We start from the raw sequence: 72,089 nt of genomic DNA, 5'->3' as shown, positions 1-72,089 counted from the left end.
TTGGATGTACTATTATAGATTGTGAATTAGATGCATATCCCTCAAAGAATATCATAGTTGATCATATTCCAGCTTGACCAAAGAGCCTAAAGGTGAGATAAACAATGACCAAGGAGTAGTAAGAGTGGTTTTAATGAGTTGAAGTGGTAGAGCCATGTCAAAGCCATTAGTTATAAATGCCACTATGCAAGTAAGGGACTTTAATATCCCCTCCTCAAGACTACCCCAAAAACTGATTTGCCTAAAGAAAAGACAAAGAAGAAGACTAGAGGAAAACCAAAATTACAAGCAAAATCAATAAAAAGCACATCATGTGATGAGGTGCCCTATAATAATGTGCTAACCCATTTCACAAGGTTCAATGGTTTTTGGGATCCATTGTAATGTAACACTTGGTTTATATATCGAGGGTTATGGCATCAGTGAGGTTGCCTTTGTAGATGGTTCCATGGTGTACAATAGTGTGTAGTAGTGAGGGATATGGCTTTAGGATTTCATTGCTTGTGTGATTGTGTTGACAGTGGGTCTCTTGTGAGCTTGATCTATCAAAATGGTCAATAATGGTGAGGTTTTTGGTGGCACCTCCAATTGAGAAGTAGGATGAATCTGAGTGAAATTTGCGTGTGCTCCCTTGGGGAAAAAGGTAATAATCATTTGTTTATTTACCAACAATAAGTGAATGTGGTTGTCAAGCAATTGGTCTCGAACTTGAAAATATGCTCCAAGAGAATTTAATTATCGACTCCTTTAGTGTTTGAAAGAACATAGAATAGGTGAGGGATGCTTTCAAACTCAATGGTGACTATTAATTTATGGTCGCCCAAAAGGCATAAGGCCATCCTCCATAGGAGCTTAACTTTACTTTCCTGGGCTGCAATTGTGGTTGTCCTAGATTGTTTTAGTAGCAATAAGAAAGGGTATTATAGTCAGATCCTTAGTCAATAAGAGTGTCTGCTACTAGCACCAATTGAGCATCACCAAGATGAACGTGGAGGTACATGGCTCAATTTCAGGGGCTTATCCTCTAGTTCTATGTTGATAGTGGTAATAGCTCTAATATCTACGATTGCTTGATGAGGTCTGGAGGGTGGTAGCACACGGTCTTGATGGTGTTGTTCAAATTGTTAGAAGGTTCATTCCACATGTACCAAGGGGCTATCTATATTCATCATGGGAGGATCACGTGAGGGATGTACAAGTGGGTAGTACTTCTTAATCCTACTACCATTGAAGTGGTCAATGGGCTAGCCATCTAAAGTTTCCAGTTCCACATTCCTTGTCCTATTGATTACATAGACATGGAAGGGTCTGAGGCCTTATAGTTTCAATTTCTATTTATAGCCTTTTACAAAACAAAGCAAAACAAGATCCTCCTTATGGAAGGATCTTTGTTTGACATGCTCATCAAAAAGCAAGCTTTTTGTCAAGCCCTTTCAATAAGTAGGGTGTGGATAGCTAGTAATTCAGTTTCTATTATGCGTTTTTGGATAGGCAAAGTTGCCACAACTTAGTGCCTTCCCATCATTCATGGATAGTTGTGTGCAGGCTTGGAATCAACAATTCTACCACATAACAACATCAATGCCGTATGCAAGCTTGAAAAGGGCTTGGCCCATGGTAGTTTTGTAGGCTATACAATAGGCCCAAAGTGCTACCATGAGTTTATGATCCCAATTTGAGCATGAAGTTGATACAATCTTTGTTAAGACATTAATGAGAACCTTATTAGTGGCTTCAACTTGGCCATTCACTTGGGGGTGGTAAAGATAGCGGAAGCATGAGATGACTTGCTCCCAGAGGAATTGAGCAATGGTCCTTGCATCATTTTTATCCTTTGCCCTATGAGTTCCCTCCTTCCACTAGGATAGGAGTCATGGAGCTTGTGAAGGAAAGGCTTCATTGCAAGAGGTTTCATGGTACCTACGTGCACTATGTTTACGTGCATTATGTTTATGTGCCCTAAGGTGTAGTGTGAGCATTTGTGAGTGCAATATTGGTTGCAATGCTTTATTATGAAAAATGAATGAATGCATGTGTGTGTGGGTGGATGCACAATGCATGATGGAAGGATTATGTGTCCAAGTGGATGCACGATGTGTATATATGGGTGTGGTGCACATGTGCGTGTTTAACTAAGTGGTCAATGTGTGTATTTTAGATGCACGATTTGTGTGTGGATGAGGGCAAAATGTGTGTACAATTGTGAAGACACCACTTTCCTCTCACTCTATACTTGAATCTTCCCTTCCTAGAGTAGGGAAAAATTAAGGGACTGAGGTAAGAAAGGGGGTGTAAAATTTTTTAAATATGTTTAGTGCACATGTGAATGCTCTATGTGGATGTATGTGTGAGTAGATAGATGCACTATGGGGTGTGGCTACACTTTATGTGGTTCATGGACACACAATGTGTGTGGGTGTGCAAATGGTTATTGTGTATGGATGCTTATGTATGTGACTATTTGGGTTAATGTGTGCACTATGGATGCACCATGTATGTGTAGGCAAATGCATGATGCCCATAAGTGGATACACAGATGTGCAACACCAAGGCATCTTTTGCTTCTCTCACTTCCCTATGATCCTCCCTTCCAAATAGGGAGGATGTTGGTTGTGGAGAGGGAGAAGAGATCTTTGTGTGCACATGTGTAGTTGTACTTATGTATGTGTGTCTACACACATGTAGTGTATCTACATGTGTGTGGTTTGTGCTTCTATGTATGCAAGAGGATGGTGTGATGTAATCATGTGTGTGTGTGTGTGTGTGGTGTGCAATGTGCTTACTAGATGAGCATGCACATGGATGTGGTGTGCATGTCACCATGTAAGTCAGTGTGTATTGATGTGGTACATGTGTGTTGTTGTGCATCCACGTGTGGTAGTGGTACATTAGACCCTCCTCCCTATCTTGCCACTCCTACCAATCCTTTCTTCCTTGTAGGTTGGATGGTTGAGTATGCAAGAGTGTGAAGCTAATGCTCATGGAGCCACACTAGCCACACATGATACATAGAAGAAATTAAATAGAAATTCCTTTTTGTTAACACAAAGACCTTCAAAGACATGTCATTTAATGCAGCACACCAGGGGAGATAAAGGCATATGATTTATGTTTTACATGTAGTGAACACAGAGAACAAAAGGCTTTAAAAGAAAATTATTTTATATGTTGACACTAAAAAGCCACCATGTGGAGATAGCCTATCCTCTGCCTCTCACTCTTCAGTGTACTCTCTCCTTTCTAGGTAGGGTGACAGTCATTGTTGTAACTAAAAGGGTCCCAAGTCAGTCTCACAAGCCCAAGATTTAAGTGCTACTCAATTGTTTGAGATAAAAGCATACCTAGTGTTGTTATGTAGCCATGATGCTCTAGATAGGGCATCTCCTCTAACTTTTGATGGTGCTTCTTCCTTTCTCATATGTAGCTCCTTCTCCTTGTCAATGATGCTCAATTATGATGGACACATAAGTGGAAACAAAGATGACGTAGATGGAGATGGTAATGTTGTAGGTGATGGGTGAAGGTGATGATGTAGGTGACGTTGATGAAGAAGAAGATGAAGAAGGTAAAAAAGACAAAGAGGAAGAAGAGGACAAGGGAGATGATGGAGATGGTGATAATGTGGACAATGCAAATGGTGACGACGATGGCGAGGAAGTTGAAGATGACAAAGAAGGTGATCATGATGATGGGGATGTGATGGCGATGATGATGCTATAGGTGGCAGTTGTAAAGATGAGGAAGATGGTGATGAAGACAATGTTGGTAGTGGTGGCTCACGAAAGTGGTGGCGGCGGTTTGATAGTCTTTGAGATATGTCTTTTGCTTTTAAATGACAAGTGACACAAGGCGTGGCACTTCAAGATGATGATGAAAACGAGGATGAATGTGACGATGACACAACATTGTGGAACTATTGAGGTGTGGCATGGTGCTATAGGGGGGTAATGGCCATTGTGGTGCTATAAAGCTAGCTTAATGGAACAAAAATGTTGGGCACCACGTACTCAACTTTGGGAATTTAGATACCCTCTTATTGATTCAAGAGGTTCAACCACTACATCGACAACTACCTCTCACATAGTCTCTTGCACATGAATCAACATTCAATTGTAGTGAATGCATGGCATACCTACATGCATGAAGAATGCTCTTATACACCCCACAATCTGAGGTGCACTCCTTAGTCTCTCAAACTCTCTATGGCTTTATCATGCAAGAAGAAAACATGGATAAGGCATGAGAGAGCATGAGAAGAGAAAGGGGCTTCACTCTTAGTCCATCACCAAACACTCACTCTCTTTCCCTCAATCTCAACCTCTCTCTCTCTCTCTCTCTCTATGTCCTCCACAAGACAAAAGTACAAATGCAAGAGCCAAAACTTAGCACACACAAGAATAGCTTGTTCCATTGTTTCTCATCCTCTTTATACAAGTTTTCAGGATTAGGGTTTTCCCATCCCCCTTGGGGATTCCATCCCTATTTTTGGCCAGGTGACTAGGCACTTCTCCTTGTATGTACCTAAAGTTATTGATTTACATGTCTTTAACTCAAGTGCTACTCATTTATCAGTACAATTTTCATGGAAGGGAGATTGTGTTAATCTTTCAATACAATGACAAAACATAGTAATTTGCAAAAAATTGTGGCCCTTTCATGCTCTTTTCTTTCTTCATGTCTTCTTTTTATTAACATATAGAGGTCTAGAAACATGCCTATACAAGAGCATATCATGCATAGGAAATATCAAATTAACTATGATGGATGGGTCAAATGATGGGTTTTTATAATTGTAGCTATATCAAAAGGTACCTTAGCCATCCTTTACATGAGCCACATGGAGGTTGTAGGAAAACTATGTAATACATGCAAAATACCAATTATTGCCCTTATACAAGCACTGCTTACCAACATTAATGGTGATAAAAATGAAGGCATAGGAGTATTACCAAGAATATACAAAAAAAAAAAAAAGTTGCCAAAGGATCCAAGTATGAAGTAAGGTTTGATTTCGTGATGGATAAAGGAACATTAGTGAAACTAATAGCTTATCAAGTGTGGCAAAAAATGGGATACTTTGAGCTTGTCTCCATGAGAATTCAAGTAGATTTCCAATATGCTATTAGTCTCAAGAAAACCTATATACTATATGCATTCAAAATATTATTAAAAACACAAACTTCTATGGATTTGAGCGTAATAAAATGATCCCTTTTTCTTGAGAAACTGATGATTTTCTTTAAAAAAAAAAGCCTTTAAAAATCCCTTTACATAGCTATATTCCTGTAATGTTTTCTCTAATTGGCAGGTTAAGAAACCCTTCCTTTTGAGCTCTCATAGTATACTTACATATTTCTTGGTGATCTCCATGAGCCCCTATAGTTCCAATATAAGTGCCTTTGGCAAGTCTCAAGGCACACTTAAGAGCAAGCATCCCTTGTACTCTCATTAGTGACAGTTAGTTCTAACACAGATTGAGGCAAAGGAGATATTTTTGCTAGGATGTCATATATGCAAACATAGGGTGGTCTACCAAATCAACACAAAAAAACAAGTGACACATTTTCCAAGAATTTTTTATCTAGCCTTGTTCTAGTTGAGCCTTCTCTTATTATGACTCCACTCAAGGAAGAGCTAGTCATGCACTTATAATAAATAACACAACTATATCCCTAGCTTCATGAGACACCACAAGCCCTTTGGGTGTTGCCATTGCAAGTCCAATGATATCATCAAGCGACTAGATAGATCCATTTGGGTAGTGGTAGTTAGTTCTACCAAAAAATTTGAGGCAAGGGAGATATTTTTGGTATACGATGCCATACATGCAAACATAAGGTGGCCTATCGAATAAACACTAAAGATCGAGTGACACATTTCCTGAGAAACTTTTATGTAGCCTTGTTCTAGCTAAATCCTCTCTTATTGTGACTCCACTCAAGGACTAGCTAGCCATGTGCTTGTAAATGTCACACTCCCTAGCTTCATGACACACCACAAGCCCTTGGGGTGTTGCCATTGCAAGTCCAATGATATCATTAGGGAGCTAGATAGATCCATTTGGGTGCCAAAGATTAATCAAAATGCCAAGACCCCAACTCAAGATCATCCTAAGTGGATATATTGCCCCTAGTTGAACCAAAGGACATTGAGAGCCTCAAGAGTAGTGCCAATGCAACAAAACCCACAATGAAGTAGGGCCAAATGGTTTCATTGAGCGTAACATATTCCTTCTAAGGATTTACTAGAATGCATCTTTTGAGAATGTACTAGTAGCTTTTGAGAATGTTCTAAATATCTTCAATGAGCTACTCTAGACAAAAAGTTTGGCAACTATCCTTAAGATTCCCTACTCCGCCATGATGAAGTCAAAATGCTACAAATGATTGAGCCTAGCATGTGTGACTTCATTGAGTAGCACAAATCCTAAGCCACAACTAAGATAATATTTAGCATAGGCATCATCAAGGCTTAGGACCAAAGGAATGTTGAAACCATATTTGTGATTGCTCATAGCTACCCATCTAACTTTAAAGTCCACCCTTATTGTTTAGTGGTGATGACTCAAACCCTAACGAGTATAATAGCCTCATGTGACTTGATTTGTAGATAGATATGATTCAAACCTTAAGGGGTATGAAAGCCCTTATCTCATATTGTTTCCCACTCATTTGAGTATCAATCAGGGTGGTGCGAGTGAATTGCAATTAGTAGGGACTACGATGGTGGCAAAGCATTCCGATTCTATGCCCCTCTAGCACAAGCTTGTGTGCTTGCAGACACGATTCCTTCCTACGTAGCATCCTTCCACATCTTCATAGAATCATAGGAACTTCCAAAGTCCTTTATCCAAAGCTCCCAAGTCTCACTTACTTCTATTGTTGGTTCCCCTTGAGAGAGATGCCATAGTTCCTTGTCTTATCCCGTTTATACTTCCAAAGTTCTTTATCCATCATGAAATTAGTCATCATGAACTAGCAGACACAATAGTTATTCTTCTCCTATCAATAAAAATTATGTTTATTTTTAAGATATTTTTGTAAACACAGCCTAAGACTACAATTTTGCTATATATGGTAAAAATCCCCATATGCACTATATCACATCCAAAGATGTAGCTAAATCATTCTAGTTGCATTACTGAGCATAAAAGCTACATAAAGATTATGCAATATCCTTTCTATGATGACTAATATGCATCCAAAAGTCTCAAATTTGTCTATCACATGCTAATTATTAGAAAAATTGATGGAATGGGCAAGATTAGTTTATCTAAAAATTGTGTATTGAAGTCTCACATGGCAAAAATAAGGATCCAAATGATCTCAATATTGTAAAAATATATATGCACATTTCAAGCTCATCTCACCCACTTTGCTCACCATGAATAAAGTCTCAATCTAGGTTAATGGTTTTCCTTGCAAAGGTGCCTATATCACAATGGCGAGAATAGAGAGAAACCTTATCCGTGTTGCTACTTCCCATGCTTCCCTTGTTCCTTCCTTTGTTTCTTGCTCCTCCATGAGATCTTCACATGCTTCTTGCTTGCAAATCAAACTCTAATACCATAATAATAGAGTGGAAGTAACACAAGAAAGAGGTGGACAAGAGATAAGCTTAATGACCAAGAGATAGAGGCTAGAAACTTTTGTTTGTTTTCTCTTTCCACTATCCTCTTCTCACACAATAATTAGATAAAACCATATTACATGAAAGCAAAATTTCTAAGCTTGAATGAAACTGAAGTAGATAGGCTGGTGTTACAACTATGCGGGCTATATACTAGGTGTAACCAAATAGTAACCATAATAGAGAAGCAATAGCATGTGTAAATCATGATGCCCACACTTGTACTAATGTCATATGTGAAGAAATATGATTTTAGTGGGTACTCCACATTACTAAGCTTGACTTATCAATGCACTTGCAACATGCATCCACATCATCCTTTTCAACTTTGTTGCAAAAGAAAGCCTTGTATCAACCACTCAATACTCTAGGGAGTTATCGCATGAGTGAGTAATAGTATAAAATGTTGCTCACTATAGCATGCTCGTTATAATGTATGCTTGTTAATCCAAGAATATACACATGCAAGCTAATCATTCTAAGTCTCATGGGCTAAACAAGGCATACCTATTTGTATGACGAAGTCAATGGTTGAATTTGGCATTTCTTTTCCAATGCTTTGTGGCTTGGATCATATACTCCTATGCATATCCAAAAGAGGCCTTTGTAGTTTTTTTTTGAAGATGAATTGACTAGTGCACTGAGGCCATATTAGACAAAGTATTTGATGTCTACAAGACAAAACCCCTTCATACTTATTCATGGAATAGATCTAGCCATATCAATAGAGTTCCTTGTCCATAGCTTGTGAATAGTGATTCGTGGGATGAGAATGAAACATTTAGATAAAATTACTCATCAAGTTGGAAATACTAAATAAGGCATGCTTGTTGGCCACTCATGCTGTGATTATATCAAAGGTATGGAACCAACAATGGTTCAAGAAGAATGTCAAAAGACAACAATATAAATTAAGAGGCAATACTGAATTATTCAATCAAAGTACACAAATAGAAGCTCCAATACAAATGCCTAGCAATGTTGTGAAGACAATATCCCAAAGTCTTATGTGGAGTTAATCAGAAAAGGAGCTTGCATTTCTTATTATGCTTGAAGTAATATTAACGTGTATTTTTCACCAAACCTAAGGTGATATGATGGGGACATGCAAATTTTTTTATCACTATTCTAGCCCAAGCTCCATAGATGAAGGTCACACAAGCGTGACGATTTTTTTAAATACACTAATAAGAAACTAGCATAAATTATCCTCACATTATGATCCATATACACAAGTTGGTTCCTCCTTACGGATTGATGTAACTATGCAAATCTGTATAGACCTCAAGGCTCACCATGGCAATGGATGACTAGATTGCATGCCATTAACAACTTTTTAAAGTACTGAGCATAAGCTTTCTTTTTGTATGTGTTATGAATCTTGTTTCCCTTTTGTTGATGATTGGTGATCTATGATCTTGTATGAGCTAATGATGCACGATTATTATGATTGTATACATTGCATAATATGTTTGAGTAGCACCTAGCATAGGCATTATATTTAGGGCATTAAATCTTCATTTTTAAATCATTGGGAGGTACATATTTACTTTTAACTAGGTAGACACCACAAACAAATCATAGATGCATCATATGTTAAAGCATACCATACACACTAGAAGAGACTTTAATTGAAAGGCATGGATTAATTTTTATTAGCTATAATACACCAAATAAAAGACAACAATTATAACATAGTTGTGTACATTTTGAAGATGTAATTTAATATAATCTACCAAATGGAAAAGAAAATTACAAGCTAGTTGTTTACAGTGGCAAGGAAAAGTGACTTCCATTATGCTATTTTCTACTTACATTAAAAATGCCAAAGCTTCGAATACTACTAGAGATTGCTTATTGAAACTTATGAGAGAGTGTGGTGATGGAACAACAGAAGAGCACAAGAGTTGAAGCAGGAAAGAATGAAATGCATTATCAAAAGAGAATGTGTTGCCGTTATATAGGCATTACAACTAGTGGTATTGCAAAATGGTTTCATTAGGTACAATCACACCTAAGTGGTTTATTAGTAGATCCCCTAAATAAGTGGATCTGATAGGTAAAAGATGGGTTTCTATTGTGTAGTGTGTGCATGGAGATTCTTTCTTTATTGATGGGAACAAAACATATGATAAAATAATTAATCCTAACTAGTGTACCTCTTGCGCATTCCCTTGGTGTATATCATGGATTTGATATTTTAACACCCCCTTCAAATTGATGATGTTAAAGCTTTAGGCATCACCATTTTTTGCATTTGCTTGGTCACCACATAACTTACTTAGGGATTTGTCCACCCTTAAATAGCTTAGATGTTCAATGGCTTGTCTACTCAAGATGATTTAGAGGTATTCTTGACTTGATCACTTATGGCTCAGAGGTTTGGATGGCTTACAACACTTAGGCTTTTAAGTGAGATTATTAAAACTAAGGCTTGTACATGTGGAGTTGCAAGGGTTTGCAATATAATGGGTTTGATATTTTAACACCCCCTTCAAACTGATGATGTTAAAGCTTTAGGCATCACCATCTTTTGCATTTGCTTGGTCACCACATAACTTACTTAGGAACTTGTCTCCCTTAAATAGCTTACATGTTCAATGGCTTGTCTGCTCAAGATGATTTAGAGGTATTCTTGACTTGATCACTTATGGCTCAGAGGTTTGGATGGCTTACAACACTTAGGCTTTTAAGTGAGATTATTAAAACTAAGGCTTGTACATGTGGAGTTGGAAGGGTTTGCAATATTTGAGGGAGATAACAAAATAGATACACAATTTAGAGAAGTCCTTCATCAGTTGGAATATTAGGAGCATTTTTTTGAAAGCATAGTAAAGCCTCCATGACGCTTTTATTCTTCTAACTCTACTTCCTTGTCTTTTTCTTCTCCTACATCATTCTCTTGAATTGTCTTCATGAGGAATACCTTTTGGGTTCTCTTCATATTAGCAATCTTTCTCTTTGTGGATACTTTTATGATAAAAATCACATGGAATTAGTTCATTGTGGATGGTCTTGTTTTGCACCTTGAATTTTGATTTGGTGTACAAGGCTTCATGCCTAGGTGGTTGTATTGAATTTTCTCTTGAACTTTAGTCCTTTCTCTTCTTTCAAAAGAGAGGCTTCAACTTTAACTAGCATAAGAAAGGTTATGTTGGTAAGGGTAGTGACCAGATGGTCATACTCCTTAAGTAGAGATTTGAGCAAGACACCAATAATGTCTTCTTTCACTTTTAGTTCAATTTCTACAAGTGGGTTTGGCAAGGTTTTCATATGATTTAATTGAGAGATGTGATGAGTGACATTTCGATTCTAATATGAAGAATTCAATAACTCAAACTTGGAGCTTTTGGATTGAGCTCCAAATAATTTACCGTGATGGTTGTAAGTATCCTTTACAATGGCACATTCACCTACATGATGGATACAAGTATCATCTAGCTCCACTTTGCTGATGGCTTAAGCTTTGTCATCCCTTAGCTTCCTTTGTAGCTACTTGAGTTGCTCTCTTACGGCTTCTTCTCTTTCTTGGTGGCAATATTCCATAATCCTTTGCTCATAAGGATTAGCGTGATCCTTATTTGCCACATGTGAAATGTATATCTTTGTAGTTCCTTCTTCAACATTATTAGATGCCACACTCGAGGATTTGAATAAACAATTTACTTTGAAGACGATATTAATCAATTTTCTTCAAGACACATCTAGCTAAATTTTACTTAAAGAGCTTAAAGCTTATTGCATAAAGATGAATGGATGAATCATGGTTCTAGGAGGGTCTCCTTTTTATAGCATGCAAAGATAGTAGGTAAACATTGGCCAATGTATCATATTATTAGTATTTATGTGGCAAGTAGATATGTTAACCCTAGTGCATGACAAAGAAAAATGAAGCAAAAGAAAATTTTAAAAATTTTAAAAATGCAAAAAAGGTGGCCTAACAGAAGGAATAAGAGGAGAAAGGGCCAAAAGTACAAGGGAAACCTTTAAAGTTCAAGGCAAATGCAAAAGGGAAAAGTCGCATTTTAAAATGCAAAAGTGCCCCTAATTTTTTGTAAAAGATCGCTAGGCTCCCTCTTGTCCAATTTGTAATGTGTAGATGGGCATAGGTGAAGGGATAGTGTAAATAGAAGGGAATAGGAAAAGAGGTCCTATGCAAGATAATTGGTCATGTAAAAAAGGGGATGGGTGCCCAAAAGGGATTAGGGCATGTATAAAAGCCAACAGTGAATAGAGAAGCTCATTCTTGGTGTGTGGCAAAAAGTGGCTCTTCTCTTCTTCTTCTTGTTCATGCTTGTGCTTGAGAGAGGGAGCAAGGGAGTGTGAGGGAGTGTTTGTGTGAGGGTGAGCGACTGTGATGGAGAAGCTCTTCATCTTCTTCTCTCTTCTTCTTCTTCTTCTCATCTCTTGCCTTGCACGGCTATGGATCATGGAGCTTGAAGGTGAAGGATTGAGATTTCTTGAGCTCACATCTTGGATCATGGAGCTACCGGAAGGTTTAAGAGTGAAGGGCACTCGATCGGGCATGGAGGTATGCTCACTACGCTCGTAGGGTAGAGGGTGAACATGGCTATGTGAGACATAGCCATTAGCATTCAACTCAAAATGCTTGAGCAATAAGCAGTCTGTGGGTCTTGGTGATCAAGCGAAAAGCTCTCACATTTTGGTTCCATTGTCGAGACCAATAGATTTGAGCCTTGAGTGCTTGCGCATCTGAATCGAGCATTGGAGTAGAGTTTTCCCTGAACTGGCGAATGAGGTAAATAGGTAGGAGAAAATGTGTTTGATCTTCATTGCAAGTAAGTGTTTTAGATTCTTGAAGTTTAGGTAGGTTGGTTTGATTAGCATCAGTATTTGCTTGTGATTTTAGGCATTTAGGTAGGAAAAAATAAAGAAAAACACAGTAGGGTTCTATTGGGACAACATGTCTAAATCAAAGTGCAAAGAGGAAAATGGGATTGGAATTTGGAAAAAAGGAGAAAGGGGCATTGAAGGAGTGTTGGCAAGGGGGTTTAAGACCGTGAGGAAGGGAGAGAGAGCTCATTTTTGTTGGCAAGATTTAAGAGAGAGAGAGAGAGAGAGAGAGAGAGAGAGAGAGAGAGAGAGAGAGAGAGAGAGAGAGAGAGTTGATAGGTTACTGTAGGAGACCAAGGGAGTGGAGATTGCATCAATTCGCATGATTCGAGTGCATATGACACCTACAAGTGAGCTACCTCAAATTTTTACATCCCATAGATTGTGTTTGGAGCTTGCAAGACCCTAGGGTTGGGAATTGAGTCCAAACAAATCAAATTTGAGCCTCACTATGTGTTCGCACAAATAGGGTTGGACGCTATGATTCCTAGAATCGCCGGTCTGATTAGGTCCACGAACATCCAATTCTTGAAAATCGAAATTGGACTAAGCCTCTCTATCTGATCAAACATCCACCCAAAAATCAGACATTGGAATCGGACACCAAAATTGGAAATCGGATGTCCGATTTTGGGAATTAGGAAAAAATTGCCAAAATTGGATAGATGAACAAAACCCAATTTTTGACCTACTCTGACCTGACCAAACCTAGAGATAGGGGCCAAATCCTAGTCGTAGGACACCTATGTGCTGCCAGGCAAGTAGATATGACAAACAACAAATTCTCCCAAAGATTTGGCACCCGATGGTGTAGGAGTGACTGCAACCGCTAATCGTGCCCAATAGAGACCCTGAGCAGACCAAGAGGGCAGCCACAATCAGTGCCTTGGAGCCTTAGTGGGCCAAAACCAAACGAAGGGGGGAACGAGACTTGCATTGAATTGGTTGTATTCGCACTTCAGGCTATTTAACCACTTGAAATGCACATAGAAAGTTGAAAGCTTGATTTCGCACGATGCACAATCAAGAGCACTATTCACAAGTCAATTGCTTTACTTAGAGGATTGTTTGGAATAACAAGGAACTTATACAAGATAATGTAAATTGAATCCACCATTAGGAGAAGACCCCAAGATTTTGGGCAGGAGACTCAAGGAGCCAAACCACTTGGAGAAAAAGAGGAATGGCACCATTAGGACTCCACGTTGTGCCTGACGACCTTATTAACCTGATCAATACCTTAGTGGCTCAAGAAATAGCCAATATGTTTGGCCCTACCACTAATCACAAAAATGATGAGCTTAATGTCGGAGATTTTGTAGTCAATATCCAATAGATGATCAATTGATATGACTTGCAAACCAAGATGGAGCAACACGGTAGGCCAGTTGAGGACATCATAGTTAACCTTGAGGAAGAGCAAAAATTGACAAGGAAATCATTGCAAGGCATAGCCGCTCACAATCATGAACAATGAACTCAAAGACTAAGGTAAGAAATAGAAATGTAGGTTCAGTGCGTCTTAGTGCTTGCTAATTGAAATAGGAAAGGACCCGATGCAAAGAGGGAGAGAGCACTAGAAGTTGACCTTACACTGAGTGAGCTTCTTACGAAACGACTCTTAGATAACACGACTGTAGAGCAGAGCAGTGCGGCCTTAGTAACTTTGTCGCTAGTGGGACTAGAAATCACTCCAAATTTGAAGAGCCAAATGAAGATACCCATAGTTGCTAAGCAACTCAATAAGTATCAATCTAATAATAACCCATATAGCTTCATAGAGCAGTTCAAGTAGGTATGCAAGGTGAACGGCCTGATAGACCTTGCTCAATGCGTGCAAGCTTTTAGTCTCTCCCTTGGGAATAAAGGATGAACATAGTACGCTAGTCTAGACAATGCTGAACACAACTACAATGATCTCAAGAGTCTCTTCATCAAGAGATTCCTTGAGGCAAGGTACTCGATAACCTTACTATCTGACTAATGAACATCAATCAAAAAGACAAGGAGGATATTCGAGATTATGTCACCCACGTGTGGAGTCTCTTTAAGAGAGAATCCCAATCGTAGATAGAGACCTAGCGAGCGAGCGGTCTCTATCGTATTCATAAGTAAAATTAGGAGTGAAAAGGTTTACAAGGCCTTGGTAAGCAACTCGAACTTGCAAAGGGACGTGCTAGCTAGGGTCTTCAAAGAAGCCTAGGTAACAAATTAGAGGCAGTAAGAGTCGAGATGGATATATGGAAGACCACACCGATTGACTTAGATGCCATCTCCTCTATCTTGAAGAGAGACTCATGAGCCAGGAACTCTTACGGACCACTAACAAAGTATATCCCTTGCCCCCAAGATGAGTAGGATTGGATGCATGTGCTAGCCACCATCGACCTATCGTTCTCAGACAACGAAGAGGATTATAAGCATGCTACAAGGATAGCTGGTGAGTCCCAAAGAGCTGTTGTATCTCAATTGCCACCAAAGGGAAAGGCCCTACCATTGGTGTCACTTTGTACCAAAAGCCCTAGTAGACAACCAACACCTACTCCTTTCTACATCCCATCTAATAGACTTGAGCTCTAGGGGATCCTTGAGTGTTTGACAAGGGAGCTAGCTGGTCACCCAACTGCCAATCTTAAACCACTCCAATACCTCATGGATGAACTGAAATGGCAATGGACTAAATTACACGATCTAAACCTAATGTACAACAACTAGGCATTAGTCACATGTGAGAATAGAAGCCTAGACAATGACAGGTAGTCAAATGTAGTGATTCAGGTGACGAGTATAAAGATTGCTACTCCACAAATGAGAAAAGTGAAGAAGAGGCCAAGACGATAGAGTACGATAGAGAAGACCGAGTGATCAAACAAATAAGAGTGGACTCCAAGCCATGGAAAGTCAACACCTTGACCCAACCAAGCATTGTACCTCTCCTTAGAACAAAATTAACCTTCGAGCTGTGACCACCAAGGGAAACTCTTTTCTCTAGCGAGGGTTGCGAGTTTAACTCAGATTCAAAAGTGAGCTCTGATAGCAACCTAGAGATACCTCGACCACCTAAGACCAGACACACCAAAGGGGACTTGCTGGTCCATCTACAATGCAAATGGTTGAAGGAGGAAAAGAGAGGAGAACCAAAGGGGTCAGAAATCGAACAACAAAAGAAACCCCAAGTCCTACCAAAGTGCTTCACTAAATTCAAAAAAGGAGATGTGGTAGTGATCTTGTTGGGCACAAAGAGACACGAACATGCAAGTGAACTAATTGAAGGGCCTGCCAAGGTCAAGGAGGCCAACTTAGTAGGGGAAGGGGAATAGCCTCGACCCGTATTTATAGCTAACGACTTGACTGAGAAAGAGGAGGCTAATCTCGATGCTCTCTTATGAGAGTACATAGATGTCTTCATTCCTATGATTTCTAATGCAATCCCAGTGAAACAATGACCTTACTTGATGAATTCGATGCATACTCATGCTGTGAAGGAAAAAATTGATAAATGATTAAAAGCCAAATTCATTTACGAGATTGAGCATGCGAACTATGTTGAGATATTTGCAATCACACCTATTGTAGCCTCTTTGTATGAGGTAGTTCTGGGCTTATGACATGCATGCAGATTGAATCCCATATGCATAGAGAGGAAAATTGTAGCCATCCAACAACTATAAAGCATTGTACTTGACTACCACTTTTCATATAGAATGAATACAATGTCATGATGCTTTGTACTTTCAGTTAAGTGTCTTGTATTTTTCAATCCACTACACAAGATTGTGTTTACGAGTCCAAGCTTCCATCTTGGAACCTAATTCACTTGTGTAATAGTTGTGGTCTTCAGTTAATGTCATCATGAGTTTAGTCTATGTTTACAAGCCACCATAGCCATGCTCTAGATCCACGTATTTTAACAGACTGTGTGTCACCCATTGTGATTGTCCTAAAAAAGAATGGTAAAATCCAAGTGTATGTGAACGACAAGAAAGTCAATGTAGTGATTAAGAGAGACAATTATCCATTGCCCTACATAGAGCACATGCTAGAGAGAGTAGCAGGAAAAGAAGCCTACAGTTTTTTGGACGACTTCTTGGATTATCACCAAGTTCAAGTGCACCCTGACAACAGGCATAATATGGCATTTGCCACTAAGTGGGACGTATCTACTTACATAGTCATGTTTTTTGCGCTGACGAATGCGCATGCTGTTACCTTTCAACATCTAATGTGTCCCATTTTCAAGGACATGCTTAGGTGTAATGAGCGAGGAACACGGGAACATGGCATGGGAGCCTACTAGTCACACTGACAGTATACTAGTCACACTGACAGTATATAAGGTGTAAGAGGGTATTCTGAGGCATCACAGAATTATCAAGAATCTCTCTTTTTCACCTTCACAAGCTTTCATGGCTTTTTCTTCTTCTTCTTCTTCTTCTTCTTCCTCCCTTTCCTCCCTTTCTCTGTCTTCTCCCTATCTTTCTCTCTCCTCTTCTTCTCCTGCAGTCCTTCTCTCTCTTCTCTTCCTTAGTTAGGCTAGTTAGGTCTCTTTCATTACAAGTGATATCAGAGCTTTGTCTTTGATCCTTTTCTTTTCCCATAGATTTAGGGTTCTCATAGTTTCTCACAGTTAGAAAACCTTAGTTACATCTCTCTCATAGGTACATAGGGAGTACTCAGGCAAGCTGTCAGCCCTCTTGAAGATTATGGCAGCCTTTCTTGGAGTATTCCCAAGAACCATGGACACATCTGGAGGCAGGAAGATAAATTTGGCAGGTCATCACTAATTTTCATATAAGTTTCTTGAGGGTTTTGGGCAAAAAGAGTGTAGCAAAGTTAGAGAAGTCCAAAAGCATAGTTACTTTTTCAAGAGAACCTTCTCTCTCCTTTTTCCTTCAAGCTACCATGCAACCTTTAGTCCCAAGAAGTGTAGAAATCTTGCTTCCCCCTCTTCCTCAGCCTGAATGGCTTGTCCCAGAGCCTTCCTCCCATCATGCTCAGTATCTAGAGCACCCATGAGCCCCATCTGACTTGCCTGGAGCCTCATGAGGACAGTCTGAAAATCATAGTGCATTTTGCGCTGAGTGGCCTACTCACTCCTCCTACTCCAGCTCAGCTCCAGCCTTTGGCACACTTTTGGGAAAGCTTGAGCATGGGTATTGAGGTCCCCCACCAGTTCTTCACAATATCTTAAACCCTACTGTGGGCATGGGTATTGAGGTCCCCCACCAGTTCTTCACAATATCTTAAACCCTACTATGGGCAATAGCCATGGCAGCCATGAAACCTTGAACCAAGCTCATGGCACACTGAAGCCCCTTTAATTTTCTTACCCAGGAGCCTTAGGAGCAGCCACAAGCTTCAACAAGTGAAGATATACGACATTGAAGGCCCCCATACAACCACGGGCTACAAGAAGAAGGACAACGACAAATTTCTTGGAGAAGGGCAGCCATTAACTCTTCCCCAAGCTTGAATAAGGTATGTCAATCAGTTCTTGCTCTCTCTTTTACATCCAATTGTTGAGCTCAGCCACTTGATGAGAGAGATGGAAGAATTGCATGCCTTCTTCGAGTTTGAGAGTGCCAATTGGATTCCCATCCCCATTCCACACATGCATGGCTGGATGCTCTTTAAATTTCTTTCCCCATTGATCAAGATTTTACTCTAATCCTTAACCATACTCTTATTTTGATTCCAACTGATAAGAAAGAATTTGTAAGAAGGGTAAGTCATGCAATCAGTGAGTCACTGATTTGCAAAGGTAACCCCTTTCCCCATCCCATTTTCCTTATTGATCATGCATATCATGAAAGGCCCAATCCTCAATTTGTAAATGCATATCATGCTGGTTGCTTAATAATAAATATCTGTCATGTATATTTCGGGTGAGGAAAAGCCCGATGCTAGGCGAGGTGGCAAGACAAAAGAGGGGTGACTCCCCCTTGCCATCAAGGAGCCTAAAGGGGTGCACAACCCAACTCGGGGGGAACTTTGCCCACCTCCCAGTGATCCGAAGCCCAAAGGTTCTTGAATAAATAGCCCGAGCCCTGATCATTTACATCCACAACCCTGTACATGTATTGGTAATGACATGTATCACTTGGGAATGTATGGTGGATCCATGCAGGAAAGGCAGGGTATGCAGTCATGAAAATGGTCTCAGCAAGAGAACTATGGATGCAAATGATATATGGCTCTATGTGGGATTGAGAACCACCATTGAGGCCCTGGATGTCTTGAAATAAGCACCTCAGCATTGGGATAATGTATGCTCATTGAAGGAGTCCTTGCAGGGTATTGTAGACAGCCAGTCCCACACAATCAGCCCGCAAAAGTCAATTACAGCAAAGCCTTCTTGTGTGACTGAGTGCGGGCCCCATAGCTTGATTCGAAGAGGGCACCCCCCCTTCGATCTGAACCAAAAATCTCCCCATTTTGCCCTACAATTTGGGAGATACGCCCAATTTTGTGCTCAAAGGTACTGTGGGACAGGCAACAGTCCTACACAGTCAGCCCATAAAAGTCAATTACAACAAAGCGGCCCTAATCATTTACTGTTAGAGATATTTTAATATAGCCTCATAGAGGGGATCGAGAGCTTTAATTTGAATAAAAAAGTTTGGCGATCGAAGTATCCTAGCTGAAGATATTGCCATTTCTGTAACAAGGGGTCTGGTGGACTATACTTGGGATGGCAGGCCACAAGGGTAAAGCAAAGGCCCAAGAGGACTTCCAACGTGAAATAAGGGACTCCCGTGCCTCAATGAATGATCCTAGCTCAGCCCAAGAGGATCGCAAAGACATGTTTGAAGAGGGTGCCCCCGAGATGGACCGTTTCTCTATGCTTAACCATACTCTATACCAACATGAGACCCATCATGCCGAACGACATCGAGAGTTGGAACAACGCCATAGGGAGATGGAAACTCGCCAAGATCATTGTCATTCCGAGATGATGGCCAAGATGGACTTACTCATCGAGCACATGGGCGCCCTCATCCCCGCCATTGCACCCCCCTCGGATCGATGCAACGAGCATGTCCCTCCCCGTGAGGCCAACCACCCTCCCCCCTTGGAGACCGGGGGTAGCCCACAAGGTTTTGGTGGCACCAATGGCGTTCCCCATAGCACTTATGAGATGAGTGAGCCCTCCACTCGACATGATGAACCCATCCTTCCCTTCCCCATTATGAACTCTTCAAGCCCATCCTTGGGACACAACTCCCCCGTAATGGAAGCTATATGCACCCTCATGGGAATGGCCAGCAAGGGCCTAATGCAAATTTTGGGCAGCAAGGAATGCAAGGTGTACATGGGTAGCATGCACATGGCAATTTTGGGTAGCAAGGCCCTAATGCCCAACCCGATTCTCATTTAATGCATGGGCAGCATGGTCATTTTGGACAGCAAGGTCCTAATGTGCAATTTGGTCCTCATGTAATGCATGGACAGCATGGCCCACATGGAAATTTTGGACAACCAGGGTTTGGATAGCAAGGCATGTATGGACAACACAATATACATGGGCAGCATGTAGCACATGGCATACATGGACAGCAAGGCCCAAACGAGTTGCGCAACAAGATTGTGTTTGTTAAGTTTAATGGGCAGTCATCATCCCCGGCTGAATTAGAGAAATGGACCTCTAAATTGGAATCGTATTTTCTCATTTATCCCCATACCGATGAGGCAAAGATTATTTTTGCCTCCCTTCATCTGGAAGGTTTTGCCCACACATGGTGGAGATTTATTCAAAGAGAAAATCAGCACTTTCATGATTGGGAAGATTTCAAGATGCATATGATCCAAGTTTTTGTCTCCCCGAGAGAGAAAGAACATTTGGCTAGGCAATGGTATCAGTTTGATTAGTGAAATCTCATCATGAGGAAGAATACCGACCAATTTATGAACCTATCCATGTATGTTGAGGCCGTCAGTGATGAGGCCAAATTGCATAAATACATTTATGGGCTAGATACACATCTTTCAACTAATGCAATGGCTCAAAAGCCAGCCACCTTGTTTGCAGCCATAGAATTGGTTGAACAATATAGTCAGAAATACCGTTGCAATGAGGGCATGCAGCCCATTGTAGGACAGCAAAGATACCCTACTAGGAAATCCCCATATGCCGGCAATTATCGCAGCAACAATGTAGGGAATGGCAGCCCCAAATCCCCACCTACTCCACTTTTAATGCTAAAAGGAAATATGACAGTTTTGGACAGCACCCCCTTCCAAAAGTGACCCAAAGTATGCTGAAAATAAGACACAGAATGGCTTCAGTCCTAACCGTCGAAAATTCATTCCTGCCGAGGTTGTCAAGGATCGCAAGGCTAAGGGCTTGTGCTTTAAATGTGGGGATAAGTACATGACTGATCATGCATCCAAATGCCCCCTTAAGAATGCCATTGTCAAGTTTAATAGCATGCATGTGCTAGAAGATAGTGACAAGTTGGAAGAGGACTCACATGACAACTCTCCCATGATGACACTTGCTGAAAATGATGAATACGAAGAGGATCTTGACACTGATCAGTTTTATGACTCACCGAACAAATTCCCTTTTGACCCCAGTGGCTGCCCCATAGATGGCATGCTTGGGAATAACCCTTTGCACCCCACACTTACCACTATATCAGCTTGCTCGATCTCCATGGATGCATGGACCGGCTCTAGGAGCCCGAACACCCTACGGGTACATGGTAACATTGGTGGCAAGAATGTATACATTCTTATAGATAGTGGCAACACACAGTTTTGTGAATAAATCGACTCTTGCCCATTTGACATGTGTTCCTACTGAATTATAGCAACCTCTTGGGGTTCAAGTGGCTAATGGAAGTGAGGAAATAAGCTCCCATGTATGCACACAAGTGTCTCTTACGCTGGCCGAAAATTATACAGCAAAGGTGGACTTAATTACCCTTAATATGGGCCCCGTGGATGTTGTTTTAGGTTGTGATTGGCTGCAGCAGTTGGGGAAAAATCTCTACGGACTTCTCTCAGTTGTATATGGAGTTTGTAATGCATGGGCAGCTTGTACATTTGGAGGGCATCAAAGAAATTGCATATTTTCAACTTATAACAGCAAGACAACTCAAAAAGGAATTCAAGAAATGCTCACAGATCTTTGTCTTGCATTTGCATAAGGATAATGATGACCAACACACCTTGGGGAAGAAAAATGCAGCATTAAAAGCACTTTTGGCTGAATATGAGGACCTATTTCAGCCCCCCCACCACTCTCCCACCTTAGAGATCGGTGGATCATGCGATTGACTTGGAGCCCCATGACAAGCCCATCAATAAACCCCCATATCGACTCTCTAAATGTGAGCAAGAGGAAGTAGCTAAGCAAGTCAAGAAGCTCACTGAAATGGGATTCATAGAGCCTAGCTCTTCCCCTTATGCCTCCCCGGTTCTATTGGTTAAGAAAAAGGACGGATCCTTCCGGTTATGCATTGACTACCGTGATCTCAATAAGATCACCATAAAAAATAGATACCCCATCCCTTGAATCAATGACTTGCTTGATGCTCAAGGGAGCACGCTACTTCATCAAGATTGATTTGCAATCCGGCTACCACCAAATCAGAATGAGAGTGGGTGATGAAGTTAAAACAGCCTTCTGGACACTGACTATGGCTTGTACCATTTCCTTGTCATGCCGTTCGGGCTCACTAATGTCCTTGCCACGTTTCAAAGCCTAACGAACAAAATATTGCAGCCATGGCTTTTCCAATTTGTGTTGGTATTCTTTGATGATATACTCATTTATAGCAAGTCACTACATGAGCATTTGAAGCATGTCAAACAAATTTTTAATATACTAAGAGAGCACTGGTTATTTGCCAAGGAAAGCAAGTGTGTCTTCATGCAAACAGAGGTTGAGTACTTGGGATACATTGTTAGTGTAAAAGGCATCCAAGCTGACCCTAAGAAAGCGCAGTGTGTTCAAGATTGGTCCACACCCACTACCACTACCTCCTTGCATGGTTTTCTTGGCCTCTCCTCTTTTTATCAGAGATTTATTCACCATTATGCCACAATTGCAGCACCAATAATTGACAGGCTGAAAAAAGAGGCCTTCTTATGGGATGATTTGGCTGGTTGCAGTTTTCAGCAGAGCTGAAAGAATTGCTCACTTCAGCCCCCATCCTCGTATGCCCTGACTTTTCAAAGGATTTTACCATCCAGTGTGATGCTAGTGGATGGGGTATTGGTGCAGTCTTGCTGCAAGAACATGGTGTAATAGCATTTGAGAGCCGAAAATTGGACGATAAAGAGAAAGAGTTGTATGTCTATGATCAGGAGATGTTGGCAGTCATTCACGCTATTAAAAAGTGGCACCACTACTTGTATGGCAGTAAATTTAAAGTGAAAAGTGACCACCGTGTGCTTAAATACTTCTTGACTCAGCCCAACCTCACTCCCAAACAATATAGATGGGTAGCTACCCTACAGAACTATGACTTTGAGATTACCCACACCCGTGGGGCAAGGACAATGTAGTGGCTGATGCACTCTCTCGCATGTGGGCATGCAAGGTTTCATCTATCACTGAACTCCACCATGATTGGATTGAAGAGCTCCAATAGGCCTACTTGCTTGATGCTGAATTCAACCCTCTTTTTCAAAAATTATAGCAAGGTATTATGGATGACAACTCTCAATATCAGCTTCACAATGGCCTCATTTGGATCCATGGCCATATTGTAATCCCCCATGTCTCTCCTTTTACCCAAAGGATACTTGAAGAGATGCATTCTTCACCGATTGCTAGCCACTTAGGGGTGTTCAAAACATATGACTCCATTTCAAAAAGCTTTCATTGGAAAGGCCTATGACGAGATGTTAAAGACTTCGTGTCTAGATGTGTGCCTTATCAACAAAATAAAGATAGCACTCTTAAACCAGGTGGATTGTTGCAGCCCTTGCCTATCCCCGAAGGAAAATGGACCCACATTACCATGGATTTCATCACCAGTTTACCTACAACCAAGAAGGGTTGGAATAGCATCTATGTGGTAGTTGACCAGCTCACTAAAGCAGCCCATTTCATCCCTACAAAATCTCAATTTACAGCATCTCAAGTTGCCACTCAGTTTATGGAGCATGTATTTAAGTTGCATGGCTTGTCCCACATCATAGTACATGATTGGGACACCAAATTTATGAGTCAGTTTTGGCAGAAAATTTTCAGCTCCATGGGGACCAAATTGGCTCCGTCTACAGCTTATCATCCCTAAACGGATGGGCACACCGAGCGAGTCAACAAGTGGCTTGAGACTTATTTGTGACATTTTTGTCATGATGTGTAGAATTCTTGGGATGTATGGCTGCATTTGGCTGAATTTTCTTACAACAACTCCACTCATTCGAGCATTGGAGTCTCCCCCTTCGAAGCATTGTATGGTTAGCGGGTGCCCCTCCCCACCGTGATCTTCAATGAAAAGCTCAACCCCCTTAGAAAAGAAGAGTTGGACCGCATGCAAGCTTTACTTCAACAATGCAAGGCAAATTTCAAAAGGGCTCGAGAGCACATGAAGCTCCATGCTGATGCAAAAAGGAGACCCCTTGACTTTCAAGAGGGTGAATTGGTACTCCTCAAGGTCCCCAAGTCCCGTTATGCTACACTAAAGGACGGTTCTTGCAACAAGTTGGCACACCGTTACTATGGGCCCTACACAATCATTAAGAAGGTTAGGGAATTGGCCTATCGTCTCCAACTCCCTCCCACTACTAAGATCCATAATGTCTTCCATGTGAGCCAATTGAAACCTTTCATTGGCACTCCCAAAGATCATGTAGAGGAGCTACCTCCCATAGATGAGGAGGGTCTTATTCAATATATTCCTGAAGCGGTCATTGGGCAGCGTGAAAAGCAACTATGTACCCATTCTATTCATGAATACTTGATCAAATGGCAAGGCCTACCAACAAAGGAAGCTTCTTGGCACCCAACATCTATCTTGGATGAGTTCCCACATCTCAAGGAGGCCGTATTGGCTGGAACTTAACCACACTTGACCCTTGTTTTGGGCTACAGTCTGTGTTTGGACAGCCAACTATTTTGCACCAATTTTGGTCCTGGCCCATTTTCAGCCCCATTTTCCATACATGGTCTGAAAGTACACCTCGAGGGCTCCACACCGACACCTCATTTGCCCCTATTGGGGTTTCCTAGAGGAAGTTATGGCTGTTTTTCTCCAGCCATACTATCTTGGACAACACACTAGTTACTTCTGGACAACCATCTATTTTGCAATAGTTTTGGTCCTGACGTATTTGCAACCCCCCTTCACCCACATGGGATGAAGTACACCTCGTGGGCTCCGTAAGATACCTTAGTTGTTCCGTTCGGAGTTTCTTACACAAAGTTATGGTCGATTTCCTACAACAGACCCCTACGGGACAGCATCCCTTGTTTTTTAGGACAAAAGCTCTATGAGACGAGATGGTTTGTAATGAGCGGGGAACACGAGAACATAGCATGGAAACATACCAGTCACACTGATGGTATATAAGGTGTAAGAGGGTGTTCTGAGGCATCACAGAATTATCAAGAATCTCTCTTTTTCACCTTCACAAGCTTTCATGGCTTCTTCTTCTTCTTCCTTCCTTTCCTCCCTTTCTCTCTTTTCTCCCTGTCTTTCTCTCTCCTCTTCTCCTACAGTCCCTCTCTCTCTTCTCTTCCTTAGTTAGGCTAGTTAGGTCTCTTTCATTACATCAGGCGAGAGCTAGAGGTATTCATTGATGATCTATGTGTGCATTCTAGTTAAAGGGAACACCCAAACAAGCTTTGCATGGTCTTTGAATGGTGTAGATTGTATAGTTTCTCTTTGAACCCCTTAAAATGCCAGTTTTGGTGAAACATGGATGTATCTTAGGGCAATGGTGTCCAAGAATGGCATCACCACTGACTTCTCCAAGATCAAGGTCATTTTTGACTTGCCACTCCCAATAAACTATAAGGGAGTTCAGTGCTTCTTGGGACACACAAGATACTATCGGCACTTCATCTAGAATCATGCATTGATTGCTAGATCACTTTACAAGTTGCTCATTGTATTCAAGTGGACCGAGGAGTGCCAACGCACTTGGAACATAACATTCCATGTGGACATTAATGCGTCAAAGTTTGCCGTGGGAGTTGTTATGTGCCAACGTAGTGAATATAACCTCGACTATCCAGTGAGCTTTTCTAGAAGACAACTCACGAGATGCTAAGATGAATTACTCCACCCTAGCCATGGTGTTTGCTATGAAGAAATTTCATTGATGCGTCAAAGTTTTCCGTGGGAGTTGTTTGTGCCAGCCTAGCAAACATAACCTTAACTATCCAATGAGCTTTGCTAGTAGACAACTCATGGATGCTTAGATGAATTACTCCACAACAGAGAGAGAAGACCAAGCCATGGTGTTCGTTGTAAAGAAATTTCAGCATTATCTTTTGGCTACGTCCTTTATCTTTTTGTTGATCATCAAGCCTTGCTTTATCTTGTGAACAAACCTTATGTTATAGGACACATAGCTCAATGGTTGCTTTTGCTTTTAGAGTTTGACTTCTCTATGGTTATACACAAGGGCAATCACATGGCAAACCAGATGTCCCACATACCCACAGGAGAAGCCAGTGGAGGGCATTGTAGATGACCTACCCAATGCATACCTTTGTAGCATATCCAGTGAAAATGACTTATTCAGAGTTGATTTAACGCCTTATTGAGCAAATGACATAGTCCATATCCTAGAGCACGGATTGCCCGAAAGACCTATTGAGAAGGCTAGGCTAAGCCGCCTCATCCTTAAGATTCAACCCAATCAATTTATTTCCGAATAGCTTTATAGGTTAGGCTAGGATGGCCTATTGCGGAGATGTGTATGTGAGCACGAAATGCATGATGTGTTGACAGAAGCGCATGGTGGAATTGCGAGAGGACACTTCAACGGAGATACTACAACCCACAAGGTGCTTCAATCTCAACTGTGATGGCCCACCCTATTCCATGATGCTGCTAAGTCTGTCAAGCATTGTGATGAGTACCAAAGGACCAAGGTTCCTATTAGTAAAGATAAGATGGAGTTGACCCTTGTCATAGCACAACAACCCTTCGAAAAATAAGACATTGATCTCATTGGGCCAATCAACCCCGCGGCATAGTACTCCTAGGCCAAGTACATCATTGTAGCAACAGATTATCTCACAAAATGGGCTGAAGCTTGAGCCACCAAGAAGAAAGATGCTAGGACTACGGCTAAGTTCCTTTAGGAGTAGGTGATCTCACGATTCGGCTACCTCATTGAACTGATTAGTAACCAAGGCACTCACTTAATTAACGAAGTGATTGCCCACTTGCTTTCCACCTTCTGGATCATCCATAGGAAATCATTGTTGAGATATCGAGCTCCACTCGTGATATGCCAGGGTGACCGTTGTACATTTATGTCACCGACTTGTTAGCTGTAGATGCGGTTAGTACACCGCCCATGAATAATAGCTAGATGGCAGCTATCCTTATCTACTCTAGTTCGTGGCTTCGTGGCTCAGTTAGTATGCCACCTTAGTTAGTTGAGTTTGGTTTGAGACCCATATATAGGGTTCTTCTATTTCTATGTACTAGAGTTCTTTTTGGCTTACACAACTAAGAAGAGGAAAAATGTTTTTCACCCTTCACCTTTGTGTGTATTCCCCCATTGTATAAGCAAAAAAGCTACAAGTGAGACTCCTTCCTTCTCTCTCACAATCTTGACATGGTATCAGAGCCTTGTTCGTGGTAAGGAGCTCAAGAAAGCAAACCAAGTTCGCGGTGTTCTGGTAAGAGGACCAGTGTTTCTTTCATTTTTCTGTTTTGGGAGCAAGTCTCTGTAGATAGCACAACCGGAAAGTGCAAGAGTGCATTGTCTCAGATTGAGACGCCCTTTGCGGTGTAGCAAGAGGGCAGTATATGTTGCGGGCGAGGGCTTTAGCCCTCGGTTGCTCTATTTTTTTTATTTGAGGCCATTTTGGGGCCTGTTTTGGAGGTGAAAGTTTTCTGCACGCACTCAGGAAAAGGCCCTGTTTTATGCTGTGCGACCACTGTTCTACAGGTCGGTGAAAAGTTACTCTAGAAATTGCATCGTATGCATGTGCACAGAGACATTGGGAGTTACAGAATCATCCTTGTTGCCTGTTGATGCAAAATCGTCACTAGGAAGTGACTGTGTGGTCAAATACCACTTTCGTCAGTTTTGCAGATTTGCCCTTGTAAGGCTGAAGCTGTGTTCTTTGCAGTGACAAAATTTTTTGCAGTGTTCTGTAATGGCGTCTGATTCTCTTTCACAAATTGTCACTGAAAAGCTTGACAAAAACAACTTCCAAGCATTGAAGTTCAGAATGACGAATTTCCTTATGGAAAAAGGATATTGGAAATTTGTTGCAGGAAACGAAGAAGAACCAGGTCTTCCTGATGTTCCCAATCAACAGCAAATGCAGGCATTTAAAGCATGGCATGAGAGAGCCAGGAAAGTTATGTACTGGCTGTCTATCAACATTTCAGACTCTATGATTGTGCATATTCAAGATGCAAGTACGCCAAAGGAGACATGGGATACTTTGTAAAAAATGTATAGTACAAATACGCAAGCCAGAAAAATGCAGCTCAAACAAAGGTTGCACAATGTGCAAAGAGAAAGTATGAGCATCAATGACTACCACATGAAGGTGAAGAAGATTGCAGATGCACTTGCTTCCATTGGGTCGCCAGTGGAAGATGATGATTTAGTTTCTGTAACCTTGTATGGTCTAGGAAAGGATTATGCACAGTTTCGAACATCCATTTCCGTTCGTGAAAGATTTCCTAATTTTGAGGAGTTGATTGCTCTTATAATTTCTCAGGAGTAGAGAAACGGTGGTGCATCTTCTTCAGGAGGAACTTCAAAAGAAGCTGTCTTCTACTCAAATGCTGGAAGAGGTAGAGGCAAAGGTAGAGGAGGCCGATCTGGAGGCCGTGGTAGAAATCAGAATATGCAGCAAACTTAAGAAAACCAGTGCTATGGAGGAGGACGTGGTAACTCTAGAGGCAGGGGGAGCCAAAGAGGTCATGGTGGATAGCGAAGAGGCCAAAATGCAAATAGCAATGTTGAATGCTACTACTGTGGTAAAATGGATCATATGGCTAAAGACTGCTATAAAAAGCAAAATGACATCATGAATGAAAAATCGCAAGGGAATTATGCATCTTCTAGTAGACAGGGTGATGACAAAAATGAGCATTTGTTTATGGTGCAGCACATGACCAATTCTGTGACAAGTGCAGAAGAAAGCAACGATGTGTGGTAGATTGACTCAGGTGCATCAAACCACATGACATGTCATGCAAAATGGATGCAGGATACAAGGAAAATAGAAAAACCAGGATTTGTGGAGACTTGTGATGATACTGCACATCCTATTGTGCAGATTGGAAAAATTCATTTGTCTATGTAGGATGGGAAAAAGAAATACATGTCGGATGTATTTCATGTCCCGAATATCACCAAGAACCTGGTTTCTGTTCGTCAAATGATTGAGCAAGGCTTGCATGTCAGATTTAATTCTCATGGATGCTTTGTTGAGGATATGAAAAATAAATCTCACTTGATAGCGAAAGGAAATAAGAAGGGCAGAATGTTTACGTTGGAAGCAGACATACCTGAATTGAGTGCAGGAATGTTTGCACATGGGACCGGTGTAGTTGTAGATATTGATGTCTGACATAAAAGCATTGGTCATGTTAATGTACAGCGACTTAAATCAATGCAAGCCCAAAATATTGTTGCAGGATTGCCTAAATTCAAGATTGCAGAAATGCATAAGGTGTGTGAAGCCTGTCAATTTGGAAAACAGGCAAGGAAACCATTTCCTAGATATGTTCAAGAGAGTAAGAAGCCATTGGAATTAATACACTCTGATGTGTAGACTACTAAAGCTGCATCTCTTGGAGGCTGTCATTATTTTGTCACTTTTATTGATGACTATAGCAGAAAAGTTTTGGTGTATTTTATGAAGAAAAAAAAGTGAAGTTTTTGGGCATTTCAAAACTCTTAAAGCTATGGTTGAAAAAGAAACACGCCTGCAAATAAAATGCCTAAGGTCAGATGGAGGGGGAGAGTACCTCTCAAATGAGTTTGCAAGGTTCCTGCAGGAGCATGGCATAAAGCAGCAATATTCATGTAGTCATACCCCACAGCAAAATGGAATTGAAGAAAGAAAAAACTGGCATATTGGAGAGGTATTTCGTGCCATGCTCAATGAAAAAGACCTACCAGATTTTTACTGGGCTGAGGCAGTTGCTACAGCAGTCTACATAATGAACAGGACTCCCACTGTAGCAATACATGGAATGACTCCAGAGGAGAGATATACTGGTAGGAAATCAGATATTTCTCATTTGAAAATCTTTGGTTGCATTGCCTATGTTCATGTGCCAGATGAGTTGAGATCCAAGTTGGATCCAAAAGCTGAGAAGTGCATCTTTATTGGTTATTCTCTGCAGCAAAAAGGTATAGATGCTATAACCCTTCTACTCGTAAGTTTACAGTGAGCAGAGATGTTTTTGATGAGATGAGTAGCTGATATAAACCAGTAAATGTGATTGATAATGTAGATGCACAAAATGGTAATGCTACACAGAATTCACCGCAGCAGTCACAAGATATTAGTGGACCTAGAGCGTCCTCTAGCAGTGGTTCACATTCTTTGCCATGGACAGGTAGATTGAGATAAGAAGAATCTTCTCAATGCAATGTAGATAGTGGTATGCAGGTATCACGAAAAGGAAAAGAGAAGGTAGATCAGCCCATGTTTGATGTGAATGCATGTCACTCTTATGTGGATGGTGAATCCAGTGGCTCAGAATAGAGCATTGATGATGAGTTGGGTATTCCTTCTATTGTTACACCTGGAGTAATGAAGACCAGGGATGTTTTGAGAGCACCTGGGAGCGAACCTACTTTGCGCAGGTCTACCAAAGCTAGGTATCATGTGGATAGGCTCAAATATGATGGATTTACAGCCATTCACTATGCATATATGGTCAAAGTGATACATGAATCAGAACCCACTTCTTTTGAGCAAGCCATGGGAAAAGAAAAATGGGAGAAAGCCATGGATGCTTTGGATGCAAATGCTACATGGAAATTGGCACCTTTGCCTAAAGATAAGAATGCAATTGGTTGTAAGTGGATTTATAAGGTAAAGCACAATGCAGATGGTTCTGTGAACAGATACAATGCAAGATTAGTAGTCAAGGGGTATGCACAAACATATGGCATTGATTATAAAGAAACATTCAGTCCGGTTGCAAGGATGGCAACCATAAGAGTAGTCGTTGCTATGGTTGCATCAAAGGAATGGTCTTTACATTAGATGGATGTAAAGAATGCCTTCTTGCATGGTGATTTGCAAGAAGATGTATATATGGAGCAACCACCAGGTTATGTACATGCTGTTCATCCTGAGTTTGTTTGTAGGTTGAAGAAAGCCTTGTATGGCTTGAAGCAAGCACCTAGAGCATGGTTTGACAAGATAGGACAGTATCTTGTCACTATTGGCTTTCAGATTTCCAAGGCAGATTTCTCACTTTATGTGAGAAAAACAGAGAAAGGTATTATGCTACTTGTCATTTACGTTGATGATTTAAATATGACAGGTGACAGTGATGAAGATATCCTTCATGTGAAAATGCTATTGAAGCAGAAGTTTGAGATGAAGGATTTGGGAGAGCTGTGTTATTTCTTGGGCATTGAGGTGATTAGATTACCAAGTGGGATACGGCTCTTGCAGAGGCAGTATGGATTGGACATACTGTCCAAATATGGGATGACAGGCTGTAAGCCTATTTCGGTTCCTTTGGAGCAGAATGCGAAGCTGAGCGCAGATGCATGTGAGCTTCTGAAAGACCCTACTATGTACAGATGCATAGTAGAAAGTTTGATTTATATGACTATTATCAGGCCAGATTTGAGCTATGTTGTTGGATTGGTAAGTGAGTTTATGCAGGCTCCAAGGAAACCGTATTTGGATGCGGCTAGACGCATACTCAGGTATGTGAAGTTCACATTGCATTATGGGCTACTTTATGAGACTGGGGTTTAGATACAGTTGTATGGATACACTGATGATGATTGGGCTGGTAGTATTTCTGATAGACGATCTACCAGTGGATATGTGTTCTCTTTTGGGAGTGTTACAGTCACTTGGAGCAGCAAGAAACAGCCTACAGTTGCCTTGTCGAGCACAAAGGCTGAGTACAAGGGCGCAGCAGTGGCTGCATGCGAGGTGGCTTGGTTGCATAAGCTACTTTATGATATGCATCAGTCTACAGATGGGCCAGTTGTCATTTATTGTGACAACATGAGTAGTATACACTTGGCAAATAACCCAGTCTATCATGCTAGAACAAAGCACATTGAGGTGCATTATCACTATGTACGGGAGAGGGTTTTACTAGGTCTTATTGATCTAGTTTATGTTAGCACAGAGGATCAGGTAGCTGACATATTCACGAAGGCATTGGGCGCAGAGAAGCTGCGCAAGTTCAGAGACCTGCTTGGTGTGCAGGAATTGGGATTGAGCTTGAGGGGGAGTGTTGAGATATCGAGCTCCACTCGTGATATGCCAGGGTGACCGTTGTGCATTTATATCACCGACTTGTTAGCTGTAGATGCGATTGGTACACCGCCCATGAATAATAGCTAGATGACAGCTATCCTTATCTACTCTAGTTCATGGCTTCGTGGCTCAATAAGTATGCCACCTTAATTAGTTGAGTTTGGTTTGAGACCCATATATAGGGTTCTTCTATTTCTATGTACTAGAGTTCTTTTTTGCTTACACAACTAAGAAGAGGAAAACTGTTTTTCAACCTTCACCTTTATGTGTATTCCCCCATTGCGCAAGCAAGAAAGCTACAAGTGAGACTCCTTCCTTCTCTCCCACAATCTTGACAATCATCACCATACTACCCTCAAGCTAACGATCAGGTAGAATTCACAAACAAGATCTTAGTGAATGTACTGACTAAAGTAGTATCTACCTCATACAACGATTGGGACAATAAGCTCATGGCAGCATTGTGGGCCTATAGGCAAAATCCACAAACAATATCCTAGTGAATGTACTGACGGAAGTAGTCTCTGCCTCACATAACGATTGGGACCATAAGCTCATGGCAGCATTGTGGGCCTATAGGACAACAACTTATAAGATGGCAATTGGGCAAACGCCCTTCAGGCTGACCTACGGGACCGAAGCAATCCTGCCAGTAGAGTTTCTCATTCCTAGCCTCAGAGTAGCAATGTAAGAGAGATTGAAGGGAAAGAAGGCATGGATGGAATGCTTAGTAGATCTAGAATGTCTCTCTGAGACATGACTTTTAGCCACTCATGCGCCAATTTGTGAAAAAGCAAGACATAAGAGTTGGTTTGACAAGCATGTCAAACAACGTGACTTCGAGCAAGGTGACCTAGTGTTGCTTTACTTAGTGAAGGGTCATAATAAGTAGAAGATGAAATTCAAGGGATTAGGACCTTTCAAAGTTTGAAATATTAGTCAAACCAGTAACATAGAGGTTGAGACCTTAGAGGGAGAGGGCATATGCTTTTTTAATGGCAGTCGCCTCAAGAAATACTACCCTCCAACCCATCCATTACATGAGCCGCCGATGTTGCAACCACCTATCAATATGAGAGTAGCCATCATCACAAAAATCGAGGATACAAATGAGAAAGCAATGAAACCTGCTTACTTGCGAATTACAACCACTACTCAAAAAATGCACACCTTTGATGCGCTTATCAATGAGGGAGCTGACTTCAACATCCTTACCCATGAGTATTGGACTCGCATTGGGCAGCCCAAATTGCAGCCCACCAATGCGAAGCTCAACCCATTTAGGGGACCATCCTACCTACCAGTGCCAAGAAAATGTAAAGTAGCGGTTTCTATCGAGACTAAAAGCTTACCTATGATTTTCAATGTATTGCCTAACTCTAATGCCATTGGTAAAGAATCGCTACTAGGATGTGCATTCAAAAAGCAAACACATTGCAATGTTGACTACGACTCGTAGCACATTCACCTTACCATCGACAATATGCGAATAGTGACAACTTTCAGCAAGGGCAGCATGGCCCCATCTAAGACCACCATCGTGCCACCAAAAGAAGTACCTAGCACAAAGGCTAAGGGGGGGATCGTAACTTGTTCTGCCTTGCCAAGACCGACCACTTACAACCCAAAGAAAACACAAGTAAGCCCACAGAGCCATAGCTCCAATGGGTGCCTAAATGACATCCACAGCCACCCAAATGCCAATCCTCACAAGTCCATCATTCTAGAACATCACACCCTAAGATTAGGAGACAAATTTGGTGCTATAGAACCAATCGAATGGCCAAGCTATGATGGGTGTCTAAAGCTTTATTGCATGCCCAAGGCTATTATGAAGACAACAACTGGATTTGGTTGCCTAAGCCCATGAGTGGCATACGTGCCCCTCATGGACAACCATCTACTACTCGCCCATCTCTAAGATTTTGTGAGCCACCTAGAATTGACAAGCCGCTTGAGCCAAAAGCCATCAAACCCATAAAACCTCAACACGTCTCTCAACTAATACCACAACCAACTCAACATAATGCTACTAGTGTCCCAATGGCTTCACAAGCAACAAGCAGCACAACATTTGTGACATAGACGACGCCTATCACACAAGTGGCTAGCACACGCCCTAATGATCAACAAAGCAACAACCACAAATTGCTAAGTTATCTAGCCCAGTCAAACCCCAATCTCCTACAGGCCTTAAACCCTCTTATGAATAGAGATCCATTCTTACATTTGCCTTTGACCTAGCTAAGAACATGGGGGGTGACTTGGTCACATGCATTAGACACTTGGATGCCACCTTCACCATGCTTGCTAAAAGCTATGACCAGTTGAACATAGGTCTCCTCGACGAGCCTTTGGCAATGGAAGTATGCATGTTGCTATGCACTTGCAAAGAATCAAAATTCATGTTTGTTAAAGTCCCTATGGTAGCTAAGGAGTTGATTGCCAATGAAATTTCTTGAGAGAAAGCTTGCAAACAATGACTGATGACATCCTATAGCAAGAGCAAGGTCTCTATAACTAGTCAAGAACTAGAAGAGCTGAAAACACAGCTTGACTTTGACTCTTCTTTTCTACAAAAATGGTATGCTCTCCATCTCCAATGGGAACAAGAGAGCTACCAAATCATAACCAATGCCGAAGCAAAGACGCGCCATCAAAACCACGGAGTATGATCCAACTTATGTGGCTCCTACCTCATTCAGAGTATTGGCCATCACCCATAATAGACCCTTAGAAGATCATGTTATGGCCCATCCTTACTTGGTTCACATCTCACGTGAGGAAGAACTCCATGTTGCTAGCCGAATAAACTCCAATGACTTCTTAACTGATGTCCTGACTTACATTACGTGCGTCAGCATTAGACCTCAGGACATGGACCATCATGCTAGTACAACCCATAGTTTTACGCTTAGCTCATGAAAATGTAAAAGCACCACACCCGTGCGCTTAATGCTCTTAACCCTTCATCCTCCAATCCTAGGAAGGATTAGCATCATTCCCAAGGGTAGGGGGTAAGGTGGAAAAGAAAACCTTAGAGGAATACAAATAGTAAAAGCATAAAAAGGAAAAGAAAACAGGAAGAAAACATTAAAATAAAAACCCAAAAGTAAAGAGATGGATAAATAAGAATATTCAAAAAATGCTTGCTTGGAATTTACAAACTGTTTAAAGCAAAAATTTCAATTCTATCTTTGAAGTCCCTTTGTTTCATTGTGTAAAGTTGCAGTCTTTTTGCCTTCATGTTGGAAAATGACCTTGCAAGTGAACTAATAGAAGTCGTATCTTGGCAAGAACCCAAAACGGCAGTACAAATTCCATTCTCAGAAGAAGAGCATAATAGGTGTCGGTTGGCTATTAGGACGCTTCAACCAACTCAAGTATCATAGCATTGACAACCTGAGGGAATTAATAAATGCTAAAGATGCAGTGAAGAGGACGATTGACTAGTACAACCTTCACAAATATGTGGAAAAGGCTAGCCAAGAAATTGACCACAATAGATGCAGAGAGTTCTTGAGAACCTTTTATGCAAGCAAGGGTAGCGACACAGTGACTGTCAAACGAGGAGGCTCTCTCAAGAAGGTCAAAGTTGGACTAAGGCTCACAATTGGTGGAGAAAGCATTAGGATTGGCAAATGTCCAAGGAAAAAGACAGAAGAAGAATGTCTACAACATGTTGAAGATGACAAAAGCAAGTGTGCACACTAACGATGGAATTAGCTTAGTGGACATTCTCAATGCTACCATCCAGCTGCAAGCAAAAACGGTGGATGCACTCTTCTCCAATTATGGCACAACACACTTATGACGAGAATCCAAGCACCACGACAAGAGCCCTAGAGGAAGTTAACTTGAATGCTTATGCTTGAAGAACCATCAAAACTTCAGCCAAGGTGCTAGCATCCAACCAACAACTAGTAGGGGGTGAGTCACCGGCTACCACCTCTGAATCCAATCACAGAGAATGTCTGCATCCAAAGCATTGACCATAGGGTTTGGCACAGTGTTAACCGCATTATCCAGGAGGCAATGGGAGAGATGGAAGGTAAAGAGAAACTGGGAGAGACCCTTGAGAGATTGCCATACTCCATGAGCACGATCAATCAAGTGAAAGAACAGTGAGTGAGGGCGGAGAACAAGAGGAACCACCTAGCCGAGAAGAGCCAAAGAAGCAGCAAATTAAGATTCCTCTAAAGAAGCAAGAGGAAACCAAGGAGACGATAATCAGAAAAGAAAAGGTTGAGCTACAAAAGGTGCAAGAAGAGTCAAAAAGGGCCAAAAAAGAGAGGGTGAGGAAATTACAAGAAGTAGAAAGACTATGCAAGGAGGAGAAAGAAGACAAGTTGAAAGTCATTTGCATGTCAATAGAACAACGCACTAGGGAGAAGGAGTTAGCTGCCATGAGCTCACTAATAGATGAAGGACCAAGCACCAGTGCCAAGGCTATAGAGATTGAGCAAGGAAAGGGCAAGGGCTTGCTATATCCGATCCCACCAATTCTCATGGCCCCAATTGCAACTATAACAACCACCCAAGGTACCACAAACACAATGAAAAAAAGTAATCTAATGGCTTGGGTGCACTAGCTGGTGACTAGAGTGCAAGAAATAGCCCCATACTTAATTGGAGAAGCTCCAATAGCGAGAGTGAAGAGATCGACAGCTGCGGATGCCAAAGATCCTAAAAAGCAAAAAGTAGAGGCATCAACAATGTAGATATCCACCACAACAGTGCCGCCATCAACGGGGTACGATGAGTATGTCAAGGAGCTCCTTGCGCAACTAGAAAAAGCAAAAGAAGAAAAGAAGATAGCTATGGCTGAGCTGGAGGCTATAAAGGAAGCCTCAACAATATTCTAGTTGGAGAGGATGCTCCAAGTAGTAAGGTATCAAAAGGAGATATATGAGCTGAAGGAAGAACTCAAGACCAAGGAAGAAAAAGACAATTGGCATGAAAGGTTCAAGGAGGAAAGACAAGAGCTAATAGGGCTACAAAGAGAGTATAAGCTCCTTTTTGTGCAATAGGAGAAATTAAGAGAGCAATTGAAAAGAATAGAGGAGGCAATAGATAGGCTTGCAATGGAAGACACCTCAAAAGCTCACGAAGAGGAAAAGCACAATTAAGAAATGGAAGAAATGGAGAATAAGCTATTGTTAATGCTAGAAGAGCAAGGATGGCTAAAAGGTGAGATGAAGCGCTTGGAAGGGAAGAAAGAAAAAGCTACCAAAATGTGGAAAGAGTAGGAGCCAAGAGCGGTGGCTTTAGCCAAAAGACAAAATGAAAGTCTAGAAGAAATGAAACAAAGAGGCAAAGAATGGATAGCTAAGAGCGAGGAAAGAGTGAAGGACTTGGCAAGCCGCCTAGCCCATGTAGAAAGCAAGAGAGTGCTAGCAGAGAGCAAGGCAGAGGCCGTGGAGACAAGAATGGTGGACCAACAATGCACTTTCCTCAACACCATTCTAGATATCACACAACCAAAAGAGGAGGAGGCTGTGGAAGTCTTGAAAAAGAAGTTAGAGATTGCACACAGAGCTATAAGGCATGGCTCGTGCACCCAAACATAAGAAGCATGAACCAGTCTAAGCCAACAAGAGCAAAGAGAATACTTGCTAAGGGCAAGGTTGATGGATCAAGAAGTAGAATTGCTAGCATATCAGGAGGAACAAAGACCACTAGAGCTTGCAAGAGGAGAAAAGCAACAAGTGCCACCTATTGAAGGAGGGCCGGATTTCGAGTTGGGCCGACAAGAAGAAGAACAAGTTCCACAACCAAACCCTCCATGATCAGAAGCACAATCGGAAGTACCAAAAGAAGATCCAACTCGAGAAAGGAAAGCCGAAGTTAGAAGGAAGAGAGAGAAGATGTTATAGCAAGCACGAAGAAGGCTAAGGGTGCAACCCCTAGCAGTTCCTAAAGTCCCTATTCCACAAAAAGAAGAGTGCTTTCCTGTCAATTGGAACATGGAGCTCAGAGTGTGGGAACAATGGGAAAATAAATACAAACCTTTTGAGTTTACCTTATAATTCCCACCTGCAATTAGCTAAGTGCTATCCCTAGAGTGGTGAAAGAGGTAATAAACATGGGTAGAAGACTTCGGGACCGATGAAATGAAGAAAGAAAAAAGAACCCAACACTGTGTAGAACAGAATCGCCATACTATTGGGAAGATAAGATCATGGAAGTGCCCAAGACTGTGAAGAGGTATGAAGCACAACCCAAGTAGAGGAGAAAATTTTGGGATGCAAATATGGATGCGTGGATATCTTTTTGTAGCACCCTACCCTACAAGAGAAACGACCTGACCTACATGCCATATCTAAGAAGGGTATGAGTGGATTTCAATTTCAACATTTATGGCCACTATGACTTTCCCAAAATATATAATGTAAATGCCACTAAACCAAAAGAAGTCCTCACATTTTTTGTAGATGACCTTAGACCCTCCATCTTCCACTTTCTTAGTGAGTTCTCCTCTTGCTTTGATCCAGCCTTCATTACAACCTGCAATTACCTTAGGTTACTTAGGGCGTTGCTCACACAGGATCTTGCCTCGCAATAATATTGCCTACCACTCCTCTTTTTTGACTTAAACATCGACATAGACAACTGCGCAATGGCTAGACTCATGATGCTAGCCACACTCGTTCGATCTTTTTGCATGGCTCTATTAGAAGATATGAATGATAGCCAATTCACTAGATGTAACCATCCATTCTTGTCCACAATCTCTCTAAACATATGTATGAATCCAAAGGACTATATGTAAAGTAAGAACTTTCTTAGTAAGTCCCTTAAGCCCCAACTTCTTCCTCCCACGACCGTGAACACAAAGACTAGTTCTTTGTGTACTTTCAAAGGAGAAAGAGAAAAAGAAAAGACGAAAAGACAAAAAGAGTAGGGAAAATGAAAAATCAAAAGAGAAAACAAGCAACACATCTCACTTTTGACGAGCACCACAATCACTGTACTAGGGATTCTCAAGTTAGGCATGTCCAGTGGCCTCAGCCAACTTAACCCCCTAGCCCCTTTTGTTTCCCCACTTTACACATTTAGGACTCATCAAGGGCATAACACATCTAGGGAAGTCACACTCACCTATGGTTAGACCTGTCTCCCTAAGCTACACCCGCTACACCTCCCCTATGCAAGAACTAGGTCCTCAAGTGTGGGACAACACCCCAGGTTCCTTTTTCTTTTCAAGTGAATCCGACACCCCGTAACTAACCACCGACTTCGAAGGCCCATCACTCGCTGAATCCACTCTCGGCCTCCACAACCTCCACAATTTTAAAATGCTTCCTCTCCATGTCCAATCCCCACATGGCCCCATCATTGACCCACATGGCAACGTTTCAACTACTTAAGCCCTCGTCAATAACAACTATCGACAAGTGCCATGAGACTAGCACTCGACTAGGAGGAGATAACGTTAGTCCCAATATAAAATAGAGAAAAAGGAAGCAAAAGAAAATTCAAAAATGTGAAAAAAGACTACTCGTTGAAAGGAATAAGAGGAGAAAATGCCAAAAACACAAGGAAAACCTTGAAAGTTCAGGACAAATGCAAAAAAAGAGACGCATTTTAAAATGCAAAAGCATCCCTAAACTTTTGTAAAAGAGACTCAAGCTTCCTCTTGTGCAATTTGTAACGTGTAGATGAGTATAAGTGAAGAAACAATATAAATAGAAAGGAATTTAAAAAAAAAACCTAAGCAAGATAACCGATCATGTAAAAAAGGAGATGGGTATCCGAAAGGAATTAGAGCATATATATAAGCCAAAAAGTAAATAAAGAAGCCCATTCTTGGTGTGTGACAAAAAATGGTACTTTGTCTCTTCTTGTTCTTGCTTGTGCTTGAGAGAGGGAGGGAGGGAGTGTGTGTATGTATGTGTGTGTGTGTGTGTGTGTGTGTGTGTGTGTGTGTGTGTGTGTGTGTGTGTGATTGTGGAGCTACTGGAAGGTTTGAGAGAGAAGGGCACTCGATCGAATATGGAGATAAGCTCACTATACTCCTAGGGTAGACGGTGCACATGGCTATGTGAGAGGTAGCCATTAGTATTTGACTCAAAATACTTGAGCAATAAGCAAACTGTGGGTCTTGGCAACCAAGCGAAAAGCTCCCATAAGATCCATGATAGCTTTTATATCTCAATGTAGTGTGCTTAAAATTGCCACCAACTTAATTGTTTAATTAACCCCATAGGCTAGATCCACATAAGCTATCATTTAAACTAGTCACATAGATCCTATTTGACATAAAAGTCAAAATTTAACCAATATCTAATTACATGTGTCTACTCCTCATTATGGGGACCTTACAACTTTGAGCACCATTGATCATTGATGATATCTCCCAAGGATGAGACATTGAGCATATCTAACATCCCCTCAACATCTGCTCGTTGGTGAACTACTTCGTCGATTCAACATCGAGTCTTTGAAGATGAATTGAAAGTAGATCCTTCACAATTGACTTAATGAAGATATCAATCTTAGCCTTCTTTTTTGAAAAACCATCTCTACTCTTCTTAGCCTCAAAAATCAAAATCCAAAGAGCTAGTTCTCAATTTAAAAAAGTTCAGACCTATATTGATGTAATTGTCAAATTTCAAAGACATAAGCATCTACAACCTAGCTCTCCTATGATTTGTGCAAAACTTGCTTAATAACTCTTAAGGAGTCTTTGCTTTATTCTTACTTTCTTATGGAAATGCCTCTCTTTGTTGCTTGCCCATCATACAAGCTTCACATACTCCATTTTTGCCAATGCAACCAAGCAACCTTACCTTGCATATACATCTCCTTTTATATTGCAAATCCAATGTGATCAAATCCTTCATGCTTAATGTTGCAATACACCCACTTCAATGGTGGTTGAAATAGAAAAAACCTTTGTTCCTTTTCCAACAAGCTTACCAACATTGTCGAGAGTTTTTACACCTTAACATATCTCACTTAATGGTGGTTAGAATTAGTTACCAAAGCAACTAATAACCAATTTCTCTCAATCTCAAGAATATACAATACACTTGAAAGTTTTTTTATATCACCATGGGTTCTTACATACACATTGTAGAATCATATAATCTTTCTTGTTGGTTGTATGATGGAGTACACTACTATCAAATTCTAAGAGTCAATGGTTAGTGCTTCTCAAGTTGAGCTACATAATCCTTTAACAATTACCATGAATAACTCAAGCTCTACTTCAACCTTATAGCTCTCTTTTTCCCTTTACATTTTAGGACACCATTCATTTACCTTCTATACATTGAGAATTTACAATTGCATACCTCTTCTTGGTATATGAGAAACACTACCTGAAAGTTCCTCTTACTACTACTATTTGTCACCATTGCTTTTTATGGAAAAACCACCTTCACCTTTTACATGGATAGAGAATACTACTCTAATGTTGCTTCCTTATTGGCTTTAAGCCATAGCTTCTCCATTATTAAGACGGAAAAGTTCTTAAATGTTAAGGATTGAGGTCTCACTTCAGTATTAAGGGTTATTAGCACTCCCTCAAACTTTGATGGATAATTTTAAAGACAACTTCAAGCTAACTTCTTGCTAGTCCTTTGTATTTTAGTGCCAATCATCTAATCATGTAGATTCTTGATCAAAGTGATAAATGCTTCTACCCTCTTCTTTAGAAGAACTTCTCTACTACTAGCTGGTTCTTCAAGTTTTGGATTCTTCTTTGGTTCTTGTTTCATATTAACTCCACTTAACATTCCCAACCTTCGATGCTTTGGTCACATGCCAAATTAATGTCAAAACATTGTAAGAAGTGCTTGTAACTAAGACACAAGCCATTTGTGTTCTTTTGTTGCCAAGCTTGTAATCAATTAACATTTGGAGGGTCCATTATATGCATTTGGTGGGTTGGATATGCTATGGTTTTGGGCAAAAACCAATATTATCTCCAAAATCTCATACGAATCATGGTAGTAGTGATTTTGAACTCCAATAAGAGTGTTATTCATACCATCTAACTTACCTTCAATGTAGATAGATGGGCAAACCCCCAACATTTGGATCACTAATATAGCACCACTTCCTATGACAAAACCACTCCTTGACATAGACATTCTCTCTTTGTGCTATTGAATCCCTTAGCTTTCTTATACTATTCAATTGCCGACAAGCCAAAAAACTAGCATACACTCCAACGTGCCTAGCAATATTTATAAATATAACCAATGGAGAAGGGAATAAAGCAGGACGATACTACAAATGAATACCATAATCATGCTCTACCAGAAATAACCAAGTGCCTAGGTGGCAAGAGAGGCCTGTGATGCATAGGAGATGATTTTAGCTGTTCAGCTTAACATCAGAGTCGACTTCAACACTGGTGCTTATGATGGTAAAACTCCAACTCTTGTATCTAAAGTAAGAAACTTCACTCTTTCAAAAATTTTAAGAAAATAAAAAAGAATCTTCACCATTGGTGTCACATGCAAGGTAAACTAAAACTTGAGGTCCAAGCATCTCCAGTCGCATAAATGAGTGTTAGAATCTGCAACAAAACCTGTCCTGAAGGCCTTTATGTCTTCATTAGCTACTTTCTCTCAGTGGGTTTCACGTCTCTGGTGTCTCATGTTGTAAACTGTTTTTAAACGTATAGCTCTTATTCTGCACACATGGTCCAATAACAAGGGAAGACTTCATCCATTCTGGACATAAGATGTCCCAAAGGACCTTACAACTGCAACTGATAATTGATAAAACTAGGGCTTCTAATAAAGTTAATAATGATTAAATTGGAATAAACTCCTTAGATCATTGGTGTGCAACAGAGTGGATCATCACAATGTTGTTTGCAGTGGATTGTCTTGGATCTAATAGAATAGAGCTCTGCACACATCTAATGCAGAGATGCTAAATGGAAGGTTTAAATTCAATTTAAAAAGGATTACATTGGACAGCAGGAGCAGACCGCTAACCTGAGTACTCAAAGTACTTAGGATTTGCTGGAAAATATGTATCAAAATGTAGCTGCAGAACACAAGACCCCAGGTCAATCAGCAGACTCGTATACACAAAAAAATGGGCCACCGACACACACACAAACAGGTGTACCTAGGCACATGCAATATACAAACATCAGTGCAAAACATTCAGATATGCAAAAGAGCTGGATAACTCTGTAAAGACTCACCTTCCCTTCATATGGATCTGTACATCTCTGAGAGAAGACAACACGAAGATCACTGTACAAGTAAAATCGTCTCCTGTCTTCTTTGCCACAACCCTCACCAACACAAAAGAACTGTGACACACTTGTATCTGTCTTCTTGGACTTCTGATACTGCTTCAGGGGTGGGCAAACAAATCGAAGATGGAGGGCATAACGCAAAGTATTTCCCTGACTATCTCTACTGGCATCCAAACGATTGCTATGGTAAGTAGCTCCTCTGCTAGTACCAGTGCCACTGCTGAATCCATGGCAAACTGAACAGTCTTCCTTGAGATTGGTTCCATTCAAGGCAGCCATGTCACTCTCTCTTTCTACAGCACATCCTGGTGCCATCTCAGTGTCAGAAAAGACTGGCATATTGGAAACCTGAGAAGTACAAGTCTCTGACCTATTACCTACTTTCAACCAGTTTTTACTAGAAGGAGCATCCCCACTTTTACTGCTGTACATGGTGAGGTTGTTCACCAAGCTTTTGTCAGATGAAGTAGCATCTTTCCTGACCTTCCCAGTTGAAATAGCAGGTGCTAGAAAAATTTTGTGCCGCATTAAAGTCTGTCCATAACTACAAAAATCAGAAATGGATAAACAATCAGCTTTTGTAGTCCTAAAAAACTATTAAATTAGATTTGTCCATACCTTAGTTCCAGGTGGCATGTCAGAGAGGTCATAATTACACAAGAAAGTGTGGATTGGGGTCATTTCTGGATTACTGAGAACCTGCAGAAACCATTGGAACCCAGGATTTGCAAAAGTTGACAACAAAAGTATGAACCAGAGAAGTTTTAACCCAGGCACCTTCAGTCCACTTAAGCATACCCTTCAATACGTTGGAAATTACCATTGCAGCAAGTGTAATCTGTTGAAAACTGAATATCATCAATCAGATGAAGCACAACCAAGCAGAAATTTTAACAGAGCAGCCCTAGACATATCAAAGTTTGTTTTACATGTCTAAAGAATTGCAAATGTGAGCAGCGTGAATATGATCACAAGAATGAGATTTGCTGTTTCCACCAGCCAGGGTTCAGCACCAGAAATACACCCTGAGTTGTGAGGCACACAGACCAGCTGAATACCTTCAAAAAGATGCACCACCCCCCAACACTTCGGCAGCAGTAGTATGAACCGGCCTTCATTCAACTAAAAGGCAGTAAAAGAATTCTAAGCACAATAAATCCAAATTAAAATTCAGCAGTCAGTAAACTCACAAATGTGGAGCTAGAATGCTTCGACATAGAAACAACACCGATTGGCCTCAAACCCTCGTTGACCACATCATGGGCTACCCATTGATGCCCGTTGTCCCTTGCTTTGGCTTCCTAGCTAGGCTTAACTGTCACTTACAACATATATGACAGTAAACCTAGCATAGTTAGGTCTAGGATTTGCTAGGACAGTTAGTCCCAGGTTTTCTATTTAAAAGTCATTTTGTACATTTTAGCACACACATTGCAACATTATTCATTTTGCTTTGATTCATTCTCTCTCTCTCTCTCACACACACACACACACACTCTCTCTCTCTCTCTCTCTCTCTGGGCCAACAGCAGTAATAGAGCCGGCTTCTCCATAGCAATTGTTTGTGACCACCTGCACTGGCAGCCATTTCCATTGAGATCCACACTCATCTGGCTGCCATCCTAAGCCAATCCCCATGTGCTGGATCTCATCTTTACTTGGCATTTGATTTGTGTCTTCTAATGGTTGTACAATAACTTGCAGCAGTTACAGCTGCCAATTGAAGCTCCTGCTGTACAACAGCCCCTGCTCAGCTCTTCTGCAGTAATTCACCACCTGCTTCAGCTGCTGGTCCAGTCGCTAACTAAACCAGAACTAGCATCACCCAAATTGGCTGCCACTATCCTCAGCTGCAAGAGTTCTTGCCACCTATGATGCTGTTAGCAGTCCAGACAGCTCATGTGTGAGTCTGACCTATGCCCAGCATGGCTAGGTTATTTAGGCATTTTATTATGATTATTATGATGCTTATTTGGGGCATTTTATGCTGGCTGATCAGTATTAAATGCTGGCCGACCTGCCCCTATTTTGGTATTATTTCCTTCTTTATATACTTGACTCCCTCCTCATTCAGTCACATCATCACCTCCAAGTTTTGTAGAGAGAGGAGTCGGTGCCAATGCCTAGGAGCCCTGTTGTATGTGTCATTCTCGTGTTTGGTATATGGATTCCATTTCCCAAGCACATCTCCGAGTTCTCTTCCCTTGCAGTGTTCCTCTGTTTTCTTTCCTTTATGTCTTGGGTTCAGTGATTTATTTCAGCACTTGTCTATGCTTCCATTGCCACACCACTTCTGACATGGCATTAGGTTGCAGAATCTAGGTTCCTGCTACGATTTTTCTGCTGATTACAGGTCTTTCTTCCCCCTGCTGATTAGAGACCTGCTGCGGGCAGTCAACTTATGTGTACTCAACTGCTGCCTGCATATTCAGACCAGCACCCTACGTTTTCAGCCTACACCTGGATTCCAGCTTGCAACTGTCAGTTTGCTGCATTAAATGATCAACCAGCTTGTGTTTTTGGTTTCCTACCCCTAACTATGGCTGGGCAACTGTTTATACAAAACGTTTTTGCTATTTCTAGCAGATTTTGACTGGCTTTTCTTCATTTTGCAGCAATTGCTCTTTGTTTCTAATCAATTTTTTTGTTACACTACATTTAAACTCTCATTTTGTGATGTCTTTGCTGTTGATTTGATTGTATTCTCTCTCTATATACCTTCTATTCTCTATCTTCTCTTCTTATCCTCTCCAGATGGCTCTTCTGTGCACTTCTACAAATGACAAGTTACATGAACCTGACTATCTTACATGGAATGTTATAATGAAAGCCCGGTTTGTGCAAAAGTGGATTTGATACATTGTATGTGGAGCTATTTCTCAACTTCAACTTCCTTTTCCTCTTCTTGAAGATTTTGATGAGGACAACTATGAGGAGGTTGTGCTTACATGGGATTCAAACGATGCATTGCCTATTTTGCACTGTTTCGGTGTATTTCTAAAGAAGTCCTACCGATGGTTACCTCTTGCAGGACATCTCCAGAAGTATGGTTGAAGCTTCAGATGTTGTATGAGGCACCTTCCACCATGCATGCAATGACTCTTTATGAACAGCTTCAGCAAATAAAGTTTGAGCCAAAGGACACCATTCAATCATTTTTGCTTTGTGTTACACACGTTTAGGACTAGCTTTGACACATGCAATCTACCCTTCCAGAGGCACATCTAGTGGGAGCAATACTCTACAAGCTCCCCCCAGAATTTGATAGAGTGGTCAATGCTTTGCAAGCGTAGACATCCTCTACACTTGTAAGCTTTACACGTATGTCCTTGATGTTGCTTGAAAATGAAGCATCTTTGCATTTACAAAGGAGGCTTCTGTCTCATTATGGAGATTCCAATGAGGCCTTTATTGCTTCAAAGAGGGGTGATCGGAAAAAGAAGTCGAAGGCCTAGTTATCATTGGTCTTGGCCAAAGGGAGAGAATCCATGGCCACATAATCATCAATGGCATTTTTGACAAGATAGTCTTGTATGCTGCTGCGAGACATTGTTGAGGGACACGGAAATTTGTTACAACTCTTCTCTATTTTCAGGAGCTGGTACGATTGACATCAACATCAAGTTCTCTCTAAGGCACCTTGGTGGTGGCTTGTCACCCCCTACTTGGGTGTCCATGGTTCTTCTTTGGTGGTTCTTTGTTGTATGAACTATGACTAGCCTTTGTCATTGTATCATTGTATTGTATCAAATTACCCATGATTCGAGAGAGGGTGTTAGCAGTCCAAATAACTTGTGAGAGTCTTGGCTAGGCTATTTAGGCATTTTATTATGGTTATTATGATGCTTATTATGGTTATTTAGGCATTTTATTATGGTTATTACAATGCTTATTTGAGGCATTTCATGCTGGCTGTCCAGCATTAAATGTTGGCCAACCTTCCCCTATTTTGGCATTATTTTCTTCTTTATATACCCACCTTCCTCCTCATTCAGTCACATCATCACCTACAAGTTCTATGGAGAGAGGGAGCTAGTGTCAATGCCTAGAAGCTAGAGACTCGCTATTGTACGCGTCATTCTTGTATTTGGTATTGCAATGTTCTTTCGTTTTCTTTCTTGTCTTGTGTTTAGCAATTTATTTTGGCACTTGTCTTTTGATAGATGCACCACCCAGCTGTTCCTACATCCACAGGCCTCGCCTACCCAATCAACCACCTCTCCACTGCCTTAGCCGCCTACTGCCCTACAGTGCCACCCCAATCTCTAGGAGCATTGCTTTGCAACCTTGAGCCGCCACAATCTCGGCCATAACTGCCACCTATCCAGGCTATTGCCACCAACCTTACCAGTGAAAAATGAAGTCAAGTTAGCAAAGCAAGCTAGGAATCAGCTTGCTTTGCTCTGTCAACTATGAAATGAGACTCACATTGCTTATCTTTGCAAGCAACTAGAAGACCTTCACATGGATGAAGTTGGTAATATGGTTTCCTATTTGACAAGCATTAAAAATCTTAGGAACCAGCTATGAAATATTGATGAATTTGGTTGTAATGCTAGTCATAATGCTTCGTCCTCCCATGCTGCTTCAAAATCAGCTTCTTCTCATGCTGGTCATTCTTTAACACACTCCCAATTAGGTACTAATTTAAAGATAAAGAGTTGTAACTATTGTTAGAATAACAAAACAAACAGCATAATAATGACAGACACAAGATCGATGAAAGAGAATGCACAAGATGTAGTCAAGAATAGAAATCTACTACGAGAATTAGGAATACAATGGTTGAGTACCAGCTCACAAACTTGTGGCTAGACATACTAGTCCAAGGTTTTGATTGCACTACGAGAATTAGGAATACAGTGGTTGAGTCCATCATGAACTTGCGACTAGATATACTAGTCCAAGGTTTGAATCGCCACAACATGTAAACTTGATGACACATCAAATCCACCAACAACAAAAGAGGATCAATGTGCCCTTTCTCCACCCTTGCACTTACCCCTTCTAGCAAGGAACGTATGAGAGCATGCAACATCACTAGAGTCGAGAATAACTGTTCACTTAAGCTATCGATAGGCCCCAAGTGAACCAAGATGGTATAGACATACATGATCTCGTGCTCCACCAATCACAACCATGATATCCACTACACATAGAAGTAACATGTCTTCCACGTCTACCCTATCTTCAAATGTGACCCAACTCCACCACCTCAGTGTGATGGAAGTAAAAACTTCTCCAAAGACTAGAGAATTAAACACCCCCTTAAAAGCACTAATAAGTATTGTAGCACTCAACCATGACTCTTATGAGATGGTGAATCTCGCAATCACAAGGCTACAAACATAATAATGAAGTGAAATGAGAAAAGAAAAAAACGACTCACACATTACCTTGATTAGGAGAGAGTAGCAAAGGGAGTGCGATTAGTGTACAAGATATCTCAATTGATGCAATGTAAACTGGATGCATGTAGCAAAATACACAAAGCACATAGATGAACCACCACAAAGGCACTAATATGGGAATGAACACATAAATGGAAAATGCAATAAGAACAAAAATAAACATACACAAAAACAACCAAGAAAATGTAGGTTGACTAAGGAAAAACAATGACATGGACAAGAAATTATTACAATGCAATTATTGTGCATCAATACAACCATGCATCCAACCAAGTCAACATAATCACAATCATTAACTTCAGCCCAACTAGGGAAACAAATGCACTTTAGTGTCAATGCATTACATCGTGGGGGAACGTCAATCAACAAAGGGGAACCTTATGGTGGACTGCATCAATCACATGAGGATATATGATCTATGTGAATGCAAGCACCACATATGTTGAAAAAGTATTGCCTAGCCAAGTCAACCGGAAATTGACATGACAATCAAATACAAAAGGCAAACGCAAAAAAGTGGGTCAAATTGGCACACATTGAAGGGTAGAAACAAGCAATTAGTGTTGATTTCCAAGACAACAAAGTGCTGCACAATGCAAAATTCAATAAGTTGTCACAGCAATAAAGCAGACATGCAGACGAATGCAGGTCATTGCATAGATCGCACAACACATACCGGTTTTGTAAAGTAACACATGACCATGCCTCCATAAAAAACATAAACATTTGATACCATGTTAGAAGAGCAAAACAAAGGTTAAAATAATGAAATATACAAAATTGATTATGAAAGAGACAATCTACAAGAGGTGGCCGCGAATAGGAATCCACTATGAGAATCAAGAGTACAATGATTGAGCACCAGCTCACACACTTCACTCCACATCAAGAATCTGCAAATATATGTATGATTGACCATGGCCACACTCCCTCCTTTTACAGACAAAAATGAGTTGTACCGAAAAATAGATCAACCAATAACCAAATAAACAATAAAGAGGTTGCTCACATGGGAGCCTATGAACCTGTAATACGACCAATTCCAACAACTAATACAAAAAGCCAAGGCACGGCATCTCTAAACGTTGTAAGCACATTGCTCTATAGGAGTCGTCCGATTTTCTTGTCACCAACAAGACCATCAAATTGACTTCGCATATGAATTATACTCTTTTTATTCACTGTCAGTATAATCCTTCTCTTCATGATGAGTGGTCGATATGTTTTTTAATGTTTTTTTCTTTTATTGTATCGACTGCTACATCGGCTAAAGGCCTCTTTAAGCCTGATTCTTATGACTATTAGTTTACTAGAAATAATGGTGATAATGCGCTTTCAACAAGTGATTATCTTATGGCATCTTCTCCTTTATGGCATCAAAATTCAAATTTGCTGATCTATTCCTTATGTTTATCTCCTTATTATTGGGACCAATACTACTCAAATTGCAACATTTCAGTGTGATTTACAGCATCCATTTGCGATGACAGATTTCCATGTACTTTAATTCTTTGGGCCTCCAATTTGCATTGTTAAAAGGAAGACCTATATATTGCCGTCACCATTTGCAGCTTCCCAATCAAGCAAGTCTATGCATAGTCCTTCTATTCATCATTGGCAAGCCATGAAGTATGTCTTTAGCTACCTCAAAGGCACCCATGAATTAAGCCTTCTCTACAAGGTTGATGCTTCACTTAATATGCATGGATTAACAGAAGATGGTTGGGCTGGTTACAAAGAAGACAATTTGATAGATCTTTTTATGATCTTACTCGACCAATGTTCCAAGCTCTTTAGCAAGCTTTGAATATGATATCTTTTAAAACATGATTTGTCATTCTTTGTATAATCATAGGTTGCTTTATCCCTCTAGAAAAACTTGTGCAACTAGACCCATACCTTGAGGCTTGAAAGGGAGTTTATTGGCCATCTCATGGGCTATCAATTGATGCCCATTGTCCCCTAGTTTGGGCTTGCTAGCTAGGCTTAATTGTGACTTAGGACTATTAAGCAAGGTAGTACACCTAGCATAATTAGGGCCAAGGTTTGCTAGGACACTTAGTATAGCCAATCTCAAGGTTTTTTATTTAAAAGTCATTCTATGCATTTGAGGACACACATTGTGGACATTATTCATCGTATGTTGGGTCATTCACATTTTGATTGAGTTCTTATGCTTCTCTCTCTCTCTCTCTCTCTCTCTCTCTCTCTCTCTCTCTCTCTCTCTCTCTCTCTCTAACACACACAAACACACACAAACCATACTTGGGCCAATAACTCTGGTGTCCCTTGTGGTCTTTCTTTGAATTAGAGAAGAGCCCTTCAAGTTTGAGTACAAAATCCAAACGCTTGGCTAATTAGGATGTTTGGCTGGAAAACCCACATTTCTTCAGCAGCAAATCAATCCCCATTGTTCCCATGAGTCCATAGTGCACTCTTCCACTTCAGTCTATCTTTGCCCATATCCCTTTGCCCATTGTTGCTCTCACCAATGGCAAACTTTCATGCAACAAAAAAGTTCCAATGGCATTGTAAGATGCATCAACATATATTTCCATAATTGTATTGCCCAAAACCGGCCTTCAAAAATGCAAAGGGCAATAAGTGCTATCTTGGCACCCCTTGCAACATACCTTTAAGATTATGAAAGTTGTTTCAACTAGATACAACAAATGTAACTTTGCTCTGAAACCTTAAGTTTCAGCCACCTAAGCAACCTCTTATCAGCAACCTATCGTTTTGTACCTACTCTCATAGATCGATGCAGTATTGCCTACTTACTAAGCCACCAATTTCTCTCACTGACCATGATTGACAGACTCTAGCCCTTACCACACCTGCCACGGAAACATCAATTCTGCATAAATGCCTCAAAAAGCACATTGCACAAAGATTAAGATCAGTCTAAAGCAATTCCAATACCCTCAAGTGAGAGAAAGTACTGCACACAGCTTGCACGCTATCCTAGGTAGCTACTCTATCCTAAATAGAGAGGAACAGAGCTGTCATTAGTGTAGAACACTTCAGTCCAGCCGTGCACAATGCTGTCCAGCCTAGATCTTCATACGTAGGAGAGCGAAAACAGTCTATTCTCATGGCAAACTGCACAGAAGAGGGGAAAGACTGCGGCAATGCATGCTAAACGACCACAACTGCTGTCCTTGATGCCCCAACTGCTGGAAAAGCTACTGCCTTGGCTCTAGATGTCATGGCCTTGCTCCCAAACACCATGATCAGTCACAAAACTGCCACAAATGACCCAAAAGCTGCCATGGTCAGTCCTTTTTTCCATGTTCCCAAGTTTTCCCTCATTTTTGCAACTAAAGAGTATAATTTACTCCAAAAATTGTCACTTCTAGTGTCTTGGCCCAAATTGTCACATTTAGTGTCTTAGCCCAAACTTTAGCCTCCTACCCAAATTTAATAATTTAATCCAAATTTTGGCACCCACGTTCAAAAAGACCCAATCATTCAAAATGTGTACCTTGAAATTACACATTAAAAATCTCTAGCTCTCCACTATTGAACCTTTCCCAATTATGGATTTTGTAATACATATGAATATGTTGTTCTCAGTTCAATTCACATGCAAAAGTAACAGCGGGGGTGCAAACTTTGTCCCACACTACTACGCATTGCAAACAATGTGTAATATATGCAAATCTCAATTCCAAACTAGTTTGATCTATTGTATGAAGCCTCATCCCTATTCATGCATCAATCCCTCTACTTTGCCCCAAGCTTTGCACACCCAATTTATTATCAAATAAATTAAATTCAAAGTAGCACTTCAAACTAGCACCACAATCACAACAAACCAGCATTCAATTCATGCCCAAAAGCAAAGGGCTATTGCTCTAATCCTTAGCTAAATGCATTCCAATAAGTGCTGACTTGCATTTACCTAGTCTTCCCTTGCATTTCCTGCAACAAAGGAGTTGTAATCTCAATTTCTTCATGTTGCACTTATCCATGGATGCTTCCAATGATAAACAAACTAAGAAGAGTGAAGGAGTCCAACAATTGACCCTTCGCAACAGCCAATCTACATTGTTACATTATTTATACAGCAACCTCTTGCTAAATCGTCACTATCCAAGCTATCCAATGACATCAAAGCATGCACAAAATAGCCACAATGAAGAATTGCTCTAAGTTGATTACCATAGGTTGGTTTTCCAATAGCATTGTGTCACACAACCGATCTACAAATAGCCAAGGGCCCTATCACCCTTGTTGATTGACTCCAATCAACCTCGGGACTTTCCAAGCATCCAAGGGCTTGTCATCTTCATTGTTGAACTCCAACCAACTTTGGACTCTTCAAATTTCCATCCATGGACTTTACCTATCGAAACCTTGGAAAACACAACCAAAATTAAACTCAAATTCGTGGAGCAAACTTCTAAACGAACCTGCCCTGTACAATCCCCATAGATCCTTGCATTGTTCCTCTCATAAATAGAGGGATTTCTTCTGATAGAACTATGAGAAAATCACTTTCTTCGTGAAAAGATGGTCTAGAAAATGCAAAAGGCTCGAGATCTCCAAGAAGAAGGGAGCATCTCAACTTGTAGTGCTGTGGTAGTGTGTTTTGATGTGATTTAGATCAAATATAACAGCAATATCTGGTGCTTATAGAGTTATGATGCTACCCTATTGCTTCCCCACGCCATGAGGAGATAAATAGCTGCTGCCTCCACTCTCACACATATTTTACTTGCATTCTCCATAGCTGGAACAGAGAAAAACTGCAGCAAACTGATGAAGAGTGGGCTGCCAAAAGGAAACAGAGAGCTGCAAATGACAATGCATGCCTTTCTAAATGAATCTCTCTTAAATCACAAGGGCGATGGTAGACATTTGAAAACTGCTCACTAGGCAAAACTTTCAATGTACATGTTTTCGAACTTTCAATTTAATAAAAGTTTCATATTGAACCTTCATGCTTCTCTAACTTTGGCTAATTTTGTTGGTCCATTTTTGAGTGAATTGGGGTCAACTTGTCCTCTATCCATACTTGTTTTCCTTGTAGCGACTTAGTTTGCTTCATCACTACTATCTTCTTTGTCATATCCATGTAGTTGACCTTTGCTTGTGTGCCTTTTGGGATAATGCTCATGGACTCCTAAATCTACGAAAGGGACAACCTTGCTTTACTATGCTTGTAGAGCATCTGTTTCTAGGATGAAGTCTTGTTCCAACTCTGGAGCAAGATTCTCTCTATTCCATCCGGAGGAGACTACTGATCCTTATCTCTCTCTTATTACTCTCAATCCTCTCATTCTCCTTGATTACTGTCATATAATGTGTACAAAAATGTGTTGAATCAGATGAGTTCACTTTTTGTAATTAGTTCATCAATTCTACTTGTAATGACTCAGTTATGGGCTCCTCCTTTGCTTTTTGTTGTTCCTTCTTCATGCCTTCTAACTATCCCTGCAATTCTTTAATGTGTTCTTCCTGCTTGATCATTTCTTGCTTCATTGCTGCCAGCTCTCCTTGAACTTTTTTCAACTCCTACAATAGGTAGGACTCCCATGGCAAAGACTTAGCTGTTGATAGGGGGGATTGAAGGTGTTTGGAGGTGACTGCTACAACAAATATCTTCTTTTCTCCATTGTACTATTAAGACCCTAAGAGGAAGTTTTGGCATGGGTGGGAGATCGTAGTACATGATGGCATGGGCAGGAGCAGGGCGGAAAATCATAGTACATGATGGCATGCTTTGGCATAGTGCACCTTCTGAGAAGCCATTGATTCAAGATGCTGGCATTTCAAGAAGTTTAATGGATGCATAATATAGTGATGAGTTGTCACCCGGACATCTTACAGAAAAGTGGCATCTTTTGAGCTGGAGTCTGGGAGACTGGAAGAGACCAATACCCACCAGTTATGCTCAGTAGTGAAAATAGATTGCACTTTTCAAAAGAGAAAAGTTTTTTCATGTCATGTCCTATGGCTTGTAAGCTGTGATACTTTTATCTCTACAATCATTGAGAAGCTTTTACAAGTGCTTGATAGTAGCTATCTTAATATTATTGTCATTAACATATGCTTAAGGAATGCTGCAGATGTAGAAAATCTATTCAACCACTCAAACAATCCCTCTTGAGATGGATTATAAGCTGGCCATGTGGCCATCTTTTAGAAAAATGTAAAACAGCAAACATTTTTCCAAAAAGAAGAGAGCTTATTCCATACCATCTGTACACGGCCAGTGATTGGTATCTTCAGTCGTCTATTATTTGCATCAGCAGAGGTGCAATTGCTTCCTCTATCTCGTAAGCTGCTGGCATTTCCAAGAAGTTCAATGGATGCATAGTATAGTGATGAGTTGCTACCCACACACCTTACAGAAAATGGGAGTTTTTGAACTGGTGGAGACCAATATCCACCAGTTATGCTAAGTAGTGCCAAGAAGCCTTCAAGCCTCTGCATAAACAAATATATCTGTCACAAGGCAACTCATAACACGAGAATTGCAAAAGAAGGTTGGTCTCAGGCCACAATGCAGGACCAGGCACCGTGATGGAGCAGTCATCCAAACTAAAGGTCCGTCATCAACAGCAAGAATTTTAAGCACATGACAGCCAAAAGTTACCCGGCAGTGCTTTCCTGCCAAGAGGCGCCCAGACAATAAAGACTCCTCGAAAGATCCCACAAGAGACCTGACTGCTGTTGAAATACTCATACTTCTCGCTGGTTTGCAAGGCATAGTTATTGAAGATCCAAAGCCATGATTCCATCTAGTATACTGTACTGATAAAACTATCAATAATCAGATTAAACCAGAAGAAAACCTAGTTTTCAAATAACCAAAACAAGAAAAAGCACAGAGCCAGTTACAAACTTAATCCTTACCCCAGAGTGACGTTTGGGACCAAGTGGTGATCGAGAATAGCCAGAGGAATTAGATGGGAACTCCTGATATGAAACCTCGTCAATGCCCTGGCCCTGAGTTTTTGGACAAGAATCTTGATTTGCATTAAACTGGTAGCTATGTCTCCTAATCTGAAATGCTTGAAATTCCCTTTCTGTAAGCAAGGGACCATCCGTTTCAAGAGAAAAACTTAGTTTTCCATCTGCCATGGTCTGCAGGTTCCTCCCTGATAGTGGCATGGACAAATGGCTTCTCTCCTTGCATATGCCACATCCTGATATTTGATAAGCATGGTCCATGCCACTGCCTCCCAGCAGGGATTTTGTGCTTGCATCTTCCAGTTTAAGACCACCAGCTGGGCTGGTATCCTGAAAGACCTGGGAATTGTTTGGACATGGCCCACCCAAAGCACTCTTTTTTGCACATACACTATTCAATGTACTAGACTTCAAATCCTCGCATTGAGCTTCATCATCAGACCTGCTTCTATACGTGCCTGAGGGTGCTGCAATTGAGTTGTCAGCACCACAGTTTTCTTTCCAGGATCTTCTTTGCGAAGAAACCGTGGCATGCAATGCACTATAAACAGAAGTCTCGCCCTCATTGTTGTCAGGATCACCAGAAATAGGCGCTGGCAATCCCATTGCAAAACATGAAAGCGCCAAATTGGGAGGACTCACTAGGACTTTTGCTAACACCCTTCCTGTCAAGTGACCGTTCTGCGATATGACAAAGTTATGCTCAAGCAACCTCCCTCAATTTCTTCCACAAAGCTGACCTCGCTAACTCATGTAACATAAATCAGGCCGCTCAGCTTCAAGCTGGCTTGCAATAACACACAAAACTCAACATATAAATGAATGCTTGTTCCAACCTCTTCGAATTTGCGAACGAAAAACCTCAAAGCGCGTGATACCCAATGCGCAAAAGCCCTGCTTATCGCATCGCTACAATGGCCTTACATAGGAAAGAAAGAAATGTTGTTAACAGATTGAAAACGTCCACCTGTGCTCAAAAAAGTATGATTTTCTGCGGATCAGGCTAACTGTTTCCGTCAGAAGAACCCGGAGGTTCTGATTTCTGTGCGAAGGAGGAAAATACGTGCATCCTTTCGTCGCCTGCTTGCAAGTTTTGCAGGAGGAGGGCCATTTCTGAATACTCCTGCAGGCGAAGCCGCGAGAGAGAGAGAGAGAGAGAGAGAGAGAGAGAGAGAGAGAGAGATGCGACAGAGAGCAAGAGGGACAGAGCAAACGAGAAAGAGACGGGAAGAGACTTTTACGAGAAAAAAAAAGACGGGAAGAGAAAGCATGCCCCATCCTTCTTTTCTACGAACGCCAATACAATCGACTGGACCCACGGCGCCCAATGTTTGCAATAGGTCGCCACGTGGCATAATTTGCCGGGTGCCACTTGGTTGCTCAGCTTTCAGCTTTCTGCTTTGGGGCTTGGTCCCCCGACGACTTTGTGGACTAGGCATCCACCCATCCAATGTCTATTACCCATGTGGTTCACACATGAAAGTGTCTTTGTGCTAACATTGCCTCTTAGGGCATCTGCTTATACAACAGTGCGGTGACAAAGTGGTGCACGTCCCAAACAAACAACCTACTGTTAACTTTAGTTAAGTGATTCACTTAGCCTTGAAATATGTGAACATCATGCTTTTCAAAAAAAGAAGAGTTTATTTTAGAAAAGTAAAAAAAAGCTGTGCTCTCTCTCTCTTTCTCAAAAATAAAAGGGCAATGCTTTTGCTCGCGATTGTGCATTTGTTTGTAATTATGTGCTTTTAATATCATTCAATAGTAGTTATTGTTGTGTAATATTGACTTTTCACCCAAAGGCATAGCACCAGAGAGCCACTTGATTGTGGATTTTGAACAACTGACCTCGCATAGCTCACATATCCCCAACCAATTAGGCTATCACTCATTGGTCATCAACAACAATACACTAAACACCAAGATGTGACACCGAAGAGCTCGCCGATGTCCCTATTGCTAGCCAAAAACATAACAAGAGGTTGCAACACAACCTAATTGATATTTGTAAATACTGCATTATTGCATGACAATGGAATTGCTAGAAGTATTGCAACTACATAGGTTCTAAGATTGGACTCACATTACCAAGTTGCCAAAAGTATTGCAACTACGTAGGTTTTCTTAAGAGTTCAAAAGAAACTAGTATGGTGGGAGTATGGTTGACTTTGGCTTTATTTTTGGTTTTTGAGTTCTCCTTGTCCCCACAATTCTCCATTTGATCAAAGTTATTAGTACCTAGGTAGTCTCCTTTCATTAATCAGTTTACAAATTAAAATTTTTCAATGTTTATGCATAACTTTTAAAAGTTAGAGTTCTCCCTTGAGCTTGTGCCAGCCATTGTTCATTTGTGATGGAAGAAACTTTGGGGGCATGGAGATAGAAGAATAGTTAGAAGCATGATACAATGTACACAAATACTAGGGTACAATATGAGATGCTAGCTATCAAATGACATAGAGCTGTAGTGATACAAGCAACAACCAATCAACAATAGCCAACCAAAATGTCAAAAAACATTACCAAGTCGCAGTAGCAGCATTGTCAATGAGAGAAGGTCATGCAAAGAAACCCAAACAACATTGACAATTCATGACAAAGTCAAAGTTCAACGCAATCTACTCCAAAAGATAAGGTTGACACACCTTAAAATGTAGCAACATCAAACAAGAACTTAAAATCACATGCCATGTGAGAATGCACATTGAACAAAAGTGAAAGCAATAAGCACACAAGACAATAGCTCAAAGATGCATGAACATAAAGCAAAACAATGAACATGGAACCTCAACATGGGCAATGGAAATGAACAAAAGCGAAATCAATAAGCACACAAGATAAGCACTCAAAGGCACATGAACATAAAGTAAAACAATGAGCATGGAGTCTTGACATGGGCAATAAAAATCATATAAAAAACCAAAGATGCAAAACACACCAACATTGCATAGGCTTCATTGGTGGACCTCCTCTAACACTCCCAACCACTAATGTGATGGATAAGGGTGAGGAGAGGTGTATGTAATAGTGTGAGAGAATGGGACACCACTTCAAAAGATCAAGATTAACCCACTAAAGTCCAATTGGGCCACCCATAAAGTGGTCACACACCCCCATACGCGCTAATAAAAGGCCTTATGCACACATGATATGCACTATGATAATAGATTGATGTAGATACAGATGTATGGTTTATGTTGATGCACTTAAAAGTGAATCATTGGAGTTCAACTGCATTCATTTCTAGTGGTTACCCTACTTTTTCACTCCTCTACAAGCAGGTGAGCCATTGAATGGATCAAGAGACTTGGAGATCTTGTGAGATTACATGCCTCAATCCGCCTCTAAGGGGAGCAAGAATGGAACACCCCACACCCAATCCTTCACCTTGGACAAGTTTGGCTCTCACCTCACATCTTGCATGGGCTTGAAATGCATCTAAAATAGAAAAGCGAGCAATGGACTTACCTCAAAGCTCTCCACCTCTAATGTTGCTCACAATCTTTGCCCAACTTCTGCTATGCAAAGGATCCATGCCCACTTCTTACTCATGAGCACCATGGAGAATCAAGAAGAAGAAGAGAAAAGTAAAAGAAGAAAAGGAATGGAATGGAAGCACTTAATTCTTAACTCTCCACTCTCACCTCTCACTTTAACTCTCCCATAGTCTCTTAACAGGAAGAAGAAAATAGGTCTCGAGGTGAAGAATAAGAATTGGTGATAGTAGCAAAAAGTTTTTCAAATTGAGAGTTTCTATATTTATAGTCACACCCCTAAAACTATATATGTAGTTGCTTGTGCCTCTTCCTTGTCTAAGAGGGACTTCCCATGGGCCGGTGTTTGAAACACCCCATGAAATTTTCTCATTGTTACCAAATGCAATAGGTTTTAAAAATTCCCACCTTCCCACTAGGTGTTTATCAACTAGTTTCATTCTTGCCAACCTCCAACTTATGGCTAACAGCCAAAATGCATGCCGTTGCTGCCTTCATACACAACAACCATAATAGTTTAAAGCACAAGTTGATGGCAAGTAAGTACATTGGTATTTTGCAGCATGTCATCCATTTCCTTTTCACTACTTGCAAGCAATGAATGACCTAAAACTAGGGGCTACATTTGCAATTTTTGCATAGGGACAAAAGTTCTAGAATGGAATGAGGGGTCCCTATTGTCATGTGAACTCACCATGTGAAGTGCCAAAAAAGTGACATAATCACATAAGATTCCTTCTCAAAACCCTCCATAGGAAGTCTCTCTAAGCTATTCTCATAGAAGTGTATTTCTTTTGGATAGTCCAAGGAACAAATAAGTTCCTAGGAGAGGTAACCTCATATGAAAAAGCTACAAGTAGCATCCCACAACTTCTAGGCTCTTCTTTTATAGTATTAGATAAGGGTGCTACCTTAAGTATTATTGGGTCATGACACGTGAAGGAAGGTTGTGATAGATGTGGCAAATGAGAAGCTTTAGGAAAAGCAAATATAAAAAATTAAACAATGAAACAAAGAAGGATAGATGGAAACTACACGAAATAGAGCAAGTGAAAGACCAAAAAGGGAGCCAAAAAATATACATTGTATTTTAAAAACTTATTATAGGGTCCACATTAATAGAAACTTATAGTTCTTAAAATATCCTAAATCCTATTGCAAAATACAAGAATGCATATAATGTGAAATTGAATAGCTAGGCTCTCCCTGTGCACACTGTAAAATACCATGAGCAGATCATGAAGGCTTACATGTTGATTGAATTCAAGAAGTACTATAAATGGCATCTGTTTGAAATGGTAATTGTCGAAAGTAGTTATTGCTAGAGTTGAAAGAAATTGTGATTTCCAAAAGTAGCTAGTGTTGTACTTAAAAGTGTGAATGGAAGTTGTTAGGGGCATTAGGAGCAATAGAAGTATCATTTTCACTAGTTCTCACAAATAGAAGCTACCATAAAAAGTAAATTGTTAAAAATGGTAGTGATGGTCAGCAACAATTGGAAATAGCAAGAAGAGATTAAGGAAGGGCCCAAAAAATGGACTAATCTTTGGAGATATTTAAAGATCAAGATCTCTCTAAATTGTATCTATTCTCATATTTCATAGTTCAATAATAATCCACTATATATTAGGGGTAGTAGAAAAACATCTATAGCATGTGGAGAGTAGTTATTGTAAAATCTAAGCATAGCTAGATTCACTTCACGCAAGAAGCCAATAATTAGGATCATAGCAAGAGGAAGAGCTAGCAACAAGAGGATTGGTGTCCATAACCAATGGATTGGGGAAGAGAGGAGCACCAATGGTGGGCATCAGCTTCTAGGAAGCAAATCCGCCACTAGAATTCATACAAAATTCTCAATGCAAGCTTTGATTCTTTCTCTTGATTTCAATCCGCAATGGATGCCATATTGATTGACTACATGCACTAAAATAGGATTCTCTTCTCCACGTCACCTTCTTTTCTTCCATTGCACAATCCTCTCCTCATCACCACTTACAACTCACCTACCTTCTCTCCACACTAGTGGCATATTGTAATCTCCAAGATTGCATGAGATCGGGATCTCAAAGAGACTACTAGAATAATGATCTCGAAGATTTCTTAATTGATTGCATGAGTATGAATGCTTAACCTCTAAGAGTGCTTTTTATGCCTACATCTCCATGACTTTCAACCCGCATTGAAAGGGGCTAGAGTTGTGAGTTCCTTATGCCTCCATGAGTACTAGGCACCTACATCTCTACAATTGCAAGTGGTTGAATCTCCATGACTTTATGAGTTGGAGCTAGAGGAAACATCACATGATTGCATGGTATTGTTGTTGCATGATAAATTGATTGCAAGAATTTATCATGATGACGAGAGGAATAGCCTATCATTGTGTTGTTCTTTCATATCCACAAATTGTCACATCTTGTGATCTCCAAGCCTACATGAGAACATATCCACAATTCCATGCCTAAATCAAACTCTTCTTGAAATAATCCAGGCATTGTCTTTTTAATTGTTTTTGTAATTGGCATAATACATGGGCACACATGAGTTATTGTTGTGTGTAGCCTATCCTATCTAGCATAGCCTACACCTAGTATAGCTTATGCATATACCTACACCTACATCTACATATAGTATAGCCTCTGCCTATGCTTATACCTACATCTAGTATAGCCTATGCATATGCCTACACCTACACCTACATCTAATAATGCCTATGACTATGCCTATGCCTACATCATCTAGTACAATCTACACCGATATTTAGCTTATGACTAGCCTAGCCCATGCTTATGCCTAGTATAGCCTAAATCCAACATAGCCTAGTCTAGCATATGCCTACACCACACCTACACCTACATGTAATATAGCCTATGACTATGCCTAGGCCTACATCTAGTACAACATAAACCTATGCTTATGCATATCCCTATGCCTACATCTAGTACAGCCTACACTTATATTTAGCTTATGACCAGCCTAGCCCATGCTTATGCCTAGTATAGCCTAAATCCAACATAGCCTTTGCCTAGCCTAAGCTTACACCTAACCTTACTTATGCATGGCCTAAGCCTATGTCTAGACCTAACCTAGCCTAGCTTAAGCCTATGCATAACTTAGCATAGCCTATGATTAGGCCTAGCTTGACCTATACTTATGCATACAATACCCTCTCATTCCTAGCATTGCCTACGGCTTGCCTATATGCATGCCTAGTATGGGTCTATACCTATGTCTCGCATAGCCTACACCTAGCCTATGCTTACACCTAGCGTAACATACACCTAGCCTAGCATGCGCTTATGCCTAATACTACAACTAGCATAACCTATGCCTAACATAGCTTAGCCTCCACTCACATGTATGCCTAGCATGGCTATACTTAGTATTGCCTACAACTGGCCTAGTTTATGAAGAAAAGTCCCTATCCAAACTCTAAGGAGCATACATAAATCAATGAAACACAAAGGGAATCACAACAAATACCATGACATTCTTATGGTTGTAAGGATGACCCCCCTCCCATGCCAATGTTCTAAGCATAAAATTGAATCACTAGCATCCCATCATCCTATCCAAGCCTAAAGGAAAACTAGCATGTAGTCTATTTTGGCTTGGTAAATATCCCCACACTTGGGCACGATTAATGTAATTACTATGCAATAGAATATTTCTTTATACAATATGTAGTGATGTGTATCTTGAATGTGTATAATCCACCTAAGCATGCACAACCAAATCCTTTATATTTCCTTGAAGATGAATTTGTACATGCATGCAAAAGAAAAAAAAGTATATCACATACACACATGCATACATATGCACAATATTGCCAATGTAGTTTTGTGGCATGTAACACACCGTGTTTGCCAACTTGGTTATGTGCTCTGAAATGCATCTATTAACCCACAAAAAATTAATCTATATGTGTGTTTAGCATCCCATTCACATACACACTTAGGTATGTCTATTGGCGCACTATAATACATAATTTAAACAAAATAATCCAAAAAAATTTAAAAATAATATAAGCCTTAAAATTTCAAAGGTTAAGTATTATTTCTTTAATGATGAACATACATTCTTATAAAAAGAGGAAGAAGAAGTAGAACACAAGAGCAAGAAAGTCTTTGTTTTTTCTCTAGCTTGCTATTCTTTCTTTGTGCTACAAATAAGATATGCAAAGTGGATTGCCATATTTGTATGTTTAATCATCGATTGCATCCAGAGTTGCATCTAACCTCACTTTGAAAAGATATTGTAGATGTGCTTATATACACATAAATACACATATTATAGAGCAGCATTTTAACATTTCCAATAGTTTCTTGGCATATTCTTGACTTTTGGTTTGTAGATAGGATGTCTTCATCTTCTTATAGTAGGTCTCTAGACTCCTCAATTTCCTCCTCTAGTAATGATGATAAAACCCTATGTGTTCAACATTCGGTTAGTAGTGGGAGAAAAAAATTGAATGTATGTGATTGTTGTTGAGGATCCATGTATTAGATACATACAATCATGATGAGTCATATCTGCATGTATGGAAGATGGGCTAGTAGATGCATAGGCTACATTTGAGAGAGTTTGTATAAATGTTCACCATCAAGGCATCGTGAATTGTTTAGGATTTTCTATTTGTGTATGCAAAGGATGTCATGCAATTGTATTTTCCCTTAGGAATGGCTCTAATCTCCAACATTGGATAGACATTACCAATTGAAAGATAAATCCAAATGTTATGTCTCCCAAATACTATGTTAAATTGCCCCAAGATGATGACTAGTTTCAATGTGTCCAAGTATCCTATCTTAACCATGATGAGCTTCTTATAGAAAAGAAAGATATTCATAGTGATTTACACACTAATGCAAGGATGGACTCTCTTCAACATCAAGCAATACAATGTATGGATGAAATGATATGTTTGCAAAATCCTTGCAAGCATGTGAATTTGGAGTTCTTCTCGATCAATCCTTACCTCTTCAACGTGAAAGCAACACAATTGCTCTTTTGGATGCATTGTACATAGGCTTTTGCGATTAAACAAATTATCCAAATATTACTCCTCTGGAGAAAAGTTTTTGTAGAGCAATTATGGAGAGTTTGTAACCTTGTTATGGATAGAGAAGAGCTTAAAAAAATATGGATGTTCATAGATTCATGAACCAAATATCAAAATATTCCAATTATGTTTGCTTGTTATTAGAAAGTTTAATATAATATCCACTCATAAATTCTCGTGATTATTTTGATATAAAATGTAATGTTTAATGTTGTTGGCATTCATACATATTAGTCATTTTTATTTGAGCTTAGATCCAAATGGAAATTGGCAATTGACTTGCATTCAAGTTTGTTACTTTAATACTACTTGGTCAATGAGCTATTCTAACAAAAATATATAGTGTTTGTTAGAGTGATGGTTGACGACAACCATATTGACTTTGAAGAAAGGTCAGATCTCCTCTAAAGTTAGTGGACTATTAGTATATTGGCATGGCTTGAGTATTATCAAAATGTATTATTGAGGTTGAGAAAGCCATACAAAATAATACATTTTTTCTTGATACATGGCCTAATAATTTTTTGTACACAATGTTCTAAATATGAAAGTGAATTAGGAAAGCAAGCCTTTCAATGCAAGGTTAGGCTTGGGGAGGGCAAATATGAAGGCTAGTATGTGATGGGAAGAGCCCAATATGCCAAATGACATAGGAGCAACATGACACCTTCCAAAATGCGAGAGTCGCTCAGAGAGCACGTTGAAAACCTTGTAGAGAAACTTATTGATGCTTGGAGAGAAAGAGATGACATATGAAAAATCATTGCTCAATTGTTGGAAAAACTTGAGGCAAATTGGAAAAGGAGCAAAAGAATGATAAGTGAGAATCAATTGAAAAGTTCATTTGCTAGAACACTTATGTCTTTCCTAGAAGCCTACCAATAATAAGGTTATGACCTCTAATGATTCTAGACCCTCCAATATTGATGAGTAAAAACTCATTGGTATTTGAGACATTTAGCAATTAAGCATATTTGTCATTGTAAGCTTGTAGAAACACTATAAATGGATTGCATTAACTTTTTGGATTATCATACATAGTGGAATACACGCTAGATACAACTCAACTCTCCACCTTAAAGTTTGTGCATCATTTAATATTGTAACATTGTATTCTTACATTGAAATTTGTATGCTTTCAATGCATTTTGGAGCACATTTGAATTGATCAATAGTATACTTTATGTATCATAGCTTAATATAATAATTTCATATTAATAAGTTGAAAAGCATATGCTTTGAATACTTTCTAGATTACAAGTTGATTGCTTAATTGTGTACTTGCAACATCACAATTTGATATAATAATTTTGTATTACTTCCATATCTTGATTATTTAAACAAGATAGGGTCTCAATCATTATGAAAAAAAGTAATCATTGTAAGCATGCAAACAAAGTTAATTTTTTAGAATTAAACTTTTCTCCCACATATGGTAAATGATGCATATCTACTTGAAGAATAAATTCATCAGGTAGAGGTGCTAAAATTTATCCCATGTTAAATAGGTCTACTTGAAAAATAAATTCTTGAAAATAAATCCCTCTACATTCTCTTTTCTCATATTTTCCTTTTTTATAACTTAGTAATCACAATAATATCTTAACTTAAAATTTTAAATTAATAATTTATATTTTAAAAAAGTAATAATGTAAATATATAATATTATTTATTTTTACTATTTTTAACACTAGTTAAGATCACAAATGTATATAGATACATTGTAATTAGGTATTGTTAAGCTACATATTTACTCATTTAAATATTTCTTAAATCATATATTCTATTTTTTTACATTTTTCATTGCAATCGCTCAACCCATAGAATTTATTGAGGAATATACTTTCATCCAAAAGAATTCTTTCTACTTAACATGTTTTTGATCTAGTACAATAAGCCACGTATTTGATAACATGTCCATGTATTATACTTTATATTTTTAGTTTATAATAGTCTCATATTTTTGGTATTATGCGAATCTTGTATTTCAAATTATGCGAGCTAGGCATGTATAAACATGCATTTGGTGATATGAGATTCAAACTTGCCAACAATTCATTTTCATTTTTATATTGTCATGTCAAGGAAAGAATGTAGAGAGAAGCACAAGATGGAGCACCTTATAGACACATCACACTACTTCTTCTTGCTTCTCAAGAACAAGGTATTATTGCCCATCTTATTCTTCTTTCTTCTTTATTTCTTGCTAGAATATTGTTGATGTTTCCTCTCTTGGTTCTCTACTTTCTTTCATAGCATAAGGAGACGCAAAGGAGAGTTTCATGCGACATCAAAGGAAGAATGTAGGTGTTCTTGAAATTGAAATAAAAGATTGGGTATTTTTCCCATTCTCTTCTTCTTGTTTGTACTTCTCTACCACTTATTTTTTAGCTTTCTTAAGAATATGTAAGGTTGTTCTCTTTAGTTTCTATTTTCTAAAAAAGGTGTATGGTCATTCTCTTTGATTTGTTTTTTCTTGCACTATTTTGCTTATTGTAAGATCCTTCTTGCATTGTTTTGAGAGATGCACTTATGTTTCATAGATTATATTATGGGATTATGTCTACATGTAGGGCTAACATCATATCTAAAATACTATTAGATGCACTCTTAGTCATGCTTATAGTTCTCTTTTAAGGAATTTTAACAGAGTAATAAATGCATTACAAGAAATGAAAAATCCAAATTATTTTTTGTATAGTTCTTATGTGTGCATCTTGAATTGTGTTGGAGTATGCCATAGGAACAAACAACCCCACTTAGATGGCTAGTAGGTATTAATCATAATTAAATTGGGTGGACCACTTAGATGACCCCATATTACAGTAGTAATCTAAGATTGAACAAGACTCTAATTAATCGCGTTGATAAGCTACAAGCATAGAACTTACCTTGGAGACCTTAAAGCTCTAACAACATTGAAGCAAGCAAAAGAACCTTTGAGCCAATGCCAATGCCTAGCATGGACTAGCCTATGCTATATATAACTTATGCCTAGGTAGTGTGTATGTGTAGCCTAGATTGTGTTGACATAGTTGTGTCTAGCCTATATTGATGTTAGCATAGGTGTAGCTTTTATTTATGCCTAAGAGTAGCCTATTCCTGGCCTAAGCTTAAGGTCTAGATTATTCTAACCTAGACTAGGATAGGTTAGACTAAGCTAGGTCTAGAATACAAGTTAGCCATAAGCTAACGTTTAGGCTTAGACCCACGCTATGTTGGACTAAGTAAGGCCTAGGTTACACTTAATGCTAGGCTAGCACATAGCTTAAGCTTAGGCTAGGATTATGTTAAACTAAGCATAGGCTATAGTAATGCTAGATAGATGCAAAAACTACATTTATGCCTAGCATAGGCACAAGCTACTAGGCATTGGCTATGCAAGTGCACTAGCTAATCTAGGCTATGCACATATATTTGCTAGGCATAGGCTAGTCCAAGATATGCATATACATAAGTTGCACATACACATAGGCTAGTCCAAGATATGCATTGCTTATGCATTGATACCATTCCATTATGTGCAAATTATGTTATGCATTGATAGCATTAAATTATATACAAATTATGTCATGTGCAAAGTTCACATTTCTAATATTATGGCAAATGTTTAATGCAAAATTGTTAGTAATATTATGCAAGTTTTTGTAGTAAACTATACCTGTGTTTGCATGTTATGTACAAATGGAGCAATGCCACTTGCTTAATTATATTAGGAGAAATTCTTGGTTGCAAAGACATTGTGTGTATCTTTTGCAAGCTTCTATAAGGACAACTAGAGGGCAACCAACAAATTAGCAACTTTGACCTAAATAAAAACTCCTTAACACCATGCACTATGTATACCTCTTCACAAGGGGATCCTAATGGTTCTCCATGATAGGTGCCTCCTAAAGAGTGAGCCCCATGTGCACTAATGAGGCATATTCATTCATGATGCCTCTTCCTTTGGCACATGGCTTTATATGATGAAGTGTAGTTGTAGGCTCTCTCGTTTTAGTAATACAAGCCAAATGTTGGCTTTGTAACTTGTAGAATCAACACACACACACACACACACACACACACACACACACACACGCACGCACGCACGCACGCACGCACGCACGCACGCACGCACACACACACACACACACACACACACCCACGCACGCACGCACGCACGCATGCACGCACGCACGCACGCACACACACACACACACACACACATGAATTTTTACAAATTGATTTACAATAATGGTTGGGTGATGTTTTCAATTTTACCATATTCAAATTGTGAATTATTTTGTTACATTTTGTTCATAATTGATGTAGGATTTGCAGGATAAAAATATGACTAGGGAGCTATTGGTTGCATTAGCTCAAAATTGAGCTACAATTCTGCAACCACAAGCTCCTTATTTTTTATAACACTAGAAAATTTCACACTTGTATTCACTTCAAATGTGAATCTAATTTGCAAACTTAACATGCATTATAGTTTCTAGATGTGAAGATTACCCCATGTATAGAGATACATGCAAGATTTTCTAATTCACAAAAAGCATCTATTTGTCCACCTACAACTATATTTCCTCGTAGGTCACTCTGAGGAGACTGAGGGGCTCGATTAGCACCTCTACCTAGAACCACTCGACCAGTGGGTATATCGACTTGACAATCTGTTTGTAAGATCCAAGGCCTACCTAGCAAGACTCGATAGCTCTGACGTCCTGCAAATATTATCACCCTAAATTCCAAGAAGCATTCTACACTTGCAACTGTAACATGGATTTTAGTAACGCAACCTTCTGGTTGCCTTAAACTATCATCAGCCATTCTAAGAAGGGTGGAGCTATCTTTTTGGATGCCTAGACCCAACCTCTCCATCAACTCTAAACTCATGATATTGACGGAGGACCCAGTGTCTACAATAGCATGGTCCACTAATATTCCATCCACGTATGCTAGAACCCTAGGGCAATTCTTTTCAGCATGATCAAACCAATCTTCCCCTACTCGTGCTATGCCCAAAGGTTCTACAATATACCTAATACGCAGGATCTTCTTGAATTCCTTGCATACTCCTGGAGATAATTTAATCAATTGTAAGAGATTTACATCTGGTTTGACTTCTCAAAGAGAACTTGCTAAATCAAAATCATGATAGGTAGCCAAAGCTCTCTTTTCTCGCCAAAACATTCTTTCCTTTGGTCTCGGGACCAGCTTTGGTGCTTCTTTTTTAGCTCTTGCCTTCTTTCTTGGCAGTTCCTCATCCTTTTTAGGATCGACTTTTTTGTCAACAGGCCTTAGAGGTCCACCTTCCACGCCGAGATTCAGGACTTGCATCCCCTTATCCCCTTGCTTAGGTTTTTCCTCAACCGGTTTTGCATTATCTTTATCACCCTCTTTAGCTTTTTGGCCTCTTGTCATGGCTCGTAGGTTAGAGGTTTTAGCGCCATTGATGCGTACAGCCTCGATAAGGCTCACTCCATTGCCTTGTGGCAACTCCTCTATAGTGGTCTTTCCACTTTGTAGTATTTATCTTGGTCCATCATTTTGCTGGAGATTATTACCTTGCGCTCTATGATTAACTGGACCTGGCTGTTTACTCCCTTGTTGGAGGGAACTAATCTTACTCCAACAAGTAGAGGCTAAGTGGCCCGACTTCCCACAAATATCACATTTAACATTTAGACCGTTTCTAGGGAAATATTGTCCGCCACACCACTTACAACTAAATCTTGAGGGATCGCCCTCTTTAGGGCATCGACTCCCTGTCAGATTCTACTGCTTCTTCAGGAAATTGACGTCAATAGCTATTTGCCAATATTATTCAGAAATCATGTTAGTGTAGTGCTTCATCATATCCTTAACTTTGCCAAGGACATTAGAGGCACTCGACTCATAGCCTCAATCGTCTATCTGTCGTTCCATTGGCCTAACAATTTGATTGGGCATTGGTTGTTGACTCACATGAACAACATTAGGGTTCGAAACTTGGCCTCCAACATTTGGTGGAGCCAACTGACTAGCCATAGGCATTGTCACACTGGGAGGAGCTGGCAGCAAAGGTACATTTTGAGCCATGCTTCCTCTCCCATTAGGGTTATTCATAGGCATCCCTTGACTTCCATTTATCAATGGTAAATTGCCTCCAGGTACTAGACCTGCATTCAGATTTATTCGAGAGGAGTAGGCCGTTTATAATCGTGACTCTACTCCTGCCCGCGTGATGGCGGTGTCTATATCAGCCAAAGCCACACTGCTCAATTGTACCTGAATATTGAAATCCAATCCATGCAAGAAGTATTACAATTGGGCAGCCGGCAGAATAGGAATGTAAGTTTGTAACTTACGAAACACTTCCTTAAGCTTCTTGGCATAGGCTTTCACATTCTCATGGGGATCTTGGCGTGTTACATTCAAAACACGCAACTAGTATTGGCAACCTCTTTCAGGGGCATATTCTCCTCGGAAAGCTACATAAAATTGGTCGATTGTAGTGATGGTTCCAGTTTCTATGATATGATACCATACTGCAGCCCTTCCTTTTAATGTCATGTTAAAGAACATCATAAGATGTCCCTCATCTTGGATGCGGTAATTAAACATTAATCTTTGGAATTCACAAATGTGAAACTCCGCATCTTCTTCGGCTAACCCATTAAAAATGGGCAAAGGAACTCCTAAAGCTGGCAGATCCAGTGTCCCTGCAGGAATTGCAATAGGTTGTGCCATGACGACAATCGAATTAACAATAGGAGTTTGGACTGATGGGATTGCAGCCCCACTTAAAGTGGGTTGACTTGGTGGAAGAGAGGAAAAGCTTGCGCTTCCTCCTGCACCTAAAGGACTATGTGCAGCAGTTGGGTTACTAAGACCACTGCCTTTTATGCGTATTGGGCTACTCCTTTGAGGAGAATAGCGACTTACAATCTCCAACCGTCGTCTAGCCCTCTCAGCACGTTCTGCTTTCAGTATTTCGGCTTGACGGTCCTTGTCAGAGGACATAAACTAACCTTTTGGTCCCTAAAAACCCTAGATTCGAGAACCACCACTTGTTGGCAGCTCCCGGCAGACGCACCACTAATGGGACCTAAAATGGGCCGGCACTAGCTATGGCACTAGCTGGACCTCATACTCATAACAGACAAACACACCCTCACAGCTTCACAGGCCAGGAGCATCTATCTGCTGCTAAAGGACTAAAGCTTAATCTATGCGTTTATAGTTTTGTAGTTCAACGTTTCCCTTTCTATAAACTCCACAAAGGGAGAACCCTTACACATTGGCAATAAATACCACGATAATCACATACATGGGAGGCAATCTCTCAGTGGAATCACCCCGGCCCCACTGCAACTCTCCTACATCATAGGGATTGGCCCCTTCATGCGCTGCTCAACATATAGAATAAATGAACAAACTCCACTCTTTCATTTCAAAATCTTTCCAAGAGATACCATGTGTCCTTTCCAAATACTTCCCCAAGAAATGAACGTCTATCATACGGCTTAGGTTGCCTTTCCACACTCAAGCGTGGGTCATAGTCATTGAAAACAGGTGCTATGCATCCAGTCCTTTTATTCTGACACCATGGTTATCATGCACATGCAAAAGTTGATGATTGTAGGGTGCTCAAACATAATTTTAAATCAGAAACATGTGGTGCACAACCAGGCTTTATAATGCATTTACTAACCCGTTGCGACGATGTAAGGATAGCACCGAGACAACACTCGTGCTACTATCCTCTTAATTCGAATATACCAAACCCTATGTCATGAAATGCATCAGAAAATTAGCAACAATCAGCATGCAAATCACACCATTCAAACATCCCAACCCCCTACATTTAGGTATTGCTTTC

At 40.2% G+C, this 72,089-nt stretch overlaps 1 protein-coding gene across 2 annotated transcripts; it reads right to left on the bottom strand.

Annotated features, from left to right (window-relative positions):
- Positions 1-42,394: 42,394 nt before the first annotated feature.
- LOC148040225 (uncharacterized) lies at positions 42,395-56,916 on the bottom strand. 2 transcript variants are annotated; one of them, XM_087697765.1, is made up of 7 exons: positions 55,625-56,916; positions 55,365-55,517; positions 54,965-55,195; positions 43,968-44,048; positions 43,293-43,883; positions 43,078-43,129; positions 42,395-42,766 (listed from the first exon to the last, which is right to left on the bottom strand). In XM_087697765.1, exons 1-7 carry the CDS (start codon positions 56,285-56,287, stop codon positions 42,762-42,764), a joined length of 1,776 nt encoding a protein of 591 aa, XP_087553891.1. In that variant the 5' UTR covers positions 56,288-56,916; the 3' UTR covers positions 42,395-42,761. The 2 variants fall into 2 exon arrangements, with proteins under 2 accessions (XP_087553891.1, XP_087553900.1); XM_087697774.1 differs by lacking the exon at positions 42,395-42,766 and having other exon boundaries at positions 42,773-43,129; positions 43,293-43,654; positions 43,727-43,883.
- Between the last annotated feature and the right edge of the window lie 15,173 nt (positions 56,917-72,089).

Source organism: Lygodium microphyllum, chromosome 2, assembly GCF_053477565.2.
Source record: "Lygodium microphyllum isolate KBCC chromosome 2, Lygodium_microphyllum_v1.1.10, whole genome shotgun sequence".
Taxonomy (NCBI): domain Eukaryota; kingdom Viridiplantae; phylum Streptophyta; class Polypodiopsida; order Schizaeales; family Lygodiaceae; genus Lygodium; species Lygodium microphyllum.
The sequence above is the reverse complement of the archived record's forward strand: the minus strand, read 5'-3'. Positions and strand labels throughout refer to the sequence as shown.

What these genes read in the sequence shown, in the direction of transcription:
- LOC148040225 (XM_087697765.1), bottom strand. Translation starts at nt 56,287, where the DNA reads ATGGGATTGCCAGCGCCTATTTCTGGTGATCCTGACAACAATGAGGGC. An exon ending in ACATGCCACCTGGAACTAAG is followed by an intron (nt 43,884 to 43,967) that starts GTATGGACAAAT and finishes AGTTATGGACAG; the next exon opens with ACTTTAATGCGGCACAAAAT. An exon ending in CAGATCCATATGAAGGGAAG is followed by an intron (nt 43,130 to 43,292) that starts GTGAGTCTTTAC and finishes TGTGTTCTGCAG; the next exon opens with CTACATTTTGATACATATTT.